Source organism: Ruditapes philippinarum, unplaced genomic scaffold, assembly GCF_026571515.1.
Source record: "Ruditapes philippinarum isolate M1 unplaced genomic scaffold, ASM2657151v2 ctg6077_1_1_1_1, whole genome shotgun sequence".
NCBI lineage: Eukaryota > Metazoa > Mollusca > Bivalvia > Venerida > Veneridae > Ruditapes > Ruditapes philippinarum.
The window spans coordinates 1-54,091 of record NW_026864320.1 but is presented as its reverse complement, the minus strand read 5'-3'; the positions used below and the strand labels follow the sequence as shown (position 1 = coordinate 54,091).

Sequence of the window (54,091 nt, the reverse complement as noted above, 5' to 3'; positions counted from 1 at the left end):
AGGGGGGACTAGGGATGGTACTTATCACTCACGTGATGTTCAATTGAAATACCCGCCAGCAGTTTTGACCTGTGAAAGCCGGACAAGATTTTTCTATTTATAGCTCTGGCTGCCATTTTGTGCAGCCCAGCCGAATGTGTGGGCGATATGCACAACTAGGGATGGTACTGATCAGTCCTGTGAAGTTTCACTGAAATCCCCCAGCCGTTTTGGAGATGAATCGCGGACAAAATATTTCTTTTTATAGCTCTGGTGGCCATTTTGTGTAGTGAAAGGAACGTGCACAACTAGGGATGATACTCATCACTCCTTTGAAGATTCACTAAAATAAAATTTATTCCATTGGAAGTGTAGAAGAAATAGTCAAAACAAATTTTACTGAAACAGATGTTACTATTCTTAGCTATGGCCACCATTTTGTGCAGTGGTGCAAAAATGGCCAGCGATATGCACAACTAGGGATGGTACTGATCACTCCTGTGAAGTTTCACTGAAATTCCCCAAAGCGGTTTTGGAAATAAAGCGCAGACAAGATTTTCCTTTTTATAGCTATGGCAGCTATTTTGTGCAACAGAGCAGAACATGCTGACGATATGCACAACTAGGGATGATACTGATCACTCCTGTTAAGTCCCATCTATTTTGGATATAAAGCTTGGACTAGATGTCCAGATGGAGGACAGAAGGACAGACAGTGCAATTAACTACGGTATATGAATTACTATAAGTCACCATTAAGCGGCATGCTATCAACAATTGCCGCACCCTAGCTGGGGGTCATGCCCATCTTTTTTTTATTTCTAAAATCAAACACATTTAGAGTGTAACCATACTTCTCTCTAACTTTTCTCTCGTATAATAACTTAAAGAGGAGAATTATCACCGTGCCCAATGTATGATAAAATTCCAAGTTGTATTTACTAGATTACTGTATATAGATATTTGAAGCATAATAAAGATTTCCATAATAAAATCAACGAGTAAATGCTTGTATTTCCTCATCATCATCATACAATATATCAATCTATATGACATTCATTTACCTTTTTTATTAATTCATAACATGTACATTAAAATTGATTATAATAAAATGTATTCAAGTTGATCAATATCTTGCTCATGTTTTAGTTAAGATAAAATGCACCTGCTGTATTGACTGCATCAGAATTGTCAGTTATGTGTTTTGTCAAATCATTGAACCAATATCCCACCCGCATGTTCATGGTCTAAGGTATATCTTCTTTCTATAACACTGTGCCTGGGTGGTTAAAGTAACTGACTTTAAATCACTAGCCTGTCACCTCTGTAGGTTTTAAATGCTGCTACATATGGTATATTGAATTGTGTTATCAAGGAAGTTTAATAATCCAGCACCCAGGGTTCTACTTTTTCCCAGGTTATGCCTGTTATAATGCTTAGAGACAAAGTAAAGGATCAGAGGACTTCCTCTACCAGTGCAGCTGGGAAGTCATCACACATTCCATAACATGTTGCTGTTTACATGATCATAGAAGACAGGACATAACTTATTTTCCTTGATACGATAATGAGCTGAATGCATGCCATATAACATGCATTAAGATTAAATAAACAATATGATAAACATAAACCAAAAAAGGTAAACATATGGGCATCTTACCTGACGTTTTAACTAACGCCCAGTCAAAACCCGTAAATCTTGATCACATAACTTCAATATTGTGATTTAACACCTCAAATAATTTTAAATTAATTATATTTACTAAATATCAATGTTATTTTAAAAACTTGAATTTTGTCACTAGAAAATTAAGTCCGTAATTTATCACCTGCAGTTGAGCCTTTCAAGTCCGCATGAGATATAGAATTGGTTAATTCAGGTATACCAAAGCACCGCTGGAATTTCAATGTCATAATACGCAGTGAGGGATTACTAAAGCGTAACACAACAAATAATAAGTGGCGTAACTCAAAGTATTTGTGATTGTTTGCAATGAAACGCTTCGATGACTGTCTATAATTAAATTACGATAAAATTACCTTTCTTAATAAATCTGCTATACAAGACCATTTTCACCATTTTTTTTTCATTACATTTTAAGGTGAAAACTGGGCCGATAATTATAATAATTACAAGCAAAACGTGTCGTCTCGAAGTCTTTTATCCCCCCAATTTTGTAATAAATTACGCTGTTCAAAGGTTGAAGTAACTTGTCATAATGGTGATTTTCTGATTGTGATTGTTAAAATAGATTGACCATACGCCTAGTGACATGAAAATCTGAATGACTGCCCTATCTTTACCAAAGCTTGTGTTTCTTTGAATAATTGCAATTTAAGGTAATTATGAGAAAAATATGATTATTCTTTCAAGATGGTAATTTTCAATGATTTTAACAGGTTTTCTAAATGGAGAAAAACTCCTAAATCAATTTGACCTTATTTGTGTCACTTTTATAAATGGAAGTAACTAATTGGATATTTAATGTTCAAGTTTTTAAGAGAGACACAATAATTTTAGTATCTTACAAATGAATAAAACTTGAAACATGCATCAGTTACTTTATGGAAGAAAGAACTATCTGGTTATTGTGAAAGTCATATAATAAATTGTACTGTACTTACTCATCAGAAATGGCTCTGTTGGTCAAGTCCTCAAGGTCATTGGGGTCAAATAATTGAGTCTTATTCAGGCCAAAGTTCTTCTCACATGCAATTAGGAACACATTTATGTTGTCCTGAAAAAAAATGTAAATTCTACATATAAATCATAAATTATACCAATATAAAATAGAATAAAGGGATTCATTGGTAATGACTTCTCTAACTAATAATGTGCATAGCTTGTCATATATCCCTCTCAATATATAGACAGATACAGCTAACATTATTACGGCTTCCACAGATCACAGACAACATGTAAGCAGTTACATGTATATCTTACTGACAACATGTTGGCAACCATAGCTCACTATGTTGGCAACCATAGCTCACTAACAACATGAAGGTAGCCAGAGTTCACTGACAACATGTAAGTAGCTATAGCTCAATGACAACATAAAGGTAGCCAGAGCTTACTGACAACATAAAGGTAGCCAGAGCTCACTGACAACAAAAAGGTAGCCAGAGCTCCCTGACAACATAAAGGTAGCCAGAGCTAACTGACAACATAAAGGTAGCCTGAGCTTACTGACAACAGAAAGATAGCCATAGCTCTCTGAAAATATAATGATAGCCAGAGCTCACTGACAACATAAAGGTGGCCAGAGCTCACTGACAACAGAAAGGTAGCCAGAGGCAAACACTGACAACATAAAGGTGGCCAAAGCTCACTACAACAGAAAGGTAGCCAGAGCTCACTGACAAGAGAAAGGTAGCCATGAGCTCACTTGACAACATAAAGGTAGCCAGAGCTCACTGAGAACAGAAAGGTAGCCAGAGCTCACTGATAACATAAAGGTAGCCAGAGCTCACTGAAACATAAAGGTAGCCAGAGCTTACTGACAACATAAAGGTAGCCAGAACTCACTGACACCAGAAAGGTTGCCAGAGCTAACTGACCAACAGAAAAAGTAGCCAGAGCTTACTGACAACATAAAAAGGTAGCCAGAGCTCACTGACAACATAAAGGTAGCCATGAGCTCACTGACAAACATAAAGGTAGCCAGAGCTCACTGACAACATAAAGGTAGCCAGAGCTCACTGACAACAGAAAGGTAGCCAGAGCTCACTGACAACATAAAGGTAGCCAGAGCTCACTGACGAAGACAGAAAGGTAGCCTGAGCTCACTGATAACATAAAGGTAGCCAGAGCTCACTGACAACATAAAGGTAGCCAGAGCTCACTGACAACATAAAGGTAGCCAGAAGCTCACTGACAAACATAATTGTAGCCAGAGCTCACTGAGAACAGAAAGGTAGCCAGAGCTCACTGACAACATAAAGGTAGCCAGAGCTCACTGACAACATAAAGGTAGCCAGAGCTCACTGACACATTTTAAAGGTTTAGCCAGAGCTGCACTGACAACAGAAAGGTAGCCAGAGCTCACTTGACAACGATAAAAGGTAGCCAGAGCTCACTGACAACAGAAGGTAGCCAGAGCTCACTGACAAGAAGAAGGTAGCCAGAGCTCACTGACAACATAAAGGTAGCCAGAGCTCACTGAGAAACGAAAAGGTAGCCAGAGCTCACTGATAACATAAAGGTAGCCAGAGCTCACTGACAACATAAAGGTAGCCAGAGCTTAACTGACAACTAAAGGTAGCCAGAACTCACTGACACCAGAAAGGTAGCCAGAGCTAACTGACAAGAGAAAGGATAGCCAGAGCTCACTGACAACATAAAGGTAGCCAGAGCTCACTGAGAACAGAAAGGTAGCCAGAGCTCACTGATAACATAAAGGTAGCCAGAGCTCACTGAAACATAAAGGTAGCCAGAGCTTACTGACAACATAAAGGTAGCCAGAACTCACTGACACCAGAAAGGTAGCCAGAGCTAACTGACAACAGAAAGGTAGCCAGAGCTTACTGACAACATAAAGGTAGCCAGAGCTCACTGACAACATAAAGGTAGCCAGAGCTCACTGACAACATAAAGGGTAGCCAGAGCTCACTGACAAATACATAAAGGTAGCCAGAGCTCACACTGACAACAGAAAAGGTAGCCAGAGCTCACTGACAACATAAAGGTAGCCAGAGCTCACTGACAACAGAAAGGTAGCCTGAGCTCACTGATAACATAAAGGTAGCCAGAGCTTCACTGACAACGATAAAGGGTAGCCAGAGCTCACTGACAACATAAAGGTAGCCAGAGCTCACTGACAACAGAAAGTAGCCAGAGCTCACTGACAACATAAAGGTAGCCAGAGCTCACTGACAACAGAAAGGTAGCCAGAGCTCAACTGACAGCATAAAGGTAGCCAGAGCTCACTGACAACATAAAAGGTAGCCAGAGCTCACTGACAACAAAAAGGTAGCCAGAGCTCCCTGAACAACATAAAGGTAGCCAGAGCTAACTGACAACATAAAGGTAGCCTGAGCTTACTGACAACAGGAAGATAGCCATAGCTCCTCTGAAAATATAATGATAGCCAGAGCTCACTGACAACATAAAGGTGGCCAGAGCTCACTGACAACAGAAAGGTAGCCAGAGCACACTGACAACATAAAGGTGGCCAGAGCTCACTGACAACAGAAAGGTAGCCAGAGCTCACTGACAAGAGAAAGGTAGCCAGAGCTCACTGACAACATAAAGGTAGCCAGAGCTCACTGAGAACAGAAAGGTAGCCAGAGCTCACTGATAACATAAAGGTAGCCAGAGCTCACTGACAACATAAAGGTAGCCAGAGCTTACTGACAACATAAAGGTAGCCAGAACTCACTGACCACCCAGAAAGGTAGCCAGAGCTAACTGACAACAGAAAGGTAGCCAGAGCTTACTGACAACATAAAGGTAGCCAGAGCTCACTGACAACATAAAAGGTAGCCAGAGCTCACTGACAACATAAAGGTAGCCAGAGCTCACTGACAACATAAAGGTAGCCAAGAGCTCACTGACAACAGAAAAGGTAGCCAGAGCTCACTGACAACATAAAGGTAGCCAGAGCTCCACTGACAACAGAAAGTAGTAGCCTGAGCTCACTGATTAACATAAAGGTAGCCAGAGCTCACTGACAACATAAAGGTAGCCAGAGCTCACCTGACAACATAAAGGTAGCCAGAGCTCACTTGACAACATAATTGTAGCCAGAGCTCACTTGAGAACAGAAAGGTAGCCAGAGCTCACTGACAACATAAAGGTAGCCAGAGCTCACTGACAACATAAAGGTAGCCAGAGCTCACTGACAACATAAAGGTAGCCAGAAGCTCACTGACAACAGAAAGGTAGCCAGAGCTCACTGACAACATAAAGGTAGCCAGAGCTCACTGACAACAGAAAGGTAGCCAGAGCTCACTGACAAGAGAAAGGTAGCCAGGAGCTCACTGACAACATAAAGGTAGCCAGAGCTCACTGAGAACAGAAAGGTAGCCAGAGCTCACTGATAACATAAAGGTAGCCAGAGCTCACTGACAACATAAAGGTAGCCAGAGCTTACTGACAACATAAAGGTAGCCAGAACTCACTGACACCAGAAGGTAGCCAGAGCTAACTGACAACAGAAAGGTAGCCAGAGCTTACTGACAACATAAAGGTAGCCAGAGCTCACTGACAACATAAAGGTAGCCAGAGCTCACTGACAACATAAAGGTAGCCAGAGCTCCTGACAACATAAGGTAGCCAGAGCTCACTGACAACAGAAAGGTAGCCAGAGCTCACTGACAACATAAAGGTAGCCAGAGCTCACTGACAACAGAAAGGTAGCCTGAGCTCACTGGATAACATAAAGGTAGCCAGAGCTCACTGACAAATAAAGGTAGCCAGAGCGTGCTCACTGACAACATAAAGGTAGCCAGAGCTCACTGACAAACATAATTGTAGCCAGAGCTCACTGAGAACAGGAAAGGTAGCCAGAGCTCACTGACAACATATAAGGTAGCCAGAGCTCACTGACAACATAAAGGTAGCCAGAGCTCACTGACAACATAAAGGTAGCCAGAGCTCACTGACAACAGAAAGGTAGCCAGAGCTCACTGACAACATTAAAGGTAGCCAGAGCTCACTGACAACAGAAAAGGTAGCCAGAGCTCCACTGACAGCATAAAGGTAGCCAGAGCTCACTGACAACATAAAGGTAGCCAGAGCACACTGATAACATAAAGGTAGCCAGAGCTCACTGACACCAGAAAGGTAGCCAGAGCTCATTGACAATATGTAAGCAGCTATAGCTCGTTGACAGCTATTGCTCACTGACAACATGTTGATAGTCATAGCTCACTGATAATATAAAGGTGACAATTTAAAGGTAGAAATAGCTTCCTGAAAACATGCAGACAGCCATAGCTCAATGACAATATTAAACTAGCTATAGCTGTCTACATGGTATCAGTCATGGCTTATAGACAATATCAAACTTTGAAAATGTATAGACATCAGCAACTTAGTCAGTTTGGTTCCGTCCTACATCTTTTAGTTAACAAAACCTACATCAGGCTGCTCACCCATTGACATGGCATTTGCTTATGGGTAACATACTACATTCATATTTGACAAGTGATTATTAACTTCCCAAGTCTGATTTCAAGAAAAAAGAAAACTTTGTATTGACTGAAAAATAACTTTAACTGATATGTGGCAAGTTTATAAATTTTGAAACATCAAACTTCTTCTTTCTTTGAAGCAATCCTTTTTGGCAATTAAAGGAAATAATATCAAGTTTTTATTATGTGTCATACAGAAATGTACGTGAACAAGGTTTGATTGTCATTATCTGTTCATGCAACCATAATTAATCATATTTAGAATTCACTGCACATACTGTATATACTGTATTTTTGTTGTTATTTACCTGTAATGCATCACTGTATCAGTGCATCGACTTAACATATAACTTTTCATATTTCATAAAATGGTATCAGTAAAACCTGCTATAGGTAACAGGACCTCTGGCTGATTGTTATGATAAAGGCAGCTTTCATTTTGGTATGACCTTGAATAACACATGAAGGACTAGGCAAACAGTATTGAAGTAGAAAAGTGACAATATGTCCTTCAGAATAGTTTAATATAAAACTAAAATATAAACAATAATATAATTGTCAACCTGACTGTGGTCTTTTGGATCATCTTTGTCTATTATGAAATTGAATTCAATGGCTAATCAAACACTTTTACTGGCTTAAACTAGAAAACTTAATAACAAAAACACTTCAAATCATTAATATTCATTGGTACTATTACAATTTTTTTCTGATAAAAAATGCAAATCCTTGCTTCAACATTACAATTTACTGAAGTGTCCTGGGCTTTCACAAATGGGAGATTTTAGCAACTAAGCCATCTAAAGTTTCTGATCTTTGCAAAGATTGATCATTAAACTTAAAATGACTACTGAAATTTTTTTTATCTTACCATATGGACTGATGACTAGACTATCACACATTACTAAATTCTACAACATGACTTGTCAATGGAAACAGAAAAATACCCTGAAAGTGGGGTCCAGTTATGAAAACATCACGTTTGACTTAAAAAAAGGCATGTTTACTATAAAAAGAGTGTTAAAGAATAAAGAAACATTATCGACCACATTCTTTTATTATCACTGTGCCTGACAATTTCAAAAAGAATCGATGAGTTAATGACACAGATCAATGGCATATCCAAGTATAACCTTCAACTTTCCAAAGACCTGATGTTTGCTCATGACAAATCTTCTTCAAGATTATGCCTAGTTAGTTTAAAATCCATCCACAACAGAATTAATGACTGACCACCATCATTAATACACTGATATTTTTATTAAGTATGACCTCGACCTTAAGTATGACCATGACCTTTGGTCTTCTAAAGTCACTCTTGTTCACTACATGATTGTGTTGTCTTAATATAAGCTGTGTATTTCGAAATCCATCTATAACAAAGTTATATACAAAATATGACCATCTGTTCACAATCATGACTTTTGACCTTGACCTTTGAGCTGGAGACCTAATTCCTTCTTGCTACATGTTGTCTTAATATGCCACACATTTCTGCCATTCACATATTACAGTGGATGTACAGACATAAACATCTAATTGCACTTTAATGAAATATTTCTTTTCAAGTAAAGTGTGACATTGGCCTTTGACCTATAAACCTTGGTCTTGCAAGCAACATATTGTCTCAATGTGTTAGACATTTGTACAAAATCATTTAAAAATCCATCTGAATAACAAAGTAATAGCCTGGACAAACAGCAAGCAAACAGACTGATGGGCAAATGTAAAACTCACTATATTCCATCTTTGTGGGGTATCAAAGAGGATTTCAATCAACAGAAACTATCTTGAACTTATTTTAAATGTTTGTTTGTTTGTTTCATTTTACGCCTTTTTCCAACAGTATTTCAGTCATATAGGCGAGTAGTTTCCTAACCATCGTTCCTGGAGAGTTACACCAGTACTAGACTACCTTCCTCCGCACTAAACTACCAAACCATCTCCCGGGGATCAATTCCAGCCAGAGAGGTAACTGGAATAGAAGTCATCGACTCTAACCCCTCAACTACGGAGGCATTTTTTTAAAATGTTACTTTTACTTAAAACACCACTTTACTTCTTATTCTCTTATTATTCCTTCAGTTGATTATCCTGCCTAAAACTGAATAACAGATTTTTCGGTTCTGACATTTTTTTTCAGTAAGTAGAGACTAACATATTTTTATATTTGGTCTTTTTTGACAAGACCTTTCTTCTTGCATTCATAGGTGGGCTATAGCCAACTTTCTGCAAGTTAGCTTCACTTCTCTATAAGACTTCTCCTTATGGTAGTCTTACTGTAATGCTTTCCCGCCAAAAATTTCTAACATCAGCATAATTATTGTAATAAATTGGTCATTTCCAGAACATTATTTTTCACTATCATCATTATTCAATAATTTTTGACCGTTTTTAGCTGAAATTTAGAACATAGCAATAAAGGATGAGTGATTGTAAATAATCCTATGCCGCAGATTTTGATTCCAGAAATAACTGATATGGTACACTAATGGCCGATGTTAGAGTCTTTTGGCAGAAAGCATTACAGTATGACTACCTTAATGTAAGCTGGAGAAGAAGTGATTTTCCCCTAAAAATTTGGCCTTGCTGCCTGCCGTTATTCTGTGTTTGAATGTAAATTTCCTCATTTTTTTTAAATGAATACAAATTTTTCAACCATTCACAATAATAATTTTGCATTCATCACAAAGAGATAATTCAAGTTTAAATAACGATTAATTTCAAGTCTCTTTGTCACAAAAGAATGACACATATAAAATAGATTCTATTCAATACACTACAAAAGTCAAATGACTTCACTATCTTTCTTCCACAAATCTATGAAAGAGATGATGATAATATTGACATAAATGACATTCTATATAGAATTTAGTCATTACCTCAGATTTTATATGACTGACAAAATGATATAACCCTCAACAAATTGTGCTCAAATTCAAATTTTCGATCTTATCATATATTTTTCATTAATCAATTTGTTGAGATATTCAAATTATAAAATGATGAAAAGGCTAATTTGTCCTTGGACATGTTCAAACATTGGAATTCATATAGAAATCAATAATAATAGTACCATTATTGTATCTGAAATTTCTTGTTCAGCATTTTAAAACTGATTAATTACAATAAGTGCCTGGCACAAATGTAATACTAGTAAGTGACAGGCATTAATCAAAATTGTATATAATCTTGCGTCATCAATTTACAGAAGAAAGAATACTTCAAGACATGACCCAAACAAAATGAATATAATACAAGCTGTGGAATACTGCCTAGACCAAATATTGAGACTATGAGGTTGATGTCGGAATGTAGAAGGTTTATCCAGAATGTAGGTTTATCCGGAATTACTACAATATAGGTTTATCCGGAATGTAGAAGATTTATCCAGTGAGCAAGAACGTGTCTCTTCAATGGCAAGTTTAGCGATGTATTTGATTTATCCTGCTTTTATCTAGTTTAAACATGTTTTTAGATCATTTTAATGATTTCATTCTTACTTTTTCTCCAATAAAACAGCATCTATATGAAGTTTTGTTTTGCTGCTAACCATGTACTGTCTCCAAAGACTAACCATGACTGGAGACATATAAGTTTATCTAGCAAGGCTTTATCCAGCTGATAATATAGACAGTAGCAGAATAAAAGGACACTTAATGCTTTCAATATTCACATTCCCTATGATTCCATCTGCATACCAACCCATACCACCCACCATTAAAAACAACTTTCATACACATAGTACAATACCAATGCTTGAACTTAACTAAAACTTTACTGAAAGCCAACTTTGACCTGGTTCAATATTGACATAAAGTGACCAAAGCAAACAGAAATGATAAGATTAAGTTATTTAAATGTAGATTTTCTTATCCTTTGTTGAAATTTTATTATATAATGCAAATACCTCTTAAAATTATTTCTAACACTTTTATGTTAAAATTCAGTAACAAATTTACTTATTGGCTAATAGTTTCATATATAACAAGGGAACGAAGATTTACTGAAATATGTTACTAATAATCTGCAGGCTAACTTAACTGGACATTATATCAGGGGCATCTGTGGCCGAGTGGTTTAAAGGCCTTTGACTCCTCACCGCTATGGGTTCGAATCCCTACACGGACTTTGGATTCTTTAATGTGAGGAAGCTATCCAGCTCAGGTGCCCGTTTGTGCCTAAAATAATGCAAGGAAGGGCATCTGAAGTCTTCCTCCACCAGTAAAGCTGAAATGTCACCATATTACCTATACTACCTGTTGGTGTGACGTCAAACGCTATCAATCAAACTAACAAATAATATCAATTATAAGAAGCTAAGATCTACTGTACTGGTTATACAAGTCATGTACTTTAGGTTTGGATCCCATTGCCAAGTATGCCACGAATGAAAACAATATCTTCGATATTTTTAATGATTTTCTATTAAAAAAGTTTTTTTTATTATTATCATTAGTAACAAATTATAACAAACAAAAAATCATAGTTAAAATGAGGCAAAACCTCTAATATATATATATACTCAGATGAGCTAGAGAAACTTTTATTTTCTGTTTCTCGTTAACATAAATCTTCCCACAAACTGTTTATTGAATTATTTACTTACACCTTTTAGCAATAAATTAAATTGTTCAACATTTAAGAACCAAACTTTTCTAAAACATATGAAGTAGTTTACATAACTTTGGAATTTTTTTGTCAACTTAATAAAGATTACAACTAAAAAAATGCCTAACAACCTAGCAAAAATTCATAAATAGAAATGCAATTTAACAAAATAATTTCCATGAAGTCGAACCATTACATGTGAAAATGTTCAAACATATTTTCAGTACAATGACTTGACTAAAATATGCAGTTTTCATCCTGATCCATGTTAGTTTATACAAATGCAGGCATTAAATATTAAAAGGTAAACTGGTGTAATTCAGGTTTAATATGGATATAATTAAAGAGCCTTTAAAATATCCCCCTGTCAAGTAGCAAAGGAATTTACAAAATGATAAATAGCCATGTTTACCAAATTTTAATTCTTTTGTAGTATTGTAAAGGTGTCTGTTTCACCTGTATCATTACATGATACAAACATGTGACCAACAAACCTCTTATCTTATGGTAATAATGTATGTTACCTTCTTCAAACTGGATGCACTGGAAACACCCAATGATACTTGTGTTGTTGTTGTTATTATTATTATTACTGTTGTTGTTATCATTATCATTGGTCTTGTTGTTATTATTATTATTATCATTATTATTATAATTATTGTTGTAATTGTTGTTGTTGTTGTTATCATTATTTTATTTTTATTATTATTATTATTGCTGTTGTTGTTGTTGTTGTATCATTATTATTATCATCATCGTCATCATCATCATCATCATCATCATCATCATCATCATCATCATCATCATCACCATCATCATCATCATCATCATCATTATTATTACTTTACCATCATTATTATTATTGTTATTATCTGATGAGCATTGTTGTCATGTTGTTATTGTTATTATCTTTATTATTATTGTTATTGTTGCTGCATCAGTTGTATTGTGTTTTTATGTAACTTTGTCAGGCAAATAACACCTATGATATAACTCAATATCTTCACAATGAGGTTGACAAAACTTCTTTTCATTATTTGACAACTTACAACTGTTCAGCACCAGTACTTAGTGTATTCATTTGGTGATTTACTACAATCTGTATGTATTATTAGTATGATAATCAAGGTTTATCAGTTTACATATTTCATGTTTTACTACTGCCACTTGTTACTAATAGTATCAATAATGAGTATTTACAGAGTGATGTAACTGTTGCCACCTTTATCTCATTCTTATCTCACTGGTGAAAGGAGAGTGTGACAAGAGAGATAACTCTACATTCCTAGATAACATACCAATCAAAATCATTACAGAAAGCAGAACATGAAATATTCACACTACCCCCACAACCTGCCTATTATGACATATCCTTAAAGCGGCCTTCAGCTTGTCTTAAAGTTAAATATGTTATTTTAGATAAATCCTTTCATAAAATTGTCAAATCAAAAGAATTGAGGTAGAAAATGAATTTTGTCGATGATTAAATGCATAAACAATAAGGAAACCATTTGATACCTCTAATCCACAGATGGCAGTGGCCATTTGTCGTAGCCATTTTGGATTCTGATACCTGCGTTGTAATACGCGATCTGATTGAACGAGCCATATTGGACATCCAATCAGATCTCATATACACCGCAAGTATCAGACTTGAAAATTACTACAAGTTCAACTAGAACTGCCACTGTCATGGCGTGAATACCCCCGCCTACCACTTTGTCAGAATCAACAGTGGCCATTTAGAGCCCAAGGACAACCTCCCTGCAAAATCTGAGGTTACTAAGCCAGTGCATTGCTAAGTTATGTATTCTACATGCTTCAAATGTGAAAATGTCAAAATCAATACACTGCGGACAGGCATTCTTAAGCATTTGAGCAGACAAGCTTATTATAGTAAAATCCATGTGACCTTGACCTTTGACACAGTCACCTAAAAATCAAAAGGAGTCATCTACTAGTCATAAACAACCTCAATACCAAATATGAAGACTGTTGACCATAGCCTTCTTAAGCAATTGAGCGGACAAGCTTTTTTAGTCAAGGCCCCTGTGACCTTGACCTTTGACCCAGTGACTTCAAAATCAATAGGGGTCACCTAATGGTCATGATAAACCTCCATGCCAAATATGTAGACTGTGGGTCAAAGGATTCTTAAGTTATTGGGCGGACAAGCTTTTTGAAGTCAAGGCCCCTGTGACCTTGACCTTTGACCTGGTGACCTCAAAATCAATAGGGGTCATCTACTAATCGTGACTAACCTCCATGCCAAATATGAAGACTGTGGGTCAAAGGATTCTTAAGTTATTGGGCGGACAAGCTTTTTGAAGTCAAGGCCCCTGTGACCTTGACCTTTGACCTGGTGACCTCAAAATCAATAGGGGTCATCTACTAATCATGACTAACCTCCATGCCAAATATGAAGACTGTGGGTCATAGGATTCTTAAGTTATTGGACAGACAAAGTTTTTGAAGTCAAAGCCCCTGTGACCTGAAGTCAAGGCCCCTGTGACCTTGGATACCGCCTCCGTGGTCGAGGGGTTAGAGTCGATGACTTCTAATCCAGTAACCTCTCTGGCGTGGGTTCGATCCCCGGGAGATGCTTTGGTAGTTTAGCGCGGAGGAAGGTAGTCTAGTACTGGTGTAACTCTCCAGGAACGATGGTTAGGAAACTACCCGCCTATATGACTGAAATACTGTTGGAAAATGGCGTAAAATGAAACAAACAAACAAACTGTGACCTTGACCTTTGACCTGGTGACATCAAAATCAATAGGGGTCATGTACTAATCATAACTAACCTCCATGCCAAATATGAAGACTGTGGGTCATAGGATTTTTAAGTTATTGGGCGGACAAGCTTTTTGAAGTCAAGGCCCCTGTGACCTTGACCTTTGACCTGGTGACCTCAAAATCAATAGGGGTCATGTACTAATCATGACTAACCTCCATGCCAAATATGAAGACTGTGGGTCAAAGGATTCTTAAGTTATTGGGCGGACAAGCTTTTTGAAGTCAAGGCCCCTGTGACCTTGACATTTGACCTGGTGACCTCAAAATAAATAGGGGTCATCTTCTAATTGTGACTTACCTCCATGCCAAATATGAAGACTGTGCATCATAGGATTCTTAAGTTATTGGTCGGACAAGCTTTTTGAAGTCAAGGCCCCTGTGACCTTGACCTTTGACCTGGTGACCTCAAAATCAATGTGGGTCATGTACTAATCATGACTAACCCCCATGCCAAGTCTGAAGACTGTGGGTCAAAGGATTCTAAAGTTATTGGGCGGACAAGCTTTTTGAAGTCAAGGCCCCTGTGACTTTTGACCTGGTGACCTCAAAATCAATAGGGGTCATCAACTAATCGTGACTAACCTCAATGCCAAATATGAAGACTATGGGTCATAGGATTCTTAAGTTATTGGGCGGACAAGCTTTTTGAAGTCAAGGCCCCTGTGACCTTGACCTTTGACCTGGCTACCTCAAAATCAATAGGGGTCATCTACTGATCGTGACTAACCTCCATGCCAAATATGAAGACTGTGGGTCAAAGGGTTCTTAAGTTATTGGGCGGACAAGAAAAAAACTGACGGACGCCAGACGGCCGGACAGCCAGACAAGCTTATTCCAGTATACCCCCCTTACAACTTTGTTGTGCGGGAGTATGAAAATACTGTGAAACAGAAAAAAGTCGACAGAATTTTGATATCCGTTGGACTTGATTTAGGTAATTTGTGGAATTCTATTCTGTTTATTGATGTTAATGCATGATGTGGCACTATGCCGCCGGAATGCCCCTGAGTCACAAAAATGTCACTTTCCCATGTTCCACATTGTTTGGCAAATGAACATATAGTAGGCTTTCCACCTTTCTATTACTATAATTTTGATAGTGGAAAAAATGTTTTTTTATCATTTTATCAGTGGTTTTGTATTAATTAAGCCTTAGTAGTGAATAATATTTTTCAGGGTGGTAGCGGGGTCCAGGGACAGGGTGGGGTTTAAACACTGATATTGCCACCTGTGCTCTAATCTACCAGTCCGTTCTCTACTTTTTAATTTAGTAAAATAGACGATTTGTTCCCCTATCTTCTATTTTTTAAAACAAATGTCACTGATGCATTAATAGCTCTCTGGATGCTGTTTTTTAAAAAGGCTTAACAGTGATATGATGCCTTTTTACTTTTCAACTAAGAAAAATATGAAACTAGCAAAACTTTTCTTCAGATAATGAAAACATACATGTATTCTTTGTGGTTGTTGTTGTTGTTGTTGTTGTTGTTGTTGTATAAAACTGATACAAGAGTTATACTTCAATTGTCAATATTTTTCAAACAAGATGGTAAACTTTTGTAATTTTTTGTAATTTTATGTCCAGAGTACAGTTTATTAAAATAAAGTTTGAATTGCCTTTTTAACAAGGCCAACATTGTTGCAATATACGCCTGTCACAAAAGCTTTTGACAGAGATGTGGGTATTATAGATATGCATATAGGAGATATGCTTTGGGCAATATCCGGAAAATATCTTGATATTTTATCATCTCTAGTGATCTTGACCTTGCAAATATTGACCTTAATTACATGTGTCACTCTTGAAGTCATGATAGTTATCATTTGTCTTACAATCCATCAATAAATGATGACTAAATGATCCCCGTTCACAAACCTTGACCTCTCTATGTGACCTTGACTTTGGTAGTAGGGACCTGGATAATATGCACAATAAGCCTTACAATGGTAAACATTTGTGCCAAAGTTCATTAAAATCCCCTGATGGATGTAGAAGTTCAGCTTCAAACAAGCATTTTCAATGACCTCTAAGTGTGACCTTAACCTTTAACCAAGAGACCTGGTTCATGCACTTGACACTGCTTCTCATAGTGGTGAAATTTTAATGAAGCTTTATTAGAATCCCTTTATGCATGGGGGAAATATGCTCTGGACAAAATTTCTATATTTTATCATCTTAAGTGGCATTGACCTTGTATATATTAATCTAAATTACATGATTCACACCAGTAGTTATGATAATGACCATTTGTGCTTCAATCCCTCAATAAATGATTACTAAATGGTCCAAATATACATTTTCATATTTTCATCTGAACTTTGACCCCTATGTGTGACCTAGACCTTGGCCACAGGGACATAAACTTTGCTCGGGACATTCCTCCTCACAATGGTGAACATTTGTGCCAAGTTATATTGAAATCCCTCTATGCCTGTAGAAGTTTTGCTCCGGACAAGCGTTTTACAATGACCTTTTAGTGTGACCTTGATCTTTGACCTAGAGACCTGGTTCATGCACATGACACTGCTTCTCATAGTGGTGAACATTTGTATGAAGGTGCATATGTGTAGGAGATATGCTCTGGACAAAATCTCTATATTTTATCATCTTAAGTGACCTTGACTATCATCTTAAGTGACCTTGAGCTTGCATATATTAACCTAAATAACATGTTTCACACCAGTAGTCATGATAATGACTATTTGTGTTTCAATCCCTCAATAAATAATTACAAAATGGTCCATATACACATTTTCATATTTTTTTCTGAACTTTGACCTCTATGTGGGACCTTGACCTTGAATGCAACAATCTAAATATTACATGCAACACTCCACCTCACCATGGTGAACATTTGTGCCTAATTATATTGAAATCCCTTTACGCATGTAGAAGTTTTGCTCTGGACAAGCTTTTTCAATGACCTATAAATGTGATCTTGACCTTTGACCTAGAGACCTGGTTCATGCACGAGACATGGCTTCTCATAGTGCTTAACACTTCTATGAAGTTTCATTAAAATTCCTCTATGCATGTAGGAGATATGCTCTGGAAAAAAATTGGATGCATAGCAGCCTACCCGCCCGCCTAGGGGGAAACTATATTATACGAAAACTAAAAGTGTTATTTATACATCTAATACCTTAGCTTTGTCACAATCATTTAGAATGTGTCAGCAGCAAGGTTCTTTTAACTAACAAAGGAATTCCTTTGTCAAACTCAACATTTATATAAATCAAACATTTATAGCAGCAAATGTCTGTAAAGTATGTACAGACTGATTCTACTTTCAAATGATGTTGCAGAATTATTTTAATAACAATGCATCAAATAAAAGGTTTCCTAGAAGCAAATTATAATAATCATTAAGTATAAACAAATACATTAAGCATGTTAATGTGATTTATTGACATTTTTATTAGCACAAAGATACATTATGTTGTAGTCATCCTCCATCTTGTTGCATACCTTGTCACAATGGAACACCCATTATGTTGTATAACACACAATATCACCATATCAACAAGGAATTTGATGCTACAGCTTCTCCAAAGAGCAAAAAGTTGAAGAGTCAAGATAAAGAGTTTGTATTTTACTTAGTCAGCTAAATTTCAAATTATAATATTGACCGCTACATATCATGCATTTATAGCAGAGAAATATACCAGTATACAATATAGTAACATGTTCAAGATTTTTTACTTCTAATGCTTTTTAATGCCTCATACCTCAAATTGCATATCTTTAAACAGTCGTTCACTATGTCAATTACTGTCAACTTTTTTCGCTACTCTAATTCAAAATCATTCTTTATAATGGGTAACAGTATAATGGTTTGGGGTTTCTTTTTTGTCACAACTTCTATTCAATACATTGTATCTCCTAAATCAATACAAAATGCAGAGTCATGCCATGCATGTTTTAAACTGATAATATGAAACAAGATAACAACTTTAAAAAGGGCAAGGTAACAAGTAACATTTCTGCTGAATCTAATTACCCTCATTACTTTTATAAACTAACTTCTATTTATGCTGCACAAATCAATTAATTTTACATACTTCAATTATTGTTACACAATGTCTTGCACGGTTATATGGGTGCAACATGTCTATGAAATGCACCATTCAATTGAATACAGAGACATCCTAACCCTGGACAAAAGCAGGGACTTTCAACTTTGGATTTTTATTCCCCAAGTATAGGCCTGGTTCTTCGGTTCAGTCAAATTCTCCAATAAAAGGCGATGTACTGAATGTTGGACATGTTGGTCCACACCATTAACCACATAGTCCACAGACAGACAGAAGATAAAAACTCTGCTAACCCCGCCCTTCCCTGGCTGTCTGGAGATAAAAAAAACTTTGCTCACTTCCCCTGCTAGCCCCGCCCTTCTTTGGCTGTCTGGAGAGGGTTACAGTTAGTTTAGTTTAAACATATTTTATTTCAAACATTTTCACACAAACAATTATTACATACAATCATAAGTTACATAAACAATGCTGAAAAAGGATTAGATCCGAAAGCATACAATGCTTATAGAGGTCTTTTCCTAACATATAATTCATTACTGTAAATTCGGCGGTAAATTACATGTTCGAAATAGTATATCATGAAACATTTTATTGATGATGAATGAAGAAAGACGAGGACGGCAAAAGTTTCTATTCAGAGCTAAAAGTAAAAAAAAATAAGTAGTTGAAATAAGTTAGATAGGAAATCATGCTATAATATGTTTTAAAATCAACATGAAATGCTAATACTGTGACCTAGTGAAATGACACACAAAAACATATTTAGATTGATGGTCAGAAAAAGATGAGATTGATTCAGTAAAAATGGTGCAAATACATTATATTAAGGAAAAGATATTATTATAGAATCTATTCGGTATGTCAACGGAGTGAGCAGAGTTTGCAAAGGACTATGGAAAACGTTTGCTATCTCGGATATATATTTGAACTTCCTGGAATATACTGGTGTTTATGGCGTCACTTAGGTTGTTATCACCTCTCAGTAATATGGGGAGAGTAACATAACAATAAGCCGATAAAGTGTGAAAGAGGATATTTCGGATATTATTGTATTGTTGACATTCAAAGAAAAAGTGGTGATTTGTTTCTGGAAGACCGCATTGACACAGTGGTGAATTTGTTATATTTTTTCTGAATAAGTGATAGTTGAGAGGACTACACTCAGTTCGTAGGCGTGCATGGTATATTTGCCATTTTCTGATACCTGTATAAAAATATTTTGGACATTTAGATAGGTCACTATTCAGAAGACTCTTAAAGGATGATAGTGAAGGTGCATTTTGTAATTCAGCAGAGAGGTCGTTCCAGTCTCTTAGAGCAGAAGGAAGAAAAGCATTATAATACAGAGAAGTTCTTGTTCGTATACCGTTAAAATCGTTTGAGTTGCGAAGATTGTATCTTGATGTCTCACCTACTGAAGGGGGAACAAGAGATGAAAGGTAGTTTGGGGAGAGTCCATTTTTCATTTTGTAAAGAAGTATGAGTTTGTGTTTCCTTCGTCTAGACTCTAAAGATTCCCAAGGAACTTCTCGTTTGAGCTCATGCAAAGAAACAAGTTTACTGGCACCAGAGACAATTCGAGAAGCTTCGTATTGGATTTTATCAAGTTCATTTTTTTCATATTGAGTACAATTTATAAAGACAGTATCGGCGTATTCTAAAATAGGTCTGATGTATGACAGATAGAGAATTTCTAAAGATCTACGATCAAGTTGAAATTTAAGTCTACGCATAATATGTAAACGTTTCCAAGCTCTTTCCTTAATGTAGTTAATATGAGTATGCCAAGAACCATTATCAGAAAAATGTAAACCAAGGTGTTTATGAGAAGTAACTGCAGATATTATTTCGTTTTGCATAGAAAGATGTGGATGAAAAGGTTTAGATGTTTTACGTGTGATTGTCATGGTTTCAGATTTAGAAGGATTGAACTGGACCAGCCATTTATCAGCCCATAGAGAAATTTTGTTTATATCACTTTGAAGAGTCTCAGCTGCATGTATTGGATGATCGACGATTAAATAAAGGCTGGTATCGTCAGCGAAAAGATTTACACAAGACCTTAGATCTACAACAATATCATTTATATAAACTAAAAAAAAGAAGTGGACCCAAAATCGAACCTTGAGGGACACCTGCTTTGATAGAAGACCAATCAGATTTAGCACCAGGAAGAACCACAGATTGACGTCTATTTGACAGATAGTTTGAAAACCAATCAAGAAGAGGTCCTTGAATACCAGCTCCTTGTAACTTAAGCAGGAGACCTTTGTGCCACACTTTATCGAAAGCCTTGCTTATGTCGAAGAACACAACTCGTATCTCTAGACCGTCATCAAGTGCTTTACAAAAAGAATTGTAAAGAAAAGTTAGTTGATTCACAGTTGAATCACCGGGTTTGAAACCAGATTGAAGGGGAGATATAAAGTCATTTTCATGAAAAAAGTTAAAGATATATTTAAACAAAATACGTTCAAAGACCTTTTCCATACAACAAAGAAGTGATATAGGACGATAGTTGTTTGGCAGAGAAGGGTCACCTTTCTTAAAAATTGGACAAACATTAGCATCTTTCCAAGATTGTGGGACTTTGCAGCAGCGAAGTGAATGGTTGAACAGGGAGCAAAGTGGATATTTAATTACGGAAGCTGTTTCACACAATATCCGATTACTAATTTCATCAGGCCCTGACGCTTTATTAATATTTAGAGTATTGATAGCATCCTCAACATCTTGAGGTGTAACCGTGATTGAAGTGAGTGTGCGAACAGGCTGTACGTAGAAATCTTCTGGAGTTTCTTTATTAGAATTGTCAAGAGAAGACTGACTGCAAAAAAAATTATTTAATATATCGGATTTTGATTTATTGTCAAATATTAGTCTGTTAGAGTCTGGACATGTCAGTGCGGGAATGATTTGTTTTTCAGTCGGAGATATAAATGATTTGATGACTCTCCACCAGTCTTTTTGTATAGTGTTTTCAGATGTGAGTGAATCTGCCAGTTTCTTTATATGGTTTCTCTTGGCAGTATGAATAAGTGAAACAATTCTGTTACGAAGTTGTTTAAATTTGTGCCAGTGAATAGGATTTTGGGTTCGTTTTGCTCTGTGGTAAAGTTTCTTACGTTTACGAATAAGTTGTTTAATTTGTGACGTGATCCACACTGCATCATTTGGTTTAACTGTTATTGTTCTTGTAGGAATACACTGCTTTGAGAATTCAAGAATCTTATTGGTTATTGTTGTTGTGTACATATTTATATCATTGTCACTATATTGTTCCCAGTCTGTTTGCATAATGTGATGTTTAAGGGTGTTGTAATCGCCTCGATCATACAACCATACAAAACGTTTGAAAATGCTTAATTTTGGTCTAGAAAATGAAAAGATAGCAAAAATAGGACAATGATAGCGTATGTTCTGGTCTAGGACTGGTTCTGCAACACCGGAAGTAATAACTCGATGACTACAGGATACAAGAAAAAGGTCTAAGACCGAGGCTGATGTTTCGGTGAAATGAGTAGGTTCATTAATTAGCTGTTCAAGGTGAAATTGTTGACATAAAGAAAGAAGTTTACGTGACAGAGTAGAATTTAATGGATTGAAATTAAAGTCTCCAGTGACGATGATGTCTGTTATATTTGTGTCTAATGCCATGTTAAGAGAATCCTCGATAAAAGTTGTGTAAAGTGCATCGGCATTGGGGGGTCGATAGAAGACACCGAACAGAATATGTTTTGTTTGGGAAAATATAATCTCAACCCATAGACATTCAATATTTCTTGGTTCGAGATCCAAACGGCGTTTGTAGAAAAGCGAATCTTTGATGTATAAGATTACTCCACCGTGACGGTCATCAATCCTATCCTTTCTTTCAGGAGTGTGAAAGCATGGTATCGAGACATCCGAATCAGAGATATTTGGATTAAGCCATGTTTCTGAAAAGGCAAGAATATCAAACATACTAAATTCAGTGGTAAGAACGTCTATTTTGTTCAACAGACTTTGTACATTGTAGTGAATGACAGATAAACAAGAATTTGATGACATTAGTCCTGTGAAGTCCTGAGACATAGACGATGAAGTGGATAGAGATGAGGTTGACGAATTAGGAGTCAACGGACCAGGATTTGGATGAATATCTCCCGACAGAATAAGAATAACAAACAACCATTGGATAATAATAATATTTGTTAGAGTTTTGACAAACAGATGAGTGAATACTAAGTTTTGAATTGGTATAATGTTCCAATCCTCTCTTCAACGGTTTCAAACTTTCAAATCTGTAATCTTACCAAACTAATGCATTGGTTCTAACCTTATATTTTTTATTAACGAAATAGATGACCCTATTGGTTTGCACTTACAAAATTAATGGAGATATATTTACATATTTCTACATAATCCTAATTAGTTTATTAATTTATTATGCCAAGACATAGCAAAAGTTTTCTATCACATAATTATTGCATGTGTTTCTTGTGATTATAACTTGTTTCAGTTCATACAAATTATTGAAATACCCTGGCAAGCACTAGGTGCTTGCAAAACATTCCTATTTTTATAACTAAATAATGCATTAAAATCTTTAAACCAAATTGATTTTTTTTTTACTATATTACTTTTGAGATGTGATTGAAGTCAATTGATCATGCACTGGTATGTTTATGCAGAATGTATAATCTATATTTATTGAACAATTTTGTTAGATTTTAATCTGATTCCTTTTCAAAAACTGCAGGAAGGTCAAAGACAAATCTTAAATCTCAATATCTTACAACCTGCAAAAAAGTGTGCATTCAAATTATCAAATATTTGAATCTCAGATATTAACAATGTATTTAAGTGTGTTAAAGCTGTAAAAAAAATCCAGTAACAAGGGTAATGAGTGTTCCCAATGTTTGACATGTCTGTCCCCTTTTCAACCAGAGATTTTATCATAATCTGTAACAGGATAGAATATTCAACCCTCACATTCATACTGTAGTCTTATTGTTGTTCACTAGTGTCAACTAATCATTCTCTCCTCTATAGCATGTTTTAATACAAGTTTTTTTCCTTAATATTAAAAACCAATGTAAAAATGTTTCCAAGGTTAAGACTTCGGTATAAGAAAAGTTGTCTGTATTTGTGTCTGCATGTAATACAAAATTTAACCCATTACTTCATGAGCATTTTGTGAAAAATGGCTGTTTTCATTGAAAAGTCTCCCGTTACAAGTTCAAATTGCTATAATACTATAAAAACTGCTTCAACACTAATCAAACTTGGCACAAATGTTGACTGGACCATTGCCCTTGAAACAACATGCTCAAGCTTAAATTTTCTGTTACCATGGCAACGAGGGGACATCTCAAAATTGCCAAAAATCACTATCTTGCGTTGATTTTTTCCATCAAAATTGATTTCAAAGTGCTGCAACTTCTCAATGGATTGAGATAGAGTCAAATGCTTTTCAGCGTTGGTTACACATTACCTTATGATCAATCTGGGGTCATTTATAGCCTCTCACAAGTCCAAACTTTTCTTGGCACATCCCTCTTCTGGCAACCCCCTGATATATCTTTTGGTTTGGGGCCCGCGCCGAAAAAGTGGTCACTTTTTTTAACAACATTTCTCAAACAAAAACAAGTGTTGGGGGCCTAAATAAGGCATTTTTTCACCATTTGAGACAACAAAAAAGGGGGGTGAAAAAGGCGTTAAAAGGCGTGTATATCGCGTAATTGGTTAATTAAAGTGCATTAATTTCTATCTATCATTTTTCTTAAGGCTTGTAATTTATTAATTTCCTGATAAAATCTATTACTTTACAAACAAGCTTACAGTCATGTCAAGCATATTTTACATGAAAACTAATGTGAATCTGTGTGTACTTTATGAATGTCTTGCTTTGATTTTGGAACACTTAATTTATAATTTCTGAGATTAGACATCCTTGGTAGCCGGTGCACGGCATTTTGTTGAAAGACATCTTGTTGAATACGATAGTTTATCGAATATGATATTTGGTCGAATATGACAGTTCGTGGACACTATGACTAAGACAATTGATCGAAAGTAATTTGTAACACTACCACAAATTGATGGAAAATAAATTTCAACCCTACAACACTTGAAATCCCCCCCACCACACAAATTCTGAGGTGCACTTGATTAGATGTTTATAATGGTAAGTAAATATAAATATGATCAGCTTGGTCAAAACTACCATTAGCTTTGGTTTGGTGTAAACATATATATTTAAGCTGGATATGAAACAAGTTCTTGCAACTTATATTCATCAATTTAAGTCCACTTCCTGGAACCAGCCAGTACTGGTGTCATATTAAGAAACATGGTCGTGACCCAAGTAGAGCTTGAACCCATGATCTCTATTTTGAGAGGCAGACACCTTAACCACAAGGCCACTGTTCCCCCTTTAGCTTCTGTAGCATAGATACCCAGGTGAAATGTGTACCATGGTCAACATAGTATTTCATGGTTTTTGATATCTGAACAAGTTATTTCTTGGTCGTCAGTGAAAAACCATCAAATGCCATGGTCACATCATGGTATGACCATGTAATAACATGGTCATTCCGCATATCAGTAAGCTATCATGAAAAACCATGGTCTACCATGTAACAAAATTACAGACCATGGTAAAATGACCATGAATGACCATGGTGTACTATCAACATAATTTTTATGCCAATAAATACCTATATAAATTAAATAAAAAAATATGAAACAATTGTTTTTCTTCCCAAAAGGGATATGTAAGTTACATAAATAATGTTAAAAGAAAAAAAAATGTTGACCCTTCTGGGGTTTGAACCCATGGCCCTAAGTTTCATTGTATCTCACAGTGTGTGTGTATTTGCGTTTATTTATACTCGCCACCGGTTGCCCATATGGGCGAGTCCTCCAGAAGAGTATTAGTCATTTTATTTTTTGGAGGATAGTGCAATTACAGATACAGAAAGATGCCCCAATTCCAGAAGCTTCTCCTGGTTCTTTAGCGTGCCAAGTGTTTAAGCACCCATACATGGGACCTCGATTTAAAGTCTCATCCGAAAGACTGATTAGTAATTTTAGTTGGCCAGCCCGGGAATCAAACCCACAATGTCGAGATTACAAGTCTTGCGCTCTAACCGATTGAGCTATGCGGGCTGGCATAAAATCTAACAGTAGTTCTAGCCTTATAATTTGAATACTCTTCAAAGTGTAGGTAAACCTTACCACAATGCATTGCAGTCCAACATGGCATCCAAATCCATGTGTGATTGTCAACAGCATAATATATATGTTTTAAAGTGTTTAAACAATGGAATTAATCACTCAGACTTTGCTAACATGTTTCCCAACACCCAGTTTTAATATTTCACAAATGGATTTAACAAACATTATGGAATAAACACTGATAAAGATGTAAACACAAGGAAAATATACATGTGGGAAAAGGCGGGAACATTTTAAAACAAGAGCTGTCCGTAAGACAGCGCGCTCGACTTTTTTATTGCTTGCCAATAAAAAAAGTTTTTGCAGTAAAAGGCAATACAAGAATCTCTGTATTTTTAAAGTGAACAATGGCCATGAGCATTAAGATATTTAGTGAAGAATTATTTTACTGAATTGTGTGAAAAATAACTAGTTGTTTGATACCCTTGAATATTACAGCAATGTTTATATGACATAATTTATGGTAAAGTGAACAAGTGGATAGGAATGAATTTTTTTAGATTTTTTAAGTTTTTTAGTGCTTGCCTATAATACAAAACATTGACAGTTAAGGGCCATAATTCAAATAAAATCTTTGACAGAATTACCTTCTCCTGGACATGTTTGGGAATCATGATTGTAAACAAGTATTCCAACTTTCAAATTAATATCTCAAACAGTTCAGTCAAAAAGTGGACTGGTACTAAAAACTTAACCAAGATTCTAAGTCGATAAAAGGCCTTAATTTTTAAAACAAATCCTTGACAGAGTTACCTTCTCTTGCGTACAGATGGGGGTAATGATGTGAAATAGCATTAAAAGTTTCAAAGCAATATCTCAAAGGGTTAAGGCAATAAGTGGATTTTACCCATATTCAATGTATTTTCTAAGTCAAAAAGGGGCATAATTCTGTCAAAAACCTTGACAGAGTTATGTCCTCTTGTCTGTTGATGAAGGTCGTGATGGTAAACAAGTATGGTCAGTTTCAAAGCAATACCTCCAATGGTTTTGAAATAAAGTGAGGTGGTACAAAAAACTTAACCAAGCTCAATACACTTTCTAAGTCAAAAAAGGGCCATAATTCTGTCAAAAACCTTGACAGAGTTATGTACTCTTGTCTGTAGATGGAGGTTATGATGGTGAACAAGTATGGTAAGTTTCAAAGCCATACTTGTAATACTTCTGAAATAAAGTGGGGTGGTACGAAAAACTTAACCAAGGTGTGACGCCAACGCCAACGCCGGGGCGAGTAGGATAGCTCCCCTTTTCATAGAAAAGTCGAGCTAAAAATAAATGGCAAGCACTGTTTGTTTTATATGCAGACTGGCTGGTCTACAAATAAAAGTGATCACAAAGGAAACAAATTCAGTCAAGATATACATAGTTTTATGTATACTATTATTATGTTAGTCTACATCATAAGTAATTTACGAAAGTCGTTTTACACTGTAAGGGGTCGTGTAACACAACATGGTCAACCATGGCTAACCATGATCTGCATGTGAGCCATGTTATTTCATGATAAAACATGATACATTTCACCAGTGGGAAAAAATTAACATGGTAGAACATGGTGTCAGTAGACATGATCTACCATGTTATTTAATGGTAGACCATGGTGTTAGCAACCATGGTTAGGTGACCATGAAAAGCTGTGGTGCCATTAAACAAAACATGGTCTACTATGGTAGTTTATGGTTACAGGACCATGAAATACCATTGTAGTTTATGGTAATTCATGGTTAAATGACCATGAATTTTGCCGGGGTATGTCCTACTTGCTGCCACAGAGCTCATGATTATTATTCTTTATATTTTATAAGAAATTCTGTCACCATAAATGAATTAGTGCTACCATGGTATTAAAAATTTTATTGTGGTATATCTGCAGCCATTAAATGTAAAATTGTTTATAATTACTGCAACAATTCCTGTATCTTCATCTGCAACATGATTTCTGTATCATTTTCACATTTTTATAAGCTTTCATTAATGAATGTCACGAAATGTCAGAGTCTACAGAAATTTGATCTTTCTACATAAAGAAAGAAACACACAACAAGTCAAGTTAGTCATTTGTTACATTATTGAGATGTATCATCTATAAATATAATTAACTCACATTTCAGATACAATCAGAATTATTTAATATTTTGTGAAAAACTTTTCAATGAATAAGCAAACTAAAATCTTATAAAAAAAGTCTGCCTTGTAAATTTTTACTTTCAGTTTTAAAGCAAGTTTTTCTTAACCAAAGAAGAAGATGGTTCAGGCCATTTGAAAATCGCACAGTCATGCTAGAGGTAATAAATGAGAGGAGGAATATTTTAAAGGTAATAACCCTTTTGATAAATTGATTGAATTCCAATGAAAAACGGTGACAACTAAAATAGTAAAATATCTTAAAACGGTTATCAAGCAAACAAACATCTGCAGTGTCCCGACTATGTAGGGTAGAAGTACAAAGGATATTTACCGAAAGAACTTGATACTGTCAGAAGTGAGCGACCCCGTCATGAATTTATTAAAATAAATCGCTGCCTTGTAACCTCAATAAAGATCATGATCTATATACCCACTAACTGTCAGCTACAAATCACCCGGCAAGGCCCAGCAAGGCGATAAAGAATTCTCTTTAATACCAGAGGACACAAAAATTAAAAATCTTCGCACATAAAATATATATCTTAACAAGAAATTACTTGTTGGAAACTGTAAATAACACCCCAGCTTTTCCTCACACTTGATTACCTTTCTGTCGATTTGTAAATAGATGTTAAGATCTTTAAATATATGTGCACATATTTGAAAAGTATTAAATTGATATCACACTGTTGATTGAAAACACTTAAATTTGCATCAGGTCTTAAACCAAAAATAGTGAAATCAATTAAAATAAATAGGTCACTGTTAAGATTAGAATATGATTTAAAAGTGTTTGGTTTTGATCACACTTCAGCTTGTCAAAAAATTATAAACAATGCTCATTCATCATGTTTAATTGTCATAGTAAGTTACATTATTGTGTTAGAAATGTAGTCAAAGTTTTCATACTGTGCAATTTCAAATAATTTCTTCAATTTTATTTTCTATTTTACCTTCATAAAAACTTATCTAGATTTCTATTTTACCTTCTTTAAACTTATCTAGATTTCTATTAAACTTATCTAGATTTCAGTGGTATGGGGATTGTTCATGACCAGTAGATAACCCCTATTGACTTTGGGGTCAAGGGGTAAAAGGTCAAGGTCACAATGTCTTTGTTGGTAAAAACGGTTTCCGATTAATAACTTCACAATCCATGGGCCCTTTGCCATCAAACTGCATAGGTGCATTTGCCCTGGCTAGTAGATGACACCTATCAATTTTGGAGTCAAGAGGTCAAAGGTCAAGGTCATATTGTCCTTGTAAGTAAAAACGGTTTCCGATCAATAACTTGACAACCCATGGGCTGTTAGCCCTCAAACTGCATAGGTGCATTGGTCAAGGTCTAATATAACATTACAAATTGGCTTTCATTATGAAGGTGTACATGATTCATAGAATTTATGCATATATTATTTGCTAAGTTTTGTGATTACTTTGTCATAAAATTGCTGCACACAACCTTTATGGTCACAATGACCTAGTGACTAGTCATGCCAGTAGATAACTCTTATTGGTTTTTTGGTCATTAGGTCAAAAGTCAGTCACAATAACCTGGCCACATGACTAATTGGTTGCCAATAGGGGGAATACACGTTCTTGAGCTCTACATTTACTGTTGTTTAAGATTTAATATATACATTTTCAAGCATGACACAATTCAATGATGCAGCTTAAATTCTACTGACAAGTGACTGTAATTTTAATGGGTATTTTATTAAGTCTACAAAATCTGCGATCTTGTGGGTAACAGCTTGAGCCTATCACTACTGGATGTGTGTGTGTGTGGAGGGGGTTAATCTAGTGGCTCCTAAAGAAACCTCTTAAAAGAGATAAAAGTATGTACAGTTACATAGGGTAGTGTCCAGTATTGGTTATACAGAGAAATGATGGTGAGCTATAAATTATTGGAAATAGGCATGGTGCAGCACTTCAAATAAAACATTTTTTATTTTTATATTGCAGTATTTATTGTAAATGATAGATTTTATTCATTTGTCACCATCTGTTGTATCTATACATTAGGATTGGGAAAAAGAATGCATGTCCCATTTCGACATTATAACAAAAACATGCCTAGTTCCATTCAATCTACTTCCATTTATCAACCTATGTTAAATATAGCCAAAAAGGTGACAAAACAATGGACTATGTGGACATATGCCCCCTTCAATGTTACACACTTCTTCCTTCCTTATTTAGTACAAAAGCTTTTTCCAAAGAAATGAACTACACAATATTGACTACAAACAAAATAATGAAAACATCCCATTCGACGAGAGGAAAAGACCATCGACTAATGCTGGTTCCCCTTAAAGTAAGGCGAAGTATACAGTATAGAAGGTAAAATGTTAAATATTTTTTCGCTTTAATATTCACATGAAAATATATAGATCAACCAGTAACAGACAAACACACTTAGAGCCCTAAATGATATAATGGTGACCACAAGGAGACAACCCTGCTGTGAGGCAAGTGTATAACTAACCACATGTCAACCTACGCTGAACAACATAAACCCTAACAGTACAATAAGTGTAGTGGTTTTGACATGATTTAAAATCATATTATAATTCCCATATCAATATTTGTCATTAGCAAACAGTACTTCTTTACCAAACCATCAATTTAAACAAAATTTTTCTTAATATCCATTTATTTCAATATGTCGATAAAATATTTATAAAATAAAATACATGCGTGCTTCCACAAGCAAACAATCAGGCAAAAATTACGGTATAGACAGTGTAGGCTCAAATAACGTTGTACAACTTACACAAGATAAAATGTTGTTTACACAATGTCACTTAAAAATATTGGATACCACAAGGACAAACATGGCCGAGTTTGTTCAGGACAAAATTCAAACATATCAATTATGGTAACATGCTTTAGTTGCTATTTTCAGTCTCAAGTAGGCCGATATCTAAATTAGTAAATTTGACAACCTCGGCGCCATTAAAAGTACTAACACAAAGATGTTTGACTATTTCTTCCTATTTACTGACATTCTATTAGACATTGGAATGTTTGTTACACACATTGATCTTTACATCACTGTCTCCTGATAGAGGTAAGGTAATCTATAGTCTGAACTTGATTTTGGTTTTAAGTGAAGCCATTAAAAATGAAGTTTAGTCAACACAGAGCAAAAAAAAATCTTCACACCATTGTTTGTAATATTTCAGTTATAGGTATGCATTCTGATGGAACTACCATTTTTCTAATAACAAGCTTGTACTTTTACCTATATAAAAGCTTGCAAGAGTTATCAGAAATGGGTTTAAAGCTTTTATAAACCACCCAAGAAATCATAAAGTGTGAATTGAACAATTTTAATCAAATTTTCAATTCCATTTATTAATCTTAATTAGATTTTTGTATACATTGCTTGCAATGTATACAGAGTTATAGCTGTATTTCAGATTTAGTACACCTAACGTGTTTTGCTGAACAACATCCACCTTTGGATGAAACCTCGATAAAAGTAGATCCTCATTTTGCAGGATTGTCACATTAAGATCACATTTTATTAATATACAGATTGCATAGTGGTCAATAATATTTGAAAGTTCAAAACTATGCACTTTCAGTTCAAATAAACATTTTCTAAACATGAAAGCAAAAAATATGAAAATTTCTATTTCATTCATAAAAGCATTGTGTAAACCTACGCTTCAAACTTCGTATCCACGCATGCGCGTGCAAGAATGAATGAATTACGACAGACTCTGTATAAAAATATGTCCAACACCCAAAATTAATATTAAATCAAACAAATAAACCTTATTTACTTTTAAATATAGATTTGCATACTTTTTCTATTTCAAACTGTTTTAGAAATCGAGCATATACAGATATATATGTCTTATTTAGTGTTATGTAACATTGTAAGCGTCTGTATGAATGGATTAAAGTTTACGTTCTGACGTATTGTCATATAATTGCATATAATAGAACCCTATCAACGTGGTGGCATGGGAGGAGTATGCAATTATTTGTTTCACACCTGCAGTGTGAAGTATTTCTGCCACTTTAGTGAAATATATCGTCAAAAAGCCATTTTCGGGAAGGGGTAGATTCGTACTCAATATTATTCGAACTAAGGATTTGTACTCAATATTATTCGAATTTAGCCTTCGTAATCGGTATTATTCGAACTGACAATCATGGCAGATATGTTTAGACCCCCTGGACATTTAGATGTTGAAAATGGTAACAGATAACATAACTTTATCAAATGGAAGCGCCAATGGAAATTTACTTTACCAGTGTTGACTGCCGATGGAAATGCTGAGAAAGATGAAAAGATACAAGTAAATATCCTATTACACTGTGCTGGACCTAAAGTTATCAATTTACATGGGCAAATGCAGAACATAAACTGAAAGTGAAAAAATTATTTGACAAAATAGAAAGCTATTGCAATCCTAGAAAAAATGAAGTGCTAGAATCACACAGATTTTGGGTAACAAATCCAGATAATTATTCATCATTTGACAGTTTTCTTACAGAGTTTTGAAAGCATGTTGAGTCCAGAAATATATTTTGAAATATGTTATTTACAATCAAATCACTCAGTCAGGCTGAGCCACCCTTAACATTTTTTTACATAACTCCTTAGACTATTGATATATATATAAGGTAAAATTATTAGCCATATATGAGCTTATGATTGCATGGGCAGTTAAATTAAAGCCATTAGTAAAAAAAGGGTTGACCTGGGATAACCAAAGTGAAGAGTGAAATATGACACTCAACACAGGTACATTCTAAATATTTAGATTGATGTTTATGATCAGATTTAGCACAAATAGTAATTTAATTTCCCCTGATAACACAAATATGAATTTATTTCGAGTCCTGAAGATCTTTTTATGATGAAATCTTAACTGAAAAACCAGGTTTAACTGAATAATTATAAAATTCCTTGCCACAATGATAACTAGAAGGTACATAAAGCCAGTCAAAAAAAATATTTCTATCCATATTCATCATTCCTGGACCTCCATCCATTTGATGAATTTCTCCAACTGTTAAATTTTTCATCTTATTATGTTTTTTGTTTGTTAATATAAAAGATTTTTTATGTTTATATACAGCTAGAATAGTCTGTAATGGCTAAGATAGACAGATAAGAACAAACTATTCAGTAAACATGAGTTACATCCCTTCAAATGGAGATAAAGATGAAACCCATAAGAAATTGCCATGTCTGACAGACAGCAAAATTATAAAATTCTGCAGGCTCAGTTTACTTAGGCCCATTAGGAGGTAGTGGTAATAACTGTGGGTCAAACATGAAATGATATCATTTTCAAGGGATGTTTCTGATATGATTTACTTTAAATAATGGGTCATTATCAATGAATGTTTCTTTGACTTCTATGCTCATGTGTAATAGATTATTGACATTGCCAGCTAGATAGCTCAGCTGAGTGAGTCAGTACAGCCCACAAACATGTATAATATTCTGATTCAGGTTTGATTCCGGTCAAACTGCACATTTTTCTCACCCTGTGATATTTTCACCCTGTTACTTTTAGGTTCCAATATATGTTTATGATGGAACATAACTGAGTCATAAGTCAATTCACTTTGTTACTTAAGTGTGCCAATGAAAAAGGAAAAATTTCAATATTTTGTGGATTATGTCAATGCATAGAACTATGAGACTGAAAATATTTAAGCTGTAGAGCTGCTGTATGGCATTCCAAGGGTTCTGGGTTTTTTGGTAGTGCTGAGGTATGGTATTCTGAATGTCTCTGGTTTGAGTTTTAGTCAGGCTGCATTTCATTTTCTCACTCTTTGATATTGATAAATATTTTCAGCTCATTATTGGCTGGACTGCATATATTAATGATTTATTTGTATTAAATCAATATTGTTAAATATTTAGTTATTGTCTATATATGCATGTGACTTTATTTTTGATAAGGCATTGTAACAGTACTACTTCTTAATTTGACCTTTTTTGTATTGGGAGAGAAGCCCTTAATTAACTCCTTACCAGTAAGTTTTATTGTACACGATGATGATAGCTTGAAAGGATTTAGCTAAAAAAGATACTACATGAATCTTTTTTTTCCTATTGGATTGTAAAATATTTATTGATTGTCAAAAAACTATATGGAGTTCTCCTCGGTGACATTAAACAGTCCCAGCTGGCCATACATGCAGGATCTTGCAGACCATGAGACAGGGTAGTCTGTACCAAGACAAATCAGATATCGAGACATGGTGGACAGGACAGACAGTGATGTTCAGATCCCCCACTCAGAAAGGAAGTTACTACACTCAAGGTCCTGGTCTTCAATTACTTCATTTGCTTACTTGGAGTAAAGGTGCCGGAAACAATAGTATGGTATCACAAAAAGCACAGACTGTGATAAAAGTCAAACCAAAAAAGATACTATAAACTGAATTCATAGATTATATAAAAGAAATTTATTAATTCTTTAAGTTTATAGTTAACAAAAAAAAAGATACTGAGTATTTAATTTTGATATATAGCATATTAACACACATAAAGTGCATTATGCCATATAAATTTCAACTTAGTGCTTAAATACTTTCTGATGAACTCAGTAAGCAAACATGATTTACTAATCTTTGGATTCCCACACTCCTCTCCACCTAGCTCCAATGAGATCCACTTGGTTGACCATAACATGTACCATACCTCATATTGTTTGTTTACAGTTTGGAATGAAAAAATGAAAGTTTATTCTAGATATTATAAAGCTTAATTTTATTAAATTTCACAAGGCTTTCAACACATCAACAATGTAATTGTCATTTTATTTTTTGAAAATGTGTTGGACTGCTGGTCTGATGCATGTAGATGCTGTGTTGGCATATAGCGATTCCCCTCTTTTGTGTGTGTGTGCATGCATGCGTGCATGTGTGTCTGTGTGTGTTTTATACATTATATAGTTAACATCTTTTGAAAACATCTTGTCCAATTTCAACCAAACTTGACAGGGTTGTTCCATGAGTAAAGGGCTTCCAAAGTTGTTCAAAGACTTAAATGAGGCCTAGAGCATAGATATTTTGCAAAAGGCATTGTCTGGTAGACATTCACAAGATTTTCACATTATACCCTGGGTGTCAAATTAGCCCTGCACTAGGGTTCATAGATTTTCCTGATATGTATGTAGTTAAAACTTAAAATCTTCTCCTCTGAATTGACAAAGACTAGAGGTTAGATATTTGTCATGAAACATTTGGTAGTTAACCTCTACCAAGATTATTCACGTTACAGCCCAAGGGTCAAAATTAGCCTCACCCCTGGGGTCATATATTAAGGTTTTCCTTATATGTATATAGCAAAAACTTTTTTAAAAATCTTTTTATCAGAAGGTTTAAGGCTTAGAGCTTAGATACTTGGTAAATAATATCATAAGTACGTCCTTTACCAAAGTTGTTCAAATGTTGCCCCTAGTGAAATAGCACCAGGGTGTCATAGGTTTTCCTTAAATGTATAAACATGTATAGAAAAAAAAACTTAAAAAATATTCTCCTCTGGATTGACAAAGGCTAGATGTTTGATATTTGGCATGAAACCTTTACGTGTGTAATAAACCTCTATCACTATTGTTCAAATTATAGCCCTGGGGTCAAAATGGCTCTGCCAAGGAGTCTTTTTGGGTTTTCATTATATGGTATGTATATAGTAAAAAACTTTTAAAAAAATCTTGTCTGAAGGTACAAGGTTTACCAGGCACCATGGTGTCTTAGGATTTCCTTAAATGTATATACATGTATAGAAAAAAAACTTAAACAGTATTCCCCTCTGAATTGACAAAGACTAGAGGTAAGATATTTGGCATGAAGCATTGTGTAGTCGACCTCTACCAAGATTGTTTTAATTTTAGCCCTGGGATAAAATTTGCCTTGTGGGAGGGTTTGGGGGGGGGGTCATTAATTTTCGTAATGTACTTGTAGTAAAAATTTAAGAATGTACAAGGCTAGAGCTTAGGGCTTTGATACCTAAATTTTGTCAAGTACAAATGCTTTTATTTTGAATCAATAATTGTACTATGGAGTGCATTTTTTTCCAGTGAATAAGTTTTGCATGTAAACAAAAATGTTCACCTAACTTTTAAGTCTTGCTGAATGATTCAATACCACATTTTTGTAGACTACAAACCCACATGTTGGTCTTGTTTTTAAAGTAATAGATGAAAACACTGAAGACTCTATTTTACTATTTCAGTATTGTATACTGCAGATAATAAACCGGTCTTTGCAAACTGATTTCTGTATTGCTCTTCAATTTCGCAAACCATATAGTCTTGCCTGGAAAAACACAGCACTAGTCTGTAGGAACAACACCTCTTTCTTGTCCTATTAATAACTTGAGAAGAAATAAGCCTAGATTTGTGTTCGAAATTGATTGTAACCAGAAGATGACTTCTATTGAGTTCAGTAAATTAAAATCACATGGTCTTGATGTCAAGCAATGTATACCTCAGTGCTTGCAGTGCTTTGATTGATATTCAAAATGAACCTATAGAGTAGATTAACAAATAAGGGAAACAAATCTATACCCTTACTCTTCAACAGGCATACATGAGTTACTTACCTTTATGTTTGAAAACAAGAGGGGCATCATTGCCAGTAAATGCTCACCTGCAGATATGATTTATGCACATAAGATTTCTTTATTTGGGAATTCCTAATAAGTTTCATTCAAATATGCAAAGTGGGTGAGCAGAAGATGTCATATAAGTTTTATTTCTATATTTCGCTTGTAGGTAGCCATTTTGTCCAGCAGACTGTAAAGATTTCAGCAATTTTTGTAAAGGACTGCCCAAATGGATAATTCCTGTTAAATTCAATCAAAATTTGCCCAGCACTTGTGGAGGGTATAATGTATAACATATTATATTTCATTACAAATGCCATGTATATAAATAGACAGTGAGTAAACTAGACAATAAAATATGTTTCATCATTCTTGCAACTGATAATTTTTATAAATTTATCTCATGAATGATGAAGGATGGGCATTCATTTAATCGTGCTACTGATGCAGCTCTATACTGTGTTGTAATAAGAACACATGGAAATTGTGGCTTTTTCACTGGGAAGGGGTAAATGAATAATGGCACAAAATTTTGTAAATTTCATGCAGTCTTTTTAAAATTATTGAAAATCCAAGTCTGTTTAGTCATTTATACTAGCTGTATTAATGCAAGTACAATGAAATATGCATCAAGCTTTGATAAAAAGGGGCCTATATTAAAGGTTGTGTTAGTCTGAACATGTCAGCTTCACAGATGTATGATGAATTGTGTGAGGAACATGGGGCGTCAGTGTTGTTTGAAAGGTCAAATTTTAGATGGGTCCCACACCTGTTTAGTTCATTACAGTATAGGACAGTTCATAACATTGTATGATAGTTCAGTAGCTGCTCACAAATGCGAGCTAGTTTAGTTCCTAGATATAAAGTGGTGCAACTCCACCCCACCCCTTCTTCCCAACACCTTAGTCCCTGTGATTTTTTGTTGCTTCCATTATCTGTATGTACATATGACTCTTGAAGTGCATTATGTTGTGCAATTTTTTCAGTGTCCACAGGGTGCGCCAAAAGATGCCTACTTTTCAAGCTTCTGTTACAATATAACTGTGCCTAATAACACAGTTTAAAGAATCACAAAGACAAATTTAAATGAACACCCCTCATATTGCCTTCTATTAGAATTAACTAATTAATGAATACTGAAGCCCATTTAAATTGTCTAAATAATTTTGTATTAACAGTCCTACGCATAAACCCTTCCAGCCTGCTGAATCTCAGTAAGGGCTTATCAGCTAGTAAATCACTATTAACTGTATATCTCCCATTAACACGTCAACTGAGTTGAGAGTCTTGTCATCATTAATTGGTCCTCTGTGTTCTTATCTAATGGCCATAACGTTGAAGGATCAAATTTCTGAAGATACACTCACTTTTTATCGATTTTAAGCAATTATTGCATTATTTGTAAATATACTTAATATCACTAATAAATTTTAGCTACTAAATGAATTATATGTTGGGATATACCTTTATAATGTGATCTTCATCTTCTTAATTAGTAAACTTTCATAGTTAAGTGTCACTGTTACTCATGTTACTCCCCCCCCCCAAAAAAAAAAAAAAACGCTAAAAAACAAAAGCAAAAAAAAAAAACATTGTAATTTTTTACTGTAAAGTGCAAGACTCTTAACTAAGTGACCAGGTAAGTGATATTTTTATTATTAGCTCGACTACATAAAGTATATGTAGACATATCCTACTCACCTCAGTTTTTAAGTTCGCGCCAGCGTACATACTTTAAATTAATGCCTATAGATGTGCAGTAAATATTTTATCCCAACTTTTTTATTAGCTCATCTGAGGACAATGTCCGTGCGTCAAAAATTTATTTAAACAACTTCTACTCCTAAACCACTTAGCCAAATTTGTTAAAACTTTGCAGGAGTGTACCTTGCATAAAGCTCTACCAAAGGTGTTCAAAGAATAAAATCCCATGCAGAACTTTGATTGCCACAGCAACCAAAACAAGAGCTGTCGGAAGGACAGCACGCTCGACTATTCTAAGTGCTTGATAGTAAAAGAGCCTTGATAATGTTAAATTTTTAAAGTTCACAAAAGGGCTAATTTTTTTTTATAAATTCATGTTATAGGCCTTAGAGAGAGTCTAATTATACAGTATTGGCTTGACTATTCGGAAGGTAATGTCACAAGGGTGTTTTATTGAATATAATAATACTAATTACCTATGAATACATAAATTTGACAGACAAGGTACAAAGGCTTGTTATTAAGATGTTTTATCAAGAAATCACTGCTTTATTATTATGAATGCATAAAATTGTCCCAAAAAGGCACAAACCCTTCAGTAGTTATTGAGATAACAGCTTACAAACAAAACTTTACCATGAAAAATCAGCCTAAATGCAAGATAGAATTATGGATTATGACCTACAATTATGACCCTAAAAGCATATGTGAAGTTTTAAATAAATATCTTTAATAGTTATTGAGATATGTAAAACTTGCATGTAAACATTAACCAAGAGACTAAGTAGAAAAGGGGATATGAATCAGCCTTAATGCAAGATAGAGTTATGGAACTTGGTCAGTGACATACAATTATGACCCTCCAATTATGACCCTAAGTGCATGTGTAAAGTTTCAAGCAAATATCTTTGAATACCTTTAACCTTTAACCAAAATTACTAAGTTTCAAAGGGGCAAATAATTCTGCAAATATTGCAGGCAGAGTTATGCAATTTTGCACACTGATGTACATTGTTACTACAAAAAAGTATTTTAAATTTCGTTTGAATATCTCAAGCAATAATTGAGATATTTGACTTTACAAAAAAACTTTAACAAAAAAAAATTCTAAGTTCCAAAGGGGCATAATTCTGTCAATATTGTAGGCAGAATTATCCCACTTGTCAATCTGATGTACCTTGTTACTATAAATAAGTATTGTAAGTTTAAATTGAATATCTCAAGCAATAATTGAGATATTTGACTTTACAAAAAACTTTGACCAAAATTTCTAAGTTAAAAAGGGGCATAATTCTGTCAATATTGTAGGCAGAGTTATCCAACTTGTCAATCTGATGTACCTTGTTACTATAAATAAGTATTGTAAGTTTAAATTGAATATCTCAAGCAATAATTGAGATATTTGACTTTACAAAAAACTTTAACCAAAATTTCTAAGTTAAAAAGGGGCATAATTCTGTCAATATTGTAGGCAGAGTTATCCAACTTGTCTATCTGATGTACCTTGTTACTATAAATAAGTATTGTAAGTTTCAATTGAATATCTCAAGCAATAATTGAGATATTTGACTTTACAAAAAACTTTAACCAAAATTTCTAAGTTAAAAAGGGGCATAATTCTGTCAATATTGTAGGCAGAGTTATCAAACTTGTCAATCTGATGTACCTTGTTACTATAAATAAGTATTGTAAGTTTCAATTGAATATCTCAAGTAATAATTGAGATATTTGACTTTACAAAAAACTTTAACCAACGCAGACGCCGACGCAGACGCCGACGCCGGGGCGACTACAATAGCTCTCATATTCTTCGAATAGTCGAGCTAAAAATTATAAACCTTTCTTTTAAAAAAATCCAAAGAGCTAGAGCTTAGATATTTGGCATGAAACATCTTATACTGAGTGTCTATCAAGTTTATTCCATCAAAGCCCTGGGATAAAAATTGGCCTGCCCCAAAGGGTCATTAATTTTCATTATACATCTGTATGTACACATGTATATCTTATCATCATACACATCATGTGATAAGGTGTTAAACTAAAAAAAGTATTTACAGAACAATTTCCCTTTGAACATATAATTTTCCATAAAATAATGTTATTTTTTACTCTATGCTTCATTTCATCATAAGGGATTGACCTAAAACTTCAAATATGTGTACCTTACCAACAACTACATCATATGTGACAATGTTGTTCACTTAAGCACCAATATTTTTCCAGAATATTTCCCCATGAACTCATTTTTTTCCTCAAAATAATTATGTTACTTTTTACTAACTTCTTTATTTCTTAAGGTATCTACTTCTAACTTAAAAATATATGTTCCTTATACATGTGTGACAATATTCATAACTCTAGCATGAATATTTCCAGAATTATTTCCCCTTTGAACTTAGATGTTTATTATGCCCCCGAAGGGTGGCATATTAAAATCGAACCGTCCGTCTGTCAGTCCGTCCGGCTTTATACATATAGACAGTGGTGGTCTTGTCCGTTCTGAAACTTCAGTATACATGAAAGGATTTTAATTTTATTCATATATGAAATAACCAAAGATGTATGGTGTGTCGCAAACAAGACTCGGGTTCCTACGACTAAGGTCAAGGTCATTGTTGGGGTTCAAACTTTGTCATTTTTTATGTTATATAAATATAAAAGGTGGTGGTTCTGTCCGCTCTGAAACTTCTGTATTTCTCTATATTATATGCATGAAAGGATTTTATTTTTTCTTTCATATAAGAAATAACCATAGATGCATGGTGTGTCGCGAACAAGGCTCGGTTTCTTACGACTAAGGTCAAGGTCACTGTGGGGGTTCAAACTTTCAATTTTGATGTTAATATACAAATAGGCAGAGATGGCCGTGTATGCTCTGAAACTAATATGCATGAAAGGATAATATGTTTTATTTCACATATGAAATTATCATAAATGTATGATGTGTTGCCCTTAAGACATATAAATGGTGGTTGTTGTGTTCGCTCTGTAACTTCCATATACATGAAAGTTTCATTTTTTTTTAAATATAAAGTCACCATAGATGGACAATGTGTTGTGAACAAGACCAAGGTTTCTTTATCTAACTTAAAGGTCACTCAGCTGGGGTTCGACACACAACATGTTATAGGTGGTTCATAACTAGAATCCTTTAGGGGCATTTGTCACGTTCTGTGACAGCTCTTCTTTATAAATTATTTTTATATATTTATATTTTTGCTCTTACTTCTTTATTTATGAAAGAATTTACTTCTAACTTTAAACAATAACATGACAAGCTACATAACTCTAGCGTAAATATTTTCAGAATCATCATCTTTTTTACTCAGAATTTTCCGCATTAAATTTGGACTTAAAAATATGTTTCTGAACACTTATATCAGGTGCGAATATTTTTATAACTCCTGTATTTTTAGTATTATCTCCATTAAATTTTGAACATGGGATTTAGTGAAAATTCATATATTTCTGAGTATTATCTTTGTCCTGAGTCCTGGCTCCTCTGGCAGCTATTGTGACTTTTGGTGTTCAGTTATGGTTTCCTTAAAATAACTTAAAGGTCATCAAATTTTTACTATTATCTGCTCTTTTGCAATTGGTAAAGTTAAAGTGATTTAGTATTTTGTATGGAAGTCAAAATACTACTTTGGTTACATTTTGCTACCTTTTTTACAATTTTTTTTCACTTCATAGCTACTTCTCAATCAAATTGAATGATAAGCATCAATAATGCTTTAAACCCATTATTTTTATTACTAAACATTATTTTGCTCCTTAAGAAAAAAATAAAAATAATATAAATGTCTGAGGCATGATATGCATTTACCATGAAAGTAATTATACATTAGTGCACAGGAACTCGGCACAGTGTTGGGATAGTGTAAAAAGAAATTTTAGAAATAAAAAACCTATTCAATATTTTTGTTTCTAAAATTAATTTTTTACTATATCCCAACACTGTACTGAGTCCCTGTCATTGTGAGTTGTAAGTGATTAAAATTCTTTTTAATGTAATCCAGTCTTTTTAGTCTTTAACTTATTTCAAATTGAATGTATCTATGAAAATCTTAGTTTTCCTTATATCTAAAATGTTCTCTATATCCTCCAGCTAAAACTATACATTCTTGAAACATGATAGGATCATAAAACATTCTAGGGTGCTGCTATCAGTGATACTGTGACAAGCCATGTAATTATAATTAAATGCTCATCACTGGCCAGAGATATGAAATTTTGGGGGAAAACTGGAAATCTTGGGTTTATGCGTAGGACTGTTAACTTTAACCCAGTTTACTAAGGGAGATTATCATATTACATTTATTTCAGTTAAGCATAAAAGAGTTAATTCCCCTTGAAATGATATATCCTAGTTATTTGACAATAAGACTGTTCAAGATATTGAAATAATTATAATAAGACAGTAGTGGATAAAAATATACAATATGCTCTTCTTGACTTACAGATGTAGAGAGTCTACTAATCGGACATGACTACAACTGTACTGTTGACTATAAGAAAAATACCAAAGTTCAATCCCCTGCTGTAGCAAGGACTGCAATACATCATTTTGTCTATTATGGTGGTCATGTGTACAGATTTGTTTAGAAATTCTATCATGCTTGAAAAACATATTGACAGGACACAGTATATAATATAGTTTTAACATGGTAGCACTATGTGGTAGAGTAACTAGAATTCAACATACCAGTCCGGCAATAGGCCCAGGAAGTTTGTTAATTCTCTTCACACTGCCTGCCTTCAAACCATTCAATAATCTGAAATAAACATTTATTAAACTTTAATTAAGCAACTCTTTCATAATTATTTTGTCCTCATTTACATCAGTTACGGAATTAATGGGGAATAAAATCATATTTTTTGCATACAACAACATCTGGATAGATGTGGACAGTAAAAAATACATACCCATTTTGAAGATAAAGGGGCATAATTTTTACAGAATATAAGCAAGACTTATGTAACTTGTCATGTCTAGCCAACCATAGATGCTTAATACATTTGTTATTATATTAAGAAATAATTTTTTTAACAGTTTCTGAGAAATAATCTCTTGTGGTATCATAATGTAGTAATTTGTTTACAAAGACTGCAACTCAAATCAGTCACATCTCTACAGAATAAATCTCAAAATTGAACTAAATATAGAACCTTCAACTTCATTTGACAGTAACATATGTGTGGCCTTTATCACACAGGTCCCTAGGGAACAAACTACAGAGTAATTAATCCTCCAAAACACAGTCATATGTTATACAAGTTCTATTAGATTTGCTCAATACAACAAAAAATGCTTGTTTTCAATTCTACATCCTGAAAGTACTCTGACCATGAAAGAACTTGGTAGGCATTAAAAACATTGAACATTTTATTCTGGAAATCTAGGAAGCACTGGCTTATTTTTTATGTGAACATCTCATGGAATAAACAATAAGTTAATTGTATCAAACAAAGGGACACTTAGCTTAATTGGTGGATCTGTCATTCTACACAATGTATGTCTGGCACAACAACTGCTTGCAAATGACCCAATAATTTATCCCATTAAAAATTTACAAATATCTTGAATTATATTGACAAAAGCTCTATCACTTTCATATATACAGCCTAGTTCTTGATGACACACACTAGAACAGTAAGTCTTGTTTGTCTGTAGATTTCATGTTGGGGTTAAAGTCACACTGACATTGCTATGGTTATAAATTGACTTAAGGCAGCGGAGAAGAACCACTGACCTTTCTAAAGCAGTATAAATAGCTTACTCAAATAATCAAATGTCTTGGACTGGAGTCAAACTATTGCAACAGGGATAAGTGATTCAAACTCAGCAACCGTAACAGCTAGGTCCTTTAACCTGTACTTTGTGCCTGCATGAACTATAGTGTGGTTTGTACACATCATGACTGTTTGATTTATAGACTGGAATATCAAGACTCGGACTAAAGATGGAAGTAAAGAATAATCTTCCTATAATAGTATGGCATTTCTAACTTACTCGCACAACAGGACACCATTTCCTAGAGATTTCCTGAAGTCTTCAGCATATTCAAACTTCTTTCTTGTCACAGCCTGAAAAACAAAGTAACAAAATAACAATCTTAAACTATATAATCTAAATCTGAACCTAAAAGATATTGAAACTTATGTATTGATGTTGAATATGATCCTTACAGATATTTATGATAATTCATGTAAATTGAACATTTACCCAAGTTACGTGTATTATAATCAATAGGAAACTCTAAATTATGAAACTATCAGGAATTAAGCTGTCTCTAATATGAATCAAATAAATAAGACATGTATTGAATACATTAGAAAAACATTTAGAAGATATTTTGCTTAGCAACAAATAGAAAATATGCTTTGTGTTGAAATTCAATGTATTTATATTGTCAATGTTTATTAAATTGTAATATTATTAGTAGACAGTCAGATATTGTAATATTTGATATTAAAAGTAAGAAAACAAAAACAGGTTATTTAAGTTCAGGTTTATATCTTCATAGCAGATAATTCACACTAATTAGTCCCATACCTTAAATTAATTAAGATACAACAAATACCTATGGTGTCTAGTTGACCTTAATAAACATTTTTGCTGCCTAGCACAGAAACTGTCTGCCCCTAGTGCACTCTTCCTTCTATAACTCGGTTAATTTTAATTTTTTTTAACAATGTTTAGTGTTCTGGCCTTATACCACGAGTAAATAGTTAGGTTGATCTGATTCTATACTGTTGACTTATTAATTTAAGTAATATTATATAAATAACACAGTAGGTTTGTAACTGTAAAAATATCATCCAAGAAAAATACTGTTACACGAGGGATGATACTGTAACATACAAATCTATGTGTTATTTATTTTACTGCCCTGAACAAACACTGTTTCTATAGGTTCTTGTTTTTTCAGATTTTGACTGTGACAAAGTACTTATACATAATTTTTAGTCACATGGCACACTTGTAACTCCCAATGGCCTATGGGAGTTTTTAAGCAATAATACCTATTGAATAAATCTAACTTGGCAGAAACAACTTCCTTACTGCAAATCAAGGAAAGGGGAGATAATCACTACAAACCTTGCTACAAGAAAGGGAGAGAATTACAAATATCTGATAAACTGATTAATGTTATCACTCTATTTTATAAAATATGTCAAAATTTTCAAGTATTTACTGATTAATTATCACTGTAGAATTATATCAGTATCTCTCATAAACTGTCATCACAAGCATCTTCCTTATGTTTGGTATCTAATACAGAAGTGACTTAAACCTATACTCTGAGGTATACAAGTTAAGTGATTTTTGAGTACATCCCAACTTTAAATAGAGTATATTAAAGAAAGGGCAGATGTGAAATGTTGTTGACACAATATATTATCAGTGTTTTACAAACCTATCCTGATAATACAGGAGTGTATTACAGTAAGTCAATATTGACTGTAGACATAGTAGATCTAACGCGGCCCTACATAACTCAATTACTGTATATTATCCTGCTCTCTAATTGATAAATATATGAACAATATTTCTATATCAAAAGAAATATAATAACAGTTTCAATAACTTCTTTATACTTGAAAAACATTGAAAGTTTATAATACAAAAGAGCAGTGTTTGACAGAAAAAAGATTTTCTAAACAAGAATATTTGTCTACATTGGACCGCAAAATTTACAAAGTCACCAATGTTACACACAAAGTTACCATACTCAAACATAGAAATTGGGAATTTCTTAATCTTGTTTTGAATTAATCAAATTAATATACATTATTGAATTATAATGTGAATTTTAGTCTCAAAGTGGCATTATGCTCAATTTTTTATTGCCAAGTAAAGTTGAATTGACTACATATTTCAAAAGATTGATTGATTCAACCTTTGGTCAATAAAAAGTTTTAGGATGAAATATAAATCTGCCTTAAAACCTATTCTTTTTATACTTCATGAATGTTCTAGGTAAATTCCAATTGATATTTTGCAGAAATTTCCTTTGGCCACATCTGACAGCTTTTTGTTGTTCATGCAAAGTGTTTTATACATTTGAAAGGAATTATTGAAAAATGTAAACTTATTTTGATTTTCACGGGATCACTCACTAAATACCCTTGGATAGGCATATAGTCATAATTATGTGACCCAGTGGTTACACAATCAAACAACATATATATGTTTCAAAATGTGTGTGTATATATGTGTGTGGTCACAATATTTGAACTGTTAGCTAATTAGGATAGAGTCGGATAGCTCAGTCTGTTGAGTCACAGTACTGTATTCTGAGGGTCCCTCGCAGGCTGCACATTTTTTTCACCCTGTGACATATACATAATATGTGTATGGGCTCATATTTAAGTTTCATCCTTGCTAAAATAACTTGAAGATGTCACAACGAATCTAGGGCTGTGTACACACTTCAAATTTGTGTAATACAGAACAAGTGACATGCATGATGTAGATCTGACAGTCATCTCAGACTATCTAAGCTGAGTATTATTTGATCAAAAGTCACTACCATTAAGTGACTATTACTACTGTGACTTTCAGATGTACTGGTAGAGATGGTCCTTTCTGCAAACATCTCAGGCTTGACCTGGCACCTGAGTTGAACCATAAACCTTAAACTGGATAACTTCCTCACATGCAAGAAACTCCCTAGTGGGATTCGCACCAACAGTGGTGAGGGACAAGTGGTTTTAAGTCCATAACCTTTACCTCATGGTTTACAACCATGATCATTTGGTTACAGAAACCTCCACCTAAACTGTATAATCTGTATTTTAGATGTTTATCAGAAATAATTTACCACATTCTTAAAGGTTTTAAATAACATTAAATACTCTTTATGCTCAACTTACACCAATGTTATAACAATATTATTAAACCTTAGATTCTGACTATCAAAATATGTATACAAAATTTCTATAAAATGACCTTTTACCATTGGTATATGATTCAACAACATTTATGTTAAATCTTTAGTAACAAACCATACGAAAATTTCAGTTAGAAAGAAGTTACAGTATAACATAATTATGTTAAATAAACACAGAATTTGACTATAATTAATGAGTAGTCAAAATTTAGTGTTTGTTTATTCTAACAACACCTTGAGTAACTGAGAGAAGAAATAAATTTCAAGTTAGGTCACAACATCCATCTTCAAAAACATCTTTTATACTATTTCTTTTAGTTACTAACAAATGTGTCATGAACAGTTGAGGGATACTCAGGCAAAATAATCACAAAAATATTAAAATGATCTTATGTATTCAAATCATGCTTAAATGCCATTTTTTAAAGTCCTAGTATAAATTTCTGTATAAATTCTATATATTTTGGGTTTGAACCCTAAATATATCTATATATGTTAATTGAACGAAATTTAGAGGCGGACAGATTTAAAACAAGTTATGTGACTTGAACAAACCCTGGAAGTTACAATAACAGATATTGTGGATGTTGTATGATTAAAACAAGTCTAAGCCATTCATTTTACATATTCTTTAACATTTCCAGAGTTCACTGTGACAACTATTGTGAGATCGGAATGCTCTATTTACCTGACCCACATGGGTCAAGTTAGGAAACCACCATTTATTCTATATAAGGAGAAAAGTTTTGTTCCTATGACTGCCAGTGTAGTAATTTTGAGGACTTTTACATAATAATGAATGAAAAAATCAAAATGAAGAAATGAAAAATTTGCCTGTGTCTCCCTTTAAAGCTGCATATATCCAGGTGAGTATAGAAATTTAAAAAAAGATAATATATATAATTATATGGTCAGAAATTAATTTTTGGAAATGCAGAAATATTCACTTTCAATGGGATGAAATGTATGTTTCATTTAAAAAATTTGAAAACCCACAGTGTTGTTTATTAAAATAAAGCTTTGATCACTGAATATTTCTGATTTCTCACAAATTGTTTGAGTTTATGACTACAGTAAACATATTTATAAAAGGTGTTAAAATCATTTAAACAATTTTGTTGAAAATTTCTGGTATAGTAAAATATCTATAAATATTGACAGTATCAAATTGGTTTAACAACACCCCCTGGCATATTTTGATTTTTTGTAGTTAAAAGGTGAAAAGGGTAAAAATTTAATTTTACGCTCTCTTTAAGAAGTATAAATGACAATTTACACAATACAATACATAATATTTACAGTAAAAGTAATGTTTAACGACCCATGTTCAGTGAAAACTGACAACTATGTTAATCATTTATTTGAAGGACAATGATTTTGTTACATTTTAACATACTGAGATAGAATCTACGCCCGCCCGATACCGATTGATCAGTTTTTCAAGAAGAGTTCATCAAATATCATATCTTCTATTTTATTAAATAAAAGCTGTCAGTTGTTTAAACATATCTGTTTTCACTATTCTAGAGATAAGGTACTATATAAAGGAGTTTTTATTTCGGCATATCATGAGTCATAACATAAGGAACAATAATTGTACGATTTTGACATTTATTGTCAAAACACTAACATATTTTATACCACATATTTTTCACCATTTGTTTATTTTTTCTTCACTTGAAAAAAAGAATAAGAAAAAGGCCTTACAATAAACTCAAGGTCAAAGGCCGTAGCTAGTTTGTAGTGACCTGTCGAGATTGAACTTATTTAAAGTTAATTTTATTTAAAATTACCTGAATGATAAAGTGATTATTGCCTCATGTTACGTACTGTCCAATACCTGTCACCCTAGGCTAACAAATGACAACCTTACCTGACTCCATCACCATGACAGTTTACAAACATAACTTTAACACAATTAATGAGCTCAAATTCATTACCGGTACTTTAAAGGCAGTAACTACGATTTTTGTTACAGCTGTGAAATATTTTGTAGTATAAGTATCAGATTATTGATTTAAATGAGAATTAATGTTGTTTAATATCATGCATATTTATCAAAATATGTATATTAGATGTACATGCAAGATGTCTATTCCTACTAAATTCAATATCAAAGATATTGGTAAATGAATGAAAGTTCTATGAGAAGGGAAAAAAAATAAATTTCAAAACTTTGTGACCTTGACCTTAGTAAATGGTAGAGGAACATACACAGGGCTTTTCACATGTTGGGGAAGTAGCCCTGCCCTTAATTTTGGGGAAAAATTACACTGTATATTTGCAAAAGGGGAAGAAAAAACTTTATGTAAATTCAATTTTTGGGGAAAACTGCATGATTTTAAAGAATTTTTTCTTTAAGGAAGCAGCCCTATAACAGCCCCTGCTGTAGAAGGAAAAAAAGCCCTGATACACCAAATGTTTACATTTGGCTCTGTGAAGAGCAGCCTAAACAATTATTGTTCAATAAAAAGAATCTTGTATCATAGTTGGGGACCTTTCTGTTGAAAATGTGTCAGAGTTAAATCGTATACATATACATGCACAGTGCGTTAACTGGAGTGCAGGTATCAGTTACTCGCACTCCAGAGCATGCCCATTGATTGGCTCATTTTTGCTGGGGTTTACTTATTGTAACAGCAGAGAAAGGGAAAGCGACAGAAATTTCATATTCAGATGCTCGTTCATTGGTTATTTTTTTCTGGGGATTCATATTGTGACAACAGGGAACATGTTTTTATGTTTGACTATGATACAAAAGAGAAAGAACATCAAAACACTCATCAATCTGATTGATACGCCCCCTCGTACAAATCAGATAGCCTCATGTTTTGATGCTCTTCCTATTTACGTAACATGGGACTAACCCAAATGAGAAATGATTTTGTCCTTCTCTAAATTTGGAATTATCCATTGGTAATTATAGAGACAACAAAACAGGCTGGACGGGCTCTAAAATTCTCTATAGGTACAGGTAGATATATATGCTTGCAGATTATTATAATGCATGTATATTATACTGACATTATACCCTGTATGTTAAGTTTTAAGTTCCTATGATTTACCATTGCATGTGACACATGATATGATACAAGATATAAAAAGAAACTATATTACATCATAAACTAAGAGAAACTTGATGTCTTAAAATGAGTACAAAAGTTATGAAATCTACCATTCTTCTATCATTCTAAAAACAAAGCTTCTCTATAACAATGATAAAATGTAGGTGCAGTGATATGTAAAGAATCTTTAAGCGCATCAATCATATCTAACACAAATCATGAATATAGTTTAGAGTTATGGTACCCAGAAAATATAGTAGTCACCTGATCAACAACTACACATAGTGTGACGTATTAATTTGTTCTCGACTTGTTCAGGTGCTCTGTGTAATTGGTTGAATGATAGGCCTATATGAGAATTATATAGATGTGGAATGACATGTAGAGAATATGGCATATATTAAGTATTAAATGTTTGTAAATAAAACATTGTACATGATTATGTTGTTTTTTCACAGTGACATAACATATATTTACCAAAATCTATAATCATACAGTAATATAGAACATAGTTCAAAGTCTAGAAAAATTTGACATTATGATTTGTATTAGGCACTTAGTATAGTCGATGATTTTTCAGACACCCCAATATTGCGTGGTTTAATCATTATGTAATAACAACAAATATCAATTTTTTTTTTGCATACAATTAGAAAGGTTTTTTTATACATATAATCTGCAACATGTCAGAATATTGAAACTATAGAACTTCATCTTGGACCTTGCCAAAGGCTAAAGCTGATAGTATAACAGCTATATTAGAAATAATCATAGAATGCAAGAGGGTAATATAGACAGATTTCATTCTGATAAAAATCTAGCAAAAATGTTATATACAAAAAAGTTACATTATAACATACACATGTACAATAAATTTTAATTTTCTAAAGAATGACCTTCGTGTGCATTGATTTTTTCAAAAACTTCAAATACCAATTAAAGTGTTTTAAGGTCAATATAAACATGATTGCTGACATCAAAGGTCATCAAAGGCTATACTATAATTGTATGTAGATTGATCATGTAGATTTTATACTTTTATAATAACTTTATACACCTTTGTCAACTAAGCAATTTATCATCTGATAACCAGAGGAAAAATAAGTAAAAGAAAATTTAATGCATTCAAAACTTTCAGAGCATAACATAATTCTCAAAATATCTAATGAAAAATGAGGCTAATTTTTGTCATAACAGTATGTTTTTGTTGCCTTGACATATGGAATTCCTTTAACTTGAGTGAACTGTTAAAATAAAATCTTGCTCGTTTGTATGCTGCATATAGTTAATAAAACATGTACCTACAGGTTTTTAACATTAAACAAGAGTCAGTTGAACCAGGTGATGCTCCCCGAATAGGTTCTGGACACAGAAAAGTATACCTCTTGTAGTTACCTCTCCAACATAATTCAAAGTGCAATAATTCCAAACATAGGCAAGACAGACTTAGTTACCGATCTTTGCACTGCCCATCTACCCAATGAGATCTATCTACCTACAAAGTTTCTTGTCCATATCTCTTATAGTGTCAGAGTTATGTCCCCGACAAAGTTCAAAGTGTAAATATGAACAAAGAGCAATAACTCCAAAATTAGGCTTACAGTTCTTACAAATCTGAAATTTGATGAAATTACGGTTCTTGTGCACTTCACATCTACCTAATGAGATCTATCTACCTACAAAGTGTCTTGTTCATAAAATATAAAATTATAAAAACAACATCAACATTCTATCATATTGTCTCGCCAATTTTCTACCTCATGTGAATATTAAATATTTTTATTATTGGACACTAAATTAACTGATTAAAGATTTTTTAGAATGTCTTTAGTGGACATCAAACTAAGAAAGCAACATGTATAAATAATGCTGACAGCTAGAACTGACAAATACAAATAATATCCTTCTCATCATTGCATGCTTAAAGTTAAACAAATTCATATATGCATAAATTAAAAATAAAACACATTTGTTAGTATGAATAAAAGTTAAACAAAGATTACTGTCAAGTGACACAGATTTATCAGAACCTAAGTAATTAAGATAATGGTGGTATGCAGTGAGAGTGGTTAACACACCGAATTAGTAATCTATCAATTGCTTTCTGCCAGGGTCAGTTGTAAGCCATTGTTTCCTTAAGCAAGAAAGTATACACTCATTGCTCAGTACTAGTTGATTCCAGGAACAGATCAATGGAGAGTCTCTATAAGTTTTAAGCTTCCTACACAATCAAACTAAAAAATAAATTCTCTATAAACCAAGATGTGCCTGTATAAAAAAAAGTTTATATAAAGATATCAAGAAATACAGGTATATTAGCATATGCAAGTTATTCGCTGAATCTCTGTAGAACTGACTAGCAAGTATAAAACAAACTTTATGCAATCATGCCATAAGTACCAAAATTTGGAAATTCAGCTTTCCAGTTTTAGTTTAACTAATGTTCATACAATGTATCCATGAAGTAATACAGGTTTGTCACTTAATTCAAAATTAATGTTGAATACACTTTGGCACTGTAATACAGGTTTGTCACTAAATTCAAATGTTGAATACACTTTGGCACTGTAATACAGGTTTGTCACTTAGTTCAAATGCTGAATACACTTTGGCACTGTAATACAGGTTTGTCACTAAATTCAAATGTTGAATACACATTGGCACTGTAATACAGGTTTGTCACTTTATTCAAATGTTCATACATGCAGACTGTTTGTAAGAAACACACTGTCACTGTATACAATGCAGCCAAGTAACAAAGCTTTCTCACTTTATTGAAATATTAATAAGCTGCAGCAAATTAACAGAAATATTTCTGTTGAAACAAATTTTCATTGTAAGTGTTACAGGAAAAATAGGTTTGTTTGTTTAAACTTAAGTGCATACAATGTTGCCATTAACACAGTTTTGTAAGTTAAAACAACAATTTATACAATTTTGTTGCCCAGAAACAAATCTGGTTTGTAAATTAATTTTATCAAATGTACATACAATGATGCATTTAGGTTCAACAGGGTTATATGTTTATACAAAAGTTCAAATGATGTTGCCTAGTAAGTTTACTAACATAGGTTAGTTGTTTTAAACACAAGTTCACATAACATTACCAAATAACAGAATCTTGTCCAATTTAAACAAAATGCTTCCCAATAACATACTTTAGTTGTATAATCTTAAGTTCTGACAAAGCAGCTTAGTAACAGAATTTTGTCTGTTTTAAACAAAAATTCATACAATGTTGCCTTAAAGCAACAGAATTTTGTCTGTATTAAACAAGTATAATACAATGTTACCTGGTAAAATAATAGATTTGTCAATTTAGACAAAAGTTCATACAATGTTTCCCAGAAACATAGTTCAGCTTTTTAAACAAAAGTTCACAGATTGTTAATCAGTAACAAAATTTTGTCTGTTTTAAATAAAAGTTCATACAATGTTGCCTTAGTAGTAACAGATTTTTTTCTGTTTTAAACAAAAGTTCATGAAGTGGCCCAGTAACACAATTTTTTTCTGTTCAGACAAATTAATACGATGATGTCTAGTAACACAGTTTTACCTTTTTAAACAAAAGTTCATACAATTAAAATTATTTTGGCGATTAAGTTAACACAGGTAAAAGTTCATATACAATGTTGCCCAGTAATATAATTTTTGTCAGTTCAGACAAACTCATACAATATTGCTTAGTAACACAATTTTGCCTTTTTTAATAAAAATTCATACAATGTTGGCCAGTAACTATGGTTTTCATGCAATCATGCTCATTAAAACATTTTTGTTTAGAGAAAATTCATAAAACATTGCCTAGTAACAGACACATGTTTGTCTGTTTAAAAAGCTCATACAATTTTGCCTAGTAACAAATACAATGTTGCTGAGAAACACAGGTTTCTGAGTTAAAATGCATACAATTGGCCAGTATCACAGGTTTGTCT

At 33.8% G+C, this 54,091-nt stretch overlaps 1 long non-coding RNA gene across 1 annotated transcript; it reads right to left on the bottom strand.

The window, feature by feature from the left end:
• Window positions 1–2,602: 2,602 nt before the first annotated feature.
• LOC132725178 (uncharacterized) lies at window positions 2,603–44,286 on the bottom strand. Its single transcript, XR_009625020.1, has 3 exons — window positions 44,208–44,286; window positions 42,900–42,969; window positions 2,603–2,717 (listed from the first exon to the last, which is right to left on the bottom strand). It is a non-coding gene; the product is annotated as an uncharacterized LOC132725178 (long non-coding RNA).
• Window positions 44,287–54,091: the final 9,805 nt, after the last annotated feature.